This window comes from Mustelus asterias, chromosome 24 (assembly GCF_964213995.1).
Source record: "Mustelus asterias chromosome 24, sMusAst1.hap1.1, whole genome shotgun sequence".
Lineage (NCBI taxonomy): Eukaryota > Metazoa > Chordata > Chondrichthyes > Carcharhiniformes > Triakidae > Mustelus > Mustelus asterias.
The window spans coordinates 59,537,682-59,594,004 of NC_135824.1; the positions used below are offsets into that span (position 1 = coordinate 59,537,682).

At 49.6% G+C, this 56,323-nt stretch overlaps 1 protein-coding gene across 1 annotated transcript; it reads left to right on the forward strand.

Annotated features, from left to right (window-relative positions):
* Positions 1–2,069: 2,069 nt before the first annotated feature.
* Positions 2,070–28,458, forward strand: LOC144511474 (uncharacterized). The gene is made up of 5 exons (XM_078241862.1): positions 2,070–2,284; positions 2,398–2,482; positions 6,303–6,562; positions 14,903–15,075; positions 26,508–28,458. The coding sequence occupies exons 3-5, from the start codon at positions 6,316–6,318 to the stop codon at positions 26,607–26,609; spliced, it is 522 nt and encodes a 173-aa protein (XP_078097988.1). The 5' UTR covers positions 2,070–2,284; positions 2,398–2,482; positions 6,303–6,315; the 3' UTR covers positions 26,610–28,458.
* Positions 28,459–56,323: the final 27,865 nt, after the last annotated feature.

Consider the following 56,323-nt stretch of genomic DNA (forward strand, 5'->3'; position numbering starts at 1 on the left):
TCTTCTGCACTGTAGGGATCCTATGATTGCAATGAAGTCACTGTGAAAATCCCCTAGTCGCCACACTCCTGTCCGGGTACACCGAGGGAGAATTTAGCACGGCCAATGCACCCTAACCAGCACGTCTTTCAGACCGTGGGAGGAAACCGGAGCACCCGGAGGAAACCCACGCAGACACGCGGAGCACATGCAGACTCCGCGCAGACAGAGACCCAAGCGGGAATCGACATACCGGGTCCCCTGGCGCTGTGAGGCATCAGTGCTAACCACTGTGCCACCGTGCCGCTCTATGATGGCATGAGAATCTCGCCATTGTCTTCTGTTTTGCAAAGCGTAGCCGCTTTGGATCAGAGTAACAGAGGTAAGAGTTTGTGTCGATCCACATGGTCACAGGAGACTGTCTGGAATGTTAAAGGTGCAGGGCCTTTGGCCCATGCCCTGGGTTCCATAGGAACCTTGGAGGTAGGAGGGTGAGCATCCCCTCTCAGAGTTCCTGTCTCTCTGTTAATTGGGACAACCTCACTCCCCCATACAGTGAGGGGTTAAATCCATTACTGAGCCTTAGTTTCTGCGGGATCTTGGCCAGAGCTTTCGTGTTGTGGAGTCTGGGTGAGTAACGTAGGAATAAGCCAGGGTTCCTGCTGCTAAATGCAACTTGGTGACTCCTGTAGGAGACTGTGCAAACATACAAGTGTCTGTGTATGTGTGTATGCCAGGTGCATGTACCAGGAGTGTGTACCAGGAGTGTGTACCAGCTGTGTGTACCAGCTGTGTATACCAGCTGTGTGCACCAGGTGTATGTACCAGGAGTGTGTACCAGGAGTGTGTACCAGGAGTGTGTATCAGGAGTGTGTACCAGGTGCATGTACCAGGAATGTGTACCAGGAGTGCGTACCAGCTCTGTGTACCACAAGTGTGTACCACGAGTGTGTACCAGGAGTATGTACCAGCTATGTGCACCAGGAGTGTGTACCAGGTGTGTGTATCAGGTGTATGTACCAGGTGTGTGTGCCAGGTGTGTGTGCCAGGTGTGTGTGTTGCATGCCAAATGTGTGTGCCGGATATGTGTGTGTGTCCCAGGTGTGTGTGTGCACCAGGTGAGTGTGCCTATCACATATGTGTGCATGCGTGCCAGGTGAATGGGTGTTCCAGATGTGTGTGTGTGTGTGCATCAGGTGAGTGTCAGGTGAGTGTGTGTCCCAGATGTGTGTGTATGTGCATCAGGTGAGTGTCAGGTGAATGTGTGTTCCAGGTGTGTCTGTGTGTGCATCAGGTGAGTGTGTCAGGTGGATGTGTATTCCAGATGTGTGTGTGAGTGCATCAAGTGTAACAGCGATTGGGTTTAACAATAATGCCCTATGCAGTCAAATAGCTCGGTAACAATCAGTGTCTGGGCAAACACGTTAAAAAAAATGTATAGACCGAGATACCGGCCTGAAAAACGCATTCCTTCAATAACAGGTGTTGCTTCCGTGATCTGTTTAACTGAGAGAGAGCAGAAACTCCTGCCCCAGTTCATTCAAAACCCCAGCAAGGGGAAAGTCCAGGAGCAGCTGCGTAGGGTGTGGGGGGCAAGAGATATCAATCTCAGCACACTCCCCCCACAACCGGACCCAGTTGCAAGAGACAAGTTTACCCTCCGGACTGAGAGCTGCAGTTTGTGGAATGATGTGGATTTGCCACTTGTGTGGCTTTTGCTACCAAATAAACCTGTTGGACATTAACCTGGTGTTGTTAAACTTTTTACTGTGTTTGTTGGATGAGGCAGTGATTGAGGGGAGGCGGCGGGGGTGTCCATCCACATGCCCCCAGTGGGGGTAAGGCAGATTTCAGAGGGTGTGTGTCTGTGGGGGAGGAGGGGAGGGGGTTCTGTGTCACCCACCTCCCCCTGCTCTGGGATGCACCAGCACTGTGCTGAGGTTGCCCCAACATCAAGGGTAAAGCGTGGGTTGAGCAGCGTGGGTGGGTGCGTGGGTGGGCTGTGCTTGGAGGTGGTGGGGAGGGAGAGGAGGGACTCTGCCCCTTTAAGAGGGGAATCTCCACATCGCAACAAGTCCTGACTTGTTCGACGGGGAGTTTACGTCAGGCGAGAGGGGGTGTGATAATGGGAAGAGTAGCCGCGAATTCAGTTTGTACTGTTTGGCACTGAGTGACTCAGTCCATCACATCGACGCTCAGAGAGAGGATTAAAACAAACAAAAAATACATACAGACACACCATCCCCAGAAAATAAGGATCCCCCCGCCCCCTCCTTCCCCTTGTCCCATTGATGTTTCTTTGCTGGTAAGTTTCAAGCGGTAGCTCTTGGAAATAACAGTAATAGTGAATGTTGTTCTCTGTAATGAACGGATTAGAATCTAAATCTCTTGTTTATTCCCCCCTTCTCTCTGTGACAGGTGACGGATGAAAAACAAGCTGTCCTGGACAATGACATTTTGAGTTATTTTTAAAAGAAAAAAACAGCATCGAAACCCATCAGAGGTGAGTTTCGACAGCGCCTGAGAGGTTCAATATTTAAGATAGAATGAAAAAAATATAGATATATACTAACAGCACTGCAATCGACCAGCGATGTGTTCTCGCCTCCACAGACAGTGGGAATGCGGTGTTATCTCTGGATTAAGGGGTTCAAAGTACCGATTTATTCCAGATTAATAAATATATCTTATTGCTTAATTCCTCGGAAAACTACATTCAATGTCAGATGGGAAACAATGGATAGGGAAATTAAAACGATTGATTTCAGAAATGTGTTCCCCTGCTTATTGGAAAAGCAATCTGACTATTTAATTTTTTAATTGGGACGGGGAATGTGATTGATGCTAATCTTAAATTGTAATCGCCTTTGGTGCAATAAGAACTAGGAATTTGTAGACAGAGTCACAGCTTTTGAAGTTTCAGATTAAATGATATCTCTCTCCGAGTGTTATTATAACAGCCCAGACATGTCACATCATGTCCCTTGTCTGAGAATCTGGGGTTTAAAGCGACAATGTCCTATTTTGAGATGCACCTTTTAAATGTTTGTATATATATTTTTTTCCCCCGTGCATGTTTTAAATTGGTTACAAACGTCGAGATTCAATCATTGCGGAATGTCTTCAGTTTGGGACGTGCTTTCCACGGGCTTTGCTGTTTTTTAAAAAAAAGTTGGGTTTGAATGAGTTGTTCCGTCCTGTCACCCTGATGAATCCCTTCGAATTGATTTTCCATTGTCTAATGCAATTTATTTTCAAGGGGTAAGCCGGTCAGAAACGTAGTGGAAACATCACGGCTTGGCACCTCGAGTCGAAAGGTGTTGGCATTTTTAATGAAATGCGCGTGTTGCAGTTTGAAGGGCAGTGTCGCTTTAAATGTTCCCCAGCCTTTCGCTGCAAACATGTGGTGTTTGTTTGCAAACAATCCGCAACCGGGGGGAGGGAGACTCAGCAGCGGCTCCTTGTGGGCCCCCTCTGCATCTGCATGGGACATGTCAAGACAATCCTATGTGTTATTAGAATCTTTTCCACCACTACTGGCACAGTGGGTCAGCACTGCTGCCTCAGGCTGCCAGGGACCCGGGTTCGATTCCGGCCTGGGGGTGACTGTCTGCGGACTTTGCATGTTCCCCTCCCCGCCCCGTGTCTGTGTGGGTTTCCTCCGGGTGCCCCGGTTTCCTCCCAGGTTAGGTGGATTGGCCATGCTAAATTGTCCCTTAGTGTCCAAAGATGTGCAGGTTAGGTGGATTGTCCAGGCTAACTTGTCCTTTTGTGTCCAAAGCTGTGTAGGTTAGGTGGATTGGCCGTGCTAAATTGCCCCTTAGTGTCGGGGGATTAGCAGGGTAAATACGTGGGGTTACAGTAAAGGGCCGGGGTGGGACTGTGGTTAGTGTAGGCCCAATGTGCCGAATGACATACCATCTTCCGTCGGGAAAAAGATACAAAAGTCTGAGGTCACGTACCAACCGACTCAAGAACAGCTTCTTCCCTGCTGCTGTCAGACTTTTGACCATTAAGTTGATCTTCCTCTACACCCTAGCTATGACTGTAACACTACATTCTGCACACTCTCCTTTCCTTCTCTATGAATGGTATGCTTTGTCTGTATAGGGCGCAAGAAACAATACTTTTCACTTTATGCCAATACATGTGGCAATAATAAATCAAATCAAAATTCTGCATCGTCGGGATTCTATGACTACCTTCCCACTCTGCTTCTTGTTTCGCCTGAGCTCTACATGCGAATTAGGAGCGGGAGTAAGGCCACTCGGCCCCTCCAGTCTGCTGCACCATTCAATAAGATCATGGCTGATCTAACTGTAACCTCAATTACCCCACATTCCTGCTGATCCCCAACAACCTTTAACTCCCCCTCGTTAATCACGAATCTACATTGCCCTGCCTGGAAAAATATTCAAACAGGGGTGGCACAGTGGTTAGCACTGCTGCCTCGCAGTGCCAGGGACCCAGGTTCCTGTCTGTGCGGAGTCTGCACGCTCTCCCCGTGTCTGCGTGGGTTTCCTCCGGGTGCTCCGGCTTCCTCCCACAGTCTGAAAGACGTGCTGGTTAGAGTGCATTGGCCGTGCTAAATTCTCCCTCAGTGTAACCCGAACAGGCGTCGGTGTGTAGCGACTAGAGGATTTTCACAGTAACTTCATTGCAGTGTTAATGTCAGCCTACTTGTGGCACTAATAAATAAATAAACTTCATAATCTTGATTGTGGGGTTACGGGGATAGGGTCTGGGTGGGATTGTTGTCGGTGCAGGCTTGATGGGCTGAATGGCCTCCTTCTGCACTGTAGGGATCCTATGACTCTGTTTCCCCTGCCTGAGTTCCAGAGGCTCACTACGCTTGTAAAGAAAACAAACTCTCCTCCTCCCTGTGTTAAATGAGCGAGCCCTTATTTTTAAACAGTGACCCTAGTTCCTCGCCGCAGCAGCTGCTGCCCATATCTCCCCCACCCCACCCCCCAGCACCCATACCTGTCATTCCTGTCGTGACCCTAGGGAGCCACTCTTAAGAGAAAGATGAGGAGAATTGTTTTTCTCTCCAAGTATAGCGAGTCTCTGGAACCCTTTTCCCCAGTAGCCGGTGGAGGCAGAGTCTTTCACCATTTGTTAAGCAGAGTTGCGTAGATTCCTGATAGTCGGCGGGAGGCAGGGGGGGAGGAAGCAGGAGGGGGTGTAGAGGGTGGTGAAAGGCTATCGGGGCGGTGGGGGGGGGGGGGGGGGGGGCGGTGGCGAGGCGGGAATGTGCAGTTGCCGTGGTTGCAGTCAGATCAGCCATGATCTTATTAGAAAGGCACTGCAGGCTTGAGGGGCCGAGTGGCCTACTCCTGCTCCTAATTCAAACATTGTCTGCTGGCTGTTCGACTATAAGAACGAGGAGCAGGAGTAGGTGTGGTAAACCAGTGTTAGCCTATTTGCCTGTGTGTGTGTGTGACATGCTTGGACATGCCCCTGCCGGCCCTGCCCGGGACTCCTCTCCCCCTGGTCCAGGTATGAAGGTGACTGCTCCCCACCCCCTGCCTCAGTCTCTGGACCAGTTCATCGGCATGGGTGCGCTCCAAGTCTTTTGCTAATAAAAGCCTATTTGTTCTTGCATACAAACCAGTCTTTGCTTGATTGATAGTGCATCAGTCGGCCATCTGGCCCCTCGAGCCTGCTCCACCATTCAATAAGATCATGGCTGATCTTTTAAGGGACTCAGCTCCACTGACCCACCCGCTCACCATAACCCTGAATTCCTTTACTGTTCAATAAGCTATCTATCCTTGCCTTGAAAACATTCAGTGAGGTAGCTTCAACTGCTTCACTGGGCAGGGAATTCCACAGATTCACAACCCTTTGTGTGAGGAAGTTCCTCCTCAACTCAGTCCTAAATCTTTTCCCCTCTTAATTTGAGGCCATGCCCCCTAGTTCAATTTCACCTACCCAGTGGAAACAACCTCCCTGCTTCTATCTTATCTATTCCCTTCATAATCTTACATGTTTCTATAAGGCCCCCCCCTCATTCTTTGGGGGACATCGCAGCCCTGGTTAGCCCCATCCATTTACCCCTGTGCCACCGTGCCGCCCCCTCCTCCAAGGGGAACAGCTGCCCCCTGCTCATCCTGTCTCTACCCCCCAACCAACACCACCAGACAGACGGTCTGCTCATTCTCACGTTGCTGGCTACAAATTGGTCACTGTATCACCCACGTTTCAACAATTCAAAAGAAGTAAAGAGTTTTGGGGCCTCTGTTGGTTGTGTCGGGCGTTATACAAATGCAGAACTTTCTATCCGGCCTGGTGTTCACCCGTAACTCTTGTTTTCCCACCAGGTTGGTTTGCAACATGGCCAAGCCATTCGATGACGGAAGCCCATCTGAGCCGCACGTCCAGGAACACATCCCGAGGGAAGTCCAATCCAATCTCGCCAACTGCACTGCCATCTCCGCGGCTCAGTACCCGTCTTTATCCCTGCCTCGCGCCCATTCCTTCAGGAACCAGGGGGAATACTGCAATCGCTCGGCGCCAACCCCGGGCTGCAGGGGGCAGCTCACGTGTGGGAGGAACGCCGCGAACGACAGCCCGCTTCCCGGTAAGATTTCCGGTAATGTTACACCCCCTCACCGGTGCCCTGTAGTCTTGCCGCCCCTCAGGCTGCAGGGCCGGGGAGGGGCGGTTCTGCAGGCTCTGTTGTCCCCGGTTGATTGGTGCCACGTGGCTGCCCTTCCTCTTCTGTGACCCCGGCTGTTTAACCGCGGGAGGCTGTGATTCCTCCTGCAGTCGAATAGCCACCAAAGTCTTGTCTCGCTCCTTGAACAGCCAGCCAGGTGATGTGCTGGAGATGACTTATTTTGATTTGATTTGCTTTATTATTGTCAGATGTATTAACATACAGTGAAAAGTATTGTTTCTTGCGCGCTATACAGGCAAAACATACTGTTCATAGAGAAGGAAAGGACAGAGTACAGAATGTAGTGTCATAGCTAGGGTGTAGAGAAAGATCAACTTAATGCAAGGTAGGTCCATTCAAAAATCTGACAGCAGCAGGGAAGAAGCTGTCCTTGAGTCCATTGGTGCGTGACCTCAGACTTTTGTATCTTTTTCCCGACGGAAGAAGGTGGAAGAGAGAATGTCCGGGGTGCATGGGGTCCTTAATTATGCTGGCTGCTTTTCCACGGCAGCGGGAAGTGTAGACAGAGTCAATGGATGGGAGGCTGGTTTGCGTGATGGATTGGGCTACATTCACGATCCTTTTGTAGTTTCTTGTGGTCTTGGGCAGAGCAGGAGCCCATACCAAGCTGTGATACAACCAGAAAGAATGTTTTCTATGGTGCATCTGTAAAAGTTGGTGAGAGTCGCCGCTGACATGCCAAATTTCTTTAGTCTCCTGAGAAATTATGTTATAATCTTATGTTCTGTACACCAAATGTGAGATGGTCCCCCTCCCCCCCGACTGCCACCCATTCCCGGGGGAGGAGGAAACAGGAATATGAATTTTGCTGGAATTGCGAGGAATGTTGTCAGTGAGCCCAGCTACTCGGGTGTGAATGGGTCGCCGGGTCTGACTCTCTGCCAGTGCCCGCACCTTTACAGCAGGCTTCACTGGAGGGCACAAACCTTGGCCCATTCTTCCCCCTTCCAATTCCAGTTAGAAACTAGAAGCAGGAGGAGGCCATTCGGCCCTTCGAGCCTGCTCTGCCATTCAATTTAATCATGGCTGATCATCAAATTCAAAATTCTGATCCCACCTGCCCCCCCCCGCCCCCCCGCACATACCCCTTGATCCCTTTAGCCCCAAGAGTTATATCTAATTTCTTCTTAAAACAGCAGGTTAAAGTCCAACAGGTTTATTTGGAATCATGAGCTTTCGGAGTGCTGCTCCTTCACCAGGTGAGTGATGAAGGGGCAGCGCTCCAAAAGCTTGTGCTACCAAATAAACCTGTTGGACTTTAACCTGGTGTTGTGAGACCTCTTACTGTGCTTACCCCAGTCCAACGCCGGCAACTCTGCATCATAATTTCTTCTTGAAATCACACAATGTTTTGGCCTCAACTACTTTCTGTGGTAGTGAATTCCACACATTCACCACCCTCTGGCTGAAGAAATTTCTTAATAGAATCCCTACAGTGCAGAAGGAGGCCATTCGACCCATCGAGTCTGTACAGACCACATCCCAACCAGGCCCTATTCCCGTAATCCCACATATTTACCCTACTAATCTCCCTGACACTTGTGGACAATTTAGCACGGCCAATCCACCTAACTCGCTCATCTTTGGAGTGTGGGAGGAAACCGGAGCACCCGGAGGAAACCCATGCAGACACGGGGAGAAGGTGCAAACTCCACACAGACAGTCATTCGAGGCTGAAATTTCTCCACACCTCAGTCCTAAAAGGTTTGCCCCTTATCCTCAAACTATGACCCCTAGTTCTGGGCTCCCCCACCATCGGGAACATTCTTCCTGAATCTACCCTGTCTAATCCTGTTATAAGTTGTGATGATCTGATTGCCCAGAACAGATGGCGTGGGAGAGTCTGGGAATCGAACCAGTGACCGTGTAGTCCAGCTGTCCCAGTCCACACTGAAGGGGCGAAGTGGTGGGCTTGAGCACCGCCCAAGGGGATCCAGCCGTACCTTTTAGCTCTTCTGGTTGCAATGCCTCCCATAGCCGATCAGCCCACTGGCCCTCAAGTCCTTGGTTTGCGCCTGAACGGTGACTGTTCCTGAGGGTCTGCTGGCTGACGCGTGTGGGGTCCCTTCAGGAGAGAAAGTAGAAGTCAGAAATCAATAGGTGGCGCTTGGTTGGTCTGCGCTGTCATGTAGCTTGGTAGACAAGTTCAGACATGCCCCTCTCTCCTCCCCGAATATTATTAACAAAACAAGCAGTTTCAAAAATGCAGCCTTATTAACACTGGCGCTTAAGGTAAGCTGGCATGAGATTACACTGGGGTGGCACAGTGGCTCACTGCTGCCACACGGTGCCAGGGACCCAGGTTCAATTCCGGCCTCGGGTCACTGTCTGTGTGGCGTCTGCACGTTCTCTCCGTGTCTGCGTGGGTTTCCTCCGGGTGCTCCGGTTTCCTCCCCGCACTCCAAAGATGTGAGGTGTATTGGCTGTGCTAACTTGCCCCTTAGTGTCCCGGGATGTGTAGGTTAGAGGGATTACTGGGGTAAATACATGGGGTTGCGGGGTTAGGTCCTGGGTGGGATTGTTGTCGGTGCAGACTCGATGGGCCGGATGGCCTCCTTCTGCACTGTAGGGATTCTATGATTTTTCAAAGTGAGGTGAAACATAGAAACTAGAAGCAGGAGGAGGCCATTCGGCCCTTCGAGCCTGCTCTGCTACTCATTTTGATCATGGCTGATCATCAAATTCTATATCCTGATTCCCCCCCTTCCCCTCAGAACCCTTGATCCCTTTAGCCCCAAGAGCTTGGAAGAAAGATTTGGCATTTAACTGGAGGACAGGATCAACTGTGATGCCCCACCTAGTTCACCAAGCTAGCAGCGATCTTTGATTCGATTTTTCCAACTGTCTAAAGCTGGGACAAGTGCAGAGTGAGAGTATTTGGGGGGGGGGGGGAGAGAGGGTATTGGAAAGCGTACAGATGCTCTCTGGTGTGTTTTGTGTAATCTTTGCCTCCCATGCAGGGTTCGTGTAGTAAGAATAACCTCAGCTCATGTGTTTAGTTTGAGGTACAGGGTGGCGGGGTTGGTTTCACTTTAAATATTCAGCCGGCAAAGAGCATTCTTAAAGGGACCCTGCGACTGCAACGGGATGTCAGGATTTTACAACTTCAGCTGAGAATACCATGTAGAAAATTCCCCTCTCTGAAGGGGCGCATGCTGTGCATCTTTCAGGAAGTGGTGGGATACGAGATCCCTTGTGACAGTCTCCCACTGAAGCATTTCGATTCTTACAGAGCGACAGAAACACGCCATTCAGGCAGCCCACCTGTGTTGAGGTTAACGCTTCACATGAGGCCTTCTCCCGCCTCACCCTATCACCAGATCCCTCTATTCCTTTCTCCATCACATGTTTGTCCAGCTTCCCCGACTGATACCATTGCTCTCAACCACTCCAGTTAGTTCCATAATGTAAGCCAACTTGTGACACTAATGAATAACTCTCACTGCTCTCTGGCACAGTCGGTTAGTGCTGCTGCCTCACAGCGCTGGGGACCTGGGTTCAATTCCGGCCACGGGTCACTGTCTGTGCAGAGTTTGCACATCCTCCCCGTGTCTGCGTGGGTTTCCTCCGGGTGCTCCGGTTTCCTCCCACAGTCCAAAGATGTGCAGGTTAGGGGGATTGGCCATGCTAAATTGTCCCTTAGTGACCCAAGATGCGTAGGTTAAGCAGATTGGCCATGCTAAATTGTCCCTCAGTGACCCAAGATGTGTAGGTTAGGTGGGTTGGCCATGTTAAATTGCCCCTTAGGGTCCAAAGATATGCAGGTTAGGTGGATTGGCCATGCTAAATTGCCCCTTCGCGTCCAAAGATGTGCAGGTTAGGCAGATTGGCCATGCTAAATTGTCCCTTAGTGACCCAAGATGTGTAGGTTAGGTGGATTGGCCATGCCAAATTGCCGCTTAGTGTCCAAAGATGTGCAGGTTCGGTGGATTAGCCATGTTAAATTGCCCCTTAGTGTCCAAAAATGTGCAGGTTAGGCGGATTGGCCATGCTAAATTGTCCTTTAGTGTCCCAAGATATGAAGGTTTGTGGGGGGGAGGGATTAGTGGGGTAAGTGCATGGGGTTACGGAGATGGGGCAGGCTGTGGGGCCTGGCAGAGTTGCTCTGTTAGAGAGTTGGTGCAGAAGCGATGGGCCAAATGGCCTCCTTCTGCCACCATAGGGATTCAAAAGTTTTTTTTTTCTGAATTCCCTATTGGATTTATTAGTCGTTATCTGATATTTTTGACACCTAGTTCTGGTCTCGCCCACAAGGGGAAACATTTTCTCTCGGTCTCCCCTGTCGAACGCTTTCATACTCCTGAAAGTCCCTACCAAGTCACCCCCCTCCCTGGCATTTCCATTTTCCAGACAAAGGAGCACCGGCCCGCTAAGCCTTTCCTGATGGTTATAACATCTCAGGTCAGGCATCTCGGGGTAGAGGGGACGGGGCAGGAGTTCACAAGTCCCGAGGGAAAATCTGTCTCCTCAGTCACAGGAGCGGAGACATTTGCCGCTTTTCAAGTTGCTGTGCAGATTCTGTACAGACAGGCGAACCTCACGTTTGAAGTCAGCAGCTGCCCTAGGGTCGGGTTGCACTGGTCCTGTGCTGGTCTCCATAATCATCGCCTCGGGACTGGTTTGGAAATGCGTGCCCATGGAATGAGTTGCCGCATGGCCAGATCTGATCCATTGTCATCCAACCCCCAGCAAGCGCGTCAGGGACCCTCCACCTCCTCACCCAGCACCGGAAGTCAAAATATCCCTGGCCAGTGCTCCCCACCATCCCTTTTTTGTGGAATCTCGCTTTCATGCAATCCCTAAAGTGCAGAAGGAGGGTATTCAGCCCATCGAGTCTGCACTGATCTCTGTCAGAGCATCGTACCCAGGCCCAATCCCCTTAACCTCACATATTGGGCGGCACAGTAGCACAGTGGTTAGCACTGCTGCTTCACAGCTCCAGGGACCTGGGTTCGAATCCCGGCTCGGGTCGCTGTCTGTGTGGAGTTTGCACATTCTCCTCGTGTCTGCGTGGGTTTCCTCCGGGTGCTCCGGTTTCCTCCCACAGTCCAAAGATGTGCGGGCTAGGTTGATTGGCCATTCTAAATTGCCCCTTAGTGTCCTGGGATGCATAGGTTAGAGGAGTTAGTGGGTAAATATGTAGGGATATGTGGATAGGGCCTGGGTGGGATTGTGGTTGGTGCAGACTCGATGGGCCGAATGGCCTCTTTCTGCACTGTAGGATTCTATGATCTCTATATTTACTGCACTAACCCCGCCGAACCTACACATCTTGGACACTAAGGGGCAATTTAGCATGGCCAATCTCCCTAACCTGCACATCTTTGGACACTAAGGGGCAATTGAGCATGGCCAATCCCCCTAACCTGCACATCTTTGGCGTGTGGGAGGAAACCGGAGCACCCGGAGGAAACCTTTGCTGTGTGCCAATTGGCCACATTATAAAGGTTTATGTGGAGTTTGCACATTCTCCCCGTGTCTGCACGGGTTTCCTCCGGTAGCTCCAGCTTCCTCCCACACTGCAAAGATGTGAAGGTTAGGTGGATTGGCTGTGCTAAATTACCCTTAGTGTGCAAAGTTGTGCAGGTTAGACGGATTGGCCAGGTTAAATTGCCCCTTGGTGTTCCAAGATGTGTAGATTAGGGAGAATAGCGGGGTAAATGCACGGGGTTATGGGGATAGGGTGGGGGTGTGGGCCTGGACTTTGTTGGAGAGTCAGTGCATTCTCAATAGGCCGAATGGCCTCCTTCTGCACTCTCGGGATTCGATGAAGTGCTTTGTCCCAGGCGCTTCAGAAATGCAAGTCTCTCGTTCTTGGCTCTACTTTGAACATGTCCCACAATGCACAGAACATATCGTCACTCAAGAGCTTTTGGCCAACAACTTTTATCAAAATGTCAGGAAATTACCCTGTGCCTTGCCCACCACAACCTCCCCCACAATTCCCACCAACACCAGCCGCTTTTGGAGCCTTCAGAAACAGGTGGCAATCCTTGTGCCGGTCGATAACTTACCCGCGATCGAAAGATTCGGAAACATTGAACTGGACCTTTGAATGAAAGGTGTTGTCAGCAAAAGAAGTCAGGTTGGCCAGATTGAGAGCAAAGGGGAAAATAATAGATTGGTGCAGCCTCAGAAAGGACAGGTTGCTAATCAAAGGCTTGGCTGGTGAGAGGGTTCGTCCACTGGCTCCTTTCCAAGGCGTTCCTGGACAGGATGCACTCAGTGACACTCAGCCAGTTTGATCCGTGCAAGCTTCAGTCAACAGGAACTCCGAGAACAATGACCACAGATGGAGGGGAAGTCTATGGCCCAACCAAGCAACGGCTCACGAAATGAGTCGGTAAATAGGCCATTTGCATGTGATCAGTCTCGGGTCCTGGTATCAGGTCGGATAAAATGTGACAACCTGTCATGGCTAAACTAAAAGCAAATTACCGTGGGATGCTGGAATCTGAAACCAAAAGAGAAAACGCTGGAAAATCTCAGCAGGTCAGGCAGCATCTGTAAGGAGAGGAAAGAGCTGACGTTTCGAGCCCCAACCATCCTTTGTCAAAGCTTTGACATCTGGACTTGAAACGTCAGCTCTTCTCTCTCCTTGCAGATGCTGTCAGACCTGCTGAGATTTTCCAGCGTTTTTTCTTGGTTTCAGATTCCAGCATCGGCAGTAATTTGCTTTTATCCCAGAGTAGAGCCTTTCACAACCTGCCAAATGCCGCCAGAACTTTAAGATGACCAGATAATCTGTATAAAGTATTGTCTTGGGGGATAAATATTGGCCAGGACCTCACGGAGAAGTTCCGCCGTGTGAAATAGTTGCCCCAGGGCTGTTTACTTGCACCTGAGAGGGCCTCAGTTTAACATCTGAAAAACCGACACCTCTAACAGTGCAGTACCTCCTGACCACCGCGCTTAGGAGTGAATGTTATGTTGAAAGTCCCTCCAGTAGGACTTGAACCCATGTCCTTCTGACTCGGAGACGAGTGTGAGCTCAATAGAAGGGGATTTGTGCTTGAGTCACACCGCTTATTTTGCAATCTTTGCGACTGGCGGTATCAGGTTAAGGCCAGATAGCTCATTCCCAGTGTCCATTGACATGTTCAGAGACATGCTGCGGAATTTTCCCGTGCAGCCCGCCACGGGAATCGTAACGGGCGGGACACGGATCATGCAATGGTCTGTTGACCTCGCCGGGATTTCCCCACTTCAGGGCGAGTGTGGCTGGAAAATCCTGGCCACGATATCTGTTTGCGCCATCTCTTTAAAGTAAAATGCACAGAATTGAGGGATATCATTGGGCTCAAATTAAAATTCTCATCCTAGTGGCATTATCGCTAGACTATTAATCCAGAAACTCAGCTAATGTTCTCGGGACCTGGGTTCGGGGGAGAAGGAAAGGAGAGGGTGCAGAATGTCATAGTTAGAGGTGGGTAATAAATGCTGGCCAGTCAGTGATGCCCATGTCCCACGAATGAATAAAAAATAATCCTCCAGGTTCTCACACCTCCCGATCTCTGTAATCTCCTGCAGCCCCCTCTGAGATATCTGCGCACATCTAATTCTGATCTCGTGCGCGTCCAGATTTTAACCGTTCCACCATTGGTGGCCATGTCTCTAGCTGCCTGGGCCCTAAACTCTGGAACTCCCTCTTTAAACCTCTCTGTCTCTCTCTCTTTACAATGCTCCTTAAAGCCTGCCTCTTTGACCCAAGCCTCTGGTCACCTGTCCTGATATCTCGCTGAGCTTACAGTGTTGAATTCTATTTGGCACGGCGGCACAGTGGTCAGCACTGCTGCCTCACAGCGCCAGGGACCTGGGTTCAATTCCGGCCTGTCTGGAGTTTGCACATTCTCCCCGTGACTGCGTGGGTTTCCTCCGGGTGTTCCCGGTTTCCTCCCACAGTCCAAAGATGTGCGGGTTAGGAGGATTGGTCATGCTAAATTGACCCTGGTGTCAGGTGGATCAGCGGGCTAAATGTGCGGGAATAGGGCCTGGGTGGGATTGTGGTCGGTGCAGACACAAAGGGCCGAATGGCCTCCTTCTGTACTGTAGGGATTCTATGAAATGCCTCGAGATGTTACACAATGTTCAGTGTGCTATGTAAATGCAAGTTGTTGTTGAATTGTGCCATTTCTTACAGTGGACAGTGAAAAGGTGAGGGGGGGGGGGACAATGTGTGCTGGTTGGTCATTGGTGACACCGTTTGCCGCCGTTCTGACGCTCTTGTCGAAATATTTCCAGGTGGGTCTCGGCAGATTCAGCCCGCCATGTCGGATGAGGCCATTGGCTCACCGCTCACAACGCGAGACAGAATCGTCCATCAGGAGACGGGAGATGATGAGGCCATCATCAGACAGATTGGGATCCAACTCCGGCAGATGGCAGACCAGCTGCACACTCATCACATGGAGAGGGTGAGTTCACCTCTCGGTCTTTCCCCGCTATCATTCCCACTGGTGACAGGATCAGGAGGCAAGGATCAGACCGCAGGAGCTTTGCTATGGTTCAAGTGACTCGGTATCTTTGGGATAACTTGGCTGCAGGCTCCCCAAGGGCTAACTCTCCCGATTCTCTCCGCTCACACACGTCAGGCTCCCGTGTCCTGTACAACAGTCACTGTTACTCTTGAATTCAAGGGTGGGATTTTCTGGCCGTGCTCACCCCAAGACTGGAACATTCCACCTGGGGTCAACGGACCTAACATAGAAGATAGGAGGAGGCCATTCGGCCCTTCAATCCTGCTCCGCCATTCATCACAATCATAGAACATAGAACAGTACAGCACAGAACCGGCCCTTCGGCCCACGATGTTGTGCCGAGCTTTATCTGAAACCAAGATCAAGCTATCCCACTCCCTATCATCCTGGTGTGCTCCATGTGCCTATCCAATAACCGCTTAAATGTTCCTAAAGTGTCTGACTCCACTATCACTGCAGGCAGTCCATTCCACACCCCAACCACTCTCTGCGTAAAGAACCTACCTCTGATATCCTTCCTGTATCTCCCACCATGAACCCTGTAGTTATGCCCCCTTGTAATAGCTCCATCCACCCGAGGAAATAGTCTTTGAACATTCACTCTATCCATCCCCTTCATCATTTTATAAACCTCTATTAAGTCTCCCCTCAGCCACCTCAGCTCCAGAGAGAACAGCCCTAGCTCCCTCAACCTTTCCCCATAAGACCTACCCTCCAAACCAGGCAGCATCCTGGTAAATCTCCTCTGCACTCTTTCCAGCGCTTCCACATCCTCCTTATAGTGAGGTGACCAGAACTGCACACAATATTCCAAATGTGGTCTCACCAAGGTCCTGTACAGTTGCAGCATAACCCCACGGCTCTTAAACTCCAACCCCCTGTTAATAAAGGCTAACACACTATAGGCCTTCTTCACAGCTCTATCCACTTGAGTGGCAACCTTTAGAGATCTGTGGATATGGACCCCAAGATCTCTCTGTTCCTCCACAGTCTTCAGAACCCTACCTTTGACCCTGTAATCCACATTTAAACTAGTCCTACCAAAATGAATCACCTCACATTTATCAGGGTTAAACTCCATTTGCCATTTTTCATGGCTGATCGTCCAACTCAATAGCCTAATCCTGCTTTCTCCCCATAACCTTTGACCCCGTTCACCCCAAGTGCGATATCCAGCCGCCTCTTGAATACATTCAATATTTTGGCATCAACTACTTCCTGTGGTGATGAATTCCACAGGCTCACCACTCTTTGGGTGAAGAAATGTCTCCTCACCTCCGTCCTAAATGGTCTACCCCGAATCCTCAGACTGTGACCCCTGGTTCTGGACTCCCCCCACCATCGGGAACATCCTCCCTGCATCTACCCTGTCTAGTCCTGTTAGACCATGACGTTTGTATGGTCCGCACCCACCACCCCCCCATCCACTACGATTCCCGTGGTGAGCAAGGACGGGAAAATTCTGCCCCAAGTCTTTGAACCTGAAACTAAAGGAAGATTCTGCCTGATGTACTGGCCAGCATTCATTGTGTAATCACTGATTGTTCATCTCACTTCTGCTTTGGGATCTTGGGGGTGGCGATGGCCTAGTGGTATTATTGCTAGGCTATTAATCCAGGAACTCAGCTAATGTTCTGGGGACCCAGGTTCGGGCTGCACGGTGGCACAATGGTTAGCACTGCTGCCTCACAGCACCAGGGACCCGGGTTCAATTCTGGCCTCGGGTGACTGTGTGGAGTTTGCACGTTCTCCCCGTGTCTGCGTGGATTTCCTCCAGGTGCTCCGGTTTGCTCCCACAGTCCAAAGATGTGCGGGTTAGGTTGATTGGCCATGCTAAATTGCCCCTTAGTGTCCCAAGACGTGTAGTTTAGGGGGATTAGCAGGGTAAGTATGTGGGGATAGGGGTTGGGTGGGATTGTGGTCAGTGCAGGCTCGATGGGCCAAATGGCCTCCTTCTGCACTGTAGGGATTCTGTGATTCTAGATGGATTGGCCATGGGGAAATGTGTGGGGTTATGGGGCTAGGGCAGGAGAGAGGGCCTGGGTAAGAATCCGGCCACAGCAGATGGTGGAATTTATTTTCAATAAAAATATCTGGAATTAAGAATCTACTGATGACCATGAAACCATTGTCGATTGTCGGGAAAACCCATCTGGTTCACTAATGCCCTTTAGGGAAGGAAATCTGCCATCCTTACCCGGTCTGGCCTACATGTGACTCCAGAGCCACAGCAACGTGGTTGACTCTCCACTGCCCTCTGAAATGGCCGAGCGAGACACTCAGGGGGTGGCACGGTCTTATGGGATCAAGCTGTGCAAACATTGGCTGCCATGTTTCCCATGTTACAACAGTGACCGCGCTTTGGAGAGTACATCACTGGCAGTAAAGCGCTTTGGCATGTTCTGAGGTCTTACATAACGGGAGACAGGTTTGTGTGCTCAGTCCTCAGCTTGCTGAACTACCTGATTCCAGCTGGGACCAGCAGCTCAGACAGTGTCTGCTGTACTCAGGAAGGGACTATTACCCTGAGGATCGCTGTCCACTGGATCCCCACCCTGTTCTTAATGTCTGTCTGTCTGTGAGCCTGTGTGTGTGTGTGTGTGTGCCTAGGTGTGTGTACGTGTGTGTGTGTGTCTAGGTGTGCGCATGTGTGTGTGTCTAGGTGTGTGTACATGTGTGTATGTGTGTGTCTGTGTATGTGTGCCACAGTATGTATCTGTGCCTGTGCCTTTGTATGTGTGTGTGTGCCTAGGTGTGTGAGTGTGTGTGTCTAGGTGTGCGCATGTGTGTGTCTAGGTGTGTGTACATGTGTGTCTAGGTGTGCACACGCGTGTGTGCCTCGGTGTGTGTACATGTGTGTGTGTCTAGGTGTGTGTATATGTGTGTGTGTGTGTGTGTCTAGGTGTGTGTACATGTGTGTCTAGGTGTGCACACGCGTGTGCGCCTAGGTGTGTGTACATGTGTGTATGTGTGTGTGTCTGTGTGTATGTGTGTCTAGGTTTGTGTGTGTGTGTCTAGGTGTGCGCACGCGTGTGTGTCTAGGTGTGTGTACATGTGTGTCTGTGTGTGTGTATATGTGTGTCTAGGTTTGTGTGTGTGTCTAGGTGTGCGCATGCGTGTGTGCCTAGGTGTGTGTACATGTGTATGTGTGTGTGTCTGTGTGTCTAGGTGTGTGTATATGTGTGTGTCTAGGTTTGTGTGTGTCCAGATGTGTGCATACATGTGTGTACATGTGTGTGTGTGCACACGCGTGTGTCTAGGTGTGCACACACATTCTAGGTATGCGCACGCGTGTGTGTTTGTCTAGGTGTGTATCTGTGTGCGTGCATGTGTGTGTCTTTGTGTGTGTCTAGGTGTCAGCTGCTTTAGCTCACTTTGCCCATGACCCAATGGCCTTTTGAACCAGGAACAGTTCGCCTGCACGCGCAGCCTGATTGGAGGGGAGAGGGAGGGATACTGTGTGAGGGAGATCACAGTCTAGTCACCAGTTTTAGCCAAAAGCTAAAAGGTTTTTGGTTTCGTGAGTGGTGTCACGAGGTAACCTGGTGGAATAACCACCTGCAAACCACTTCAGTGACTGAGGGACATGAGGGAAATCCTCACTGTTTTGAAATCTGAGGTTTTACGGGGAAGTGGTGCCTGGAAACAGCTCCCTGGCTGCTCCCATGGTGTAGCTGGCAGCACCGAGAGAGAAAACAAGTACAACTAAACTCTAACTCTGACGCAACTTTCATTTTTTTAAAAAAGCCCATATGTACCAAAAAAAACAAGTTGGGTTATTTTGGGATGTGGTTCCGGATTAAAGAAAATCATTGGGTCACAATGTTTTCTTTGAAACACACAGATTCTTGGTACTGTGTTCCTTTCTCTCTGCTTTCCCAGCACCTCACCCAATGACCCCCACGCTCCTCCGACAGAAGGGGGCAGTCCTCAAGAACACCCACCCACATGGCCATTCTTAGTGCTGGTGTGAACTCCCATAGTATGTGTTGGCCAGCTATTGGACTGTGGGGGGTTCAATGCCCCTCTGCTTTCTGCCAGATCGACAAGGGGGTGCATACACCCCTCCCCCCCACCTATCCACCCCCTTCCCCCTGACCCTGGGGTGGTACGGGTGGTCACGATGTGGAGATGCCGGCGTTGGACTGGGGTAAACACAGTAAGAAGTTTAACAACACCAGGTTAAAGTCCAACAGGTTTATTTGGTAGCAAAAGCCACACAAGCTTTCGGAGCCTTAAGCCCCTTCAACCTGGTGTTGTTAAACTTCTTACTGTGGTATGGTGGCACAATGGTTAGCACAGTGGGCACAACCTCAGGCTAAAGGGACGATCCTTGAAAACAGAGATGAGGAGGAATCTCTTCAGCCAGAGAGTGGTGAATCTGTGGAACTCTTTGCCGCAGAAGGCTGTGGAGGCCGGGTCATTGAGTGTCTTTAAGACAGAGATAGACAGGTTCTTGATTAATAAGGGGATCAGGGGTTATGGGGAGAAGGCAGGAGAATGGGGATGAGAATAATATCAGCCATGATTGAATGGCGGAGCAGACTCGATGGGCCGAGTGGCCTAATTCTGCTCCTATGTCTTATGGTCACTGCTGCCTCACAGCGCCAAGGACCTGGATTTGATTCCCGACTTGGGTCACTGTCTGTGTGGAGTCTGCACGTTCTCCCTCGTGTCTGCGTGGGTTTCCTCCGGGTGCTCCGGTTTCCTCCCGCACTCCAAAGATGTGCGGGTTAGGTTGATTGGCCATGCTAAATTAACCCTTAGTGTCCTGGGATGCTTAGGTTAGAGGGATTAGCGGGGTAAATATGTGGAGTTACGGGGATGGGGCCTGGGTGGGGTTGTGGTCGGTGCAGGCTCGATGGGCCGAATGGCCTCCTTCTGCACTGTGGGGAATCTATAATGGTACCGATTGCATGGCGGGTTTGATGGACTACAGAGTGGGTTCCAGCTCCTTTGCCTTCTGTTCTGGTGTTCAACCCAAACAGGAGCACGGGAGTCTCTGTTTACCCCAGGGGCTGGCAACACTGAGATTCCAGCCCAGATTGTGCTCTCAAGTTCTCCATTCCCGAGTCCTCATCGGGAATGTAAGATACAAACTGCGCGTGAGCTTTAGACAGTCTCATAGACATTGAAACATCGACGATAGGAGCAGGAGGAGGCCATTCGGCCCTTCGAGCCTGCTCCGCCATTCATCACCGTCATGGCTGATCGTCCAACTCAATAGCCTAATCCTGCTTTCTCCCCATAACCTTTGATCCCGTTCGCCCCAAGTGCTATATCCAGCCGCCTCTTGAATACATTCAATGTTTTGGCATCAACTACTTCCTGTGGTAATGAATTCCACAGGCTCACCGGGTGAAGAAATGTCTCCTCACCTCCGTCCTTAATGGTCTCCCCCGAATCCTCAAACTGTGACCCCTGGTTCTGGACTCCTCCGCCATCGGGAACATCCCTGCATCTACCCTGTCTCGTCATAGAATCATAGAAACCCTACAGTGCAGAAGGAGGCCATTCGGCCCATCGAGTCTGCACCGACCACAATCCCACCCAGACCCTACCTCCACATATTTTACCCGCTAATCCCTCTAACCTACGCATCTCAGGACTCTAAGGGGCAATTTTTTTTTAACCTGGCCAATCAACCTAACCCGCACATCTTTGGACTGTGGGAGGAAACCGGAGCACCCGGAGGAAACCCACACAGACACGAGGAGAATGTGCAAACTCCACACAGACAGTGACCCGAGCCGGGAATCGAACCCGGGACCCTGGAGCTGTGAAGCAGCAGTGCTAACCACTGTGCTACCGTGCCGCCCTGTCCAGTCCTGTTAGAAAGTTTTCAGTCTCTATGAGATCCCCCCTCATTCGTCTGAACTCCAGTGAAAAAACCCTAACCTAGTCAATGTCTCCTCATACATCAGTCCCGCCACCCCCAGAGTCAGCCTGGTAAACCTTCGCTACACTCGTGAAATCCGAGAATGAAACGGAAGATGATTTAACAGGCTTGCTTTTGTGTATTGTTCTGTGTGCTTCATGGAGCACAGGTCCCGTCACACAATTCCAGCCACAACAGAGAATTTCCCAGCGACCGAATCATTACCACTGACTCCGACAGTGGAATTGAAAATCTTAAACTGGTTGGGTGAACACAGGCACTGTGTCTCTGTGTCCTTTCCTGGTAAGACCAGGGGATCTCGACAGACCAGTTAGAAAATCGCCATCAGCTCGTCCAGTGACTAATAACCCCGCGGCTAAACAGTAGGAAACTAGAAAATAAGAAAGGATTGCGTTATGCCAGCACCTTCTACGACCCAAACCGCTTCAGGGGCAATGATGTATTGTTCTGAAGTTGTGTTTTCGGAATTGTCATCGCTTCCGCAATCCGTAATAAGATAAGGACCAGGTCGGTGGCTTTCGCGGGGCGGGATTTGAGCGAGCCCGGAAATTCCCGCCCGAGGTTAAAGGACATTTCCGCCATCCGCCCCTTGCCTGCTCGGATTCCACGGCAGGCGGGACGGTAGGATTCCGACAGGATGTTGATTGAGGGATAAATATTGGACAGGGCACCGGGGACGACTTCACTCTTCGCTGAGATAGTTGTCGTGGGATCTTGTAAACATCCACTCGAGTGGTCAGATGGGTGATAGGGCGACAGTCGGAGTGACAGCCTACGTCTCTCTGGCTCTCTATCTCGCCTCTTAAACACCTAACCTCTCTGACCAAGCTTTTGTTTATCTGTTCTGATATGGGCGGCACAGCGGTTAGCACTGCTGCCTCACAGCGCCAGGGAGCCGGGTTCGATTCATGGCTTGGGTCACTGTTTGTGTGGAGTCTGCACATTCTCCCCGTGTCTGCGTGGGTTTCCTCCGGGTGCTCCAGTTTCCTCCCACAGTCCGAAAGACGTGCTGGTTATGGTGCATTGGCCGTGCTAAATTCTCCCTCGGTGTACCCGAACAGGCGCCGGAGTGTGGCGACTAGGGGATTTTCACAGTAACTTCATTACAGTGTTAATGTCAGCCTACTTGTGACAGTAATAAACAAACTTAACTTTAAACTCTCCTTAACACTATATTCTGCATCCTCTCCTTTCCTTCTCCCCTATGTACTCTATGAACGGTATGCGCGCAAGAAACAATACTTTACACTGTATCCCAATACATGATCCAGGCAGCACGGTGGCACAGTGGTTAGCACTGCAGCCTCACAGGGACCCAGCTTCAATTCCTGGCTTGGGTAACTGTCTGACTGTGTGGATCGGCACATTCTCCCCGTGTCTGCGTGGGTTTCCTCCGGGTGTTCCGGTTTCCTCCCGCAATCCAAAGATGTGTTGGTTAGGTGGATTGGCCGTGATCAATTGCACTTAGTGTCAGGGGGACCAGCTAGGATAAATGCACGGGGTTGTGGGAATAGGGCCTGGGTGGGATTATGGTTGGGGGCAGATTCGATGGGCGAAATGGTCTCCTTCTGGATTCTATGAAATCAAATGAGGCTCAGTGTCACGTTCTGTTTGACACTCCTGTAAAATGCCTCGGGATCTTTTACGGAGCTAAATAAGTGCATGTTATTGACAATGTGCGCGTTCTGCCTCTCATCCCCCCCTCCTCCCCTGCTCTGAGAGGCGATTTGACTAGCTTTGCTGCTCTCGCTGCTCTAGTCCTGGTTCTCCGTATAAACTCTCGATATACACTGCTTTATTTTTAGCCTCTGAGTCACTGGGCAGCTGCCTCAATGTCTCGTGACTCCCTCTCCACTTGCCTGCCTCCGGGCACCGGCCCAATTCAGCCCAGCCTTTTTGCTCATAAACAAATTGATTGTCATTGCAAAAAAACCAGACTTCAGGCTTCTGCGGTTTAGGACTCGAGTGCCCTCCCCCTCCCCCTCTCCTCCACCTCCTCCCCTCCCCACCATCCGACCGCTCGCTGTGTAAATCAAGGATTCTTAAAGGCACAGTCACTGACTGTGCCGAACTCTAATACATATTGCTTCCTCCTGCGACTTCTCTCTTACAATCACAAACTTACTGGGGAATGGCCAGTGGAGGGGAGGTGGAGAAGAGATTGGGGGGGGTCATGTTTTTGATTTGATTTATTATTGTCACAAGTTTATTTATTAGTGTCACAAGTTAGGCTTGCATTCACGCTGCAATGAAGTTACTGTGAAAATCCCCCCCCCCCCCAGTCGTCACACTCCGGCGCCTGTTCAGGTACACTGAGGGAGAATTTAGCAACTAACCAGCGAGTCTTTCGGGCTGTGGGAGGAAACAGGAGCACTCGGAGGCAACCCATGCAGACACGGGGAGAACATGCAGATTCTGCGCACACGGTGATCCCCAAGCTGGGCATCGAATCTGGGTCCCTGGCGCTGTGAGGCAGCAGTGCTAACCACTGTGCCACCGCGCCACAGTGAAAAGTATTGTTTCTTGAGCACTATACAGACAAAGCATACCGTTCATAGAGTACATGGGGTGAAGGAAAGGAGAGAGTGCAGAATGTAGTGTTACAGTCATAGCTAGGATGTAGAGAAAGATCAGCTTAATATAAAGTCGGTCCATTCAAAAGTCGAGTTGGCTGGTATGTGATCTCAGACTTTTGTATCTATTTCCCGACGGAAGAAGGTGGAAGAAAGTATGTCCGGGATGTGTGTGTGCTGGGTTGGGGAGGGGAAATCCTTCAACCCCCACTTAAATCAGGTTATGATCCATTGTCCCTTTAGTCATAGAATCCCTACAGTGCAGAAGGAGGCCATTCGGCCCATCGAGTCTGCACCAACCCTTACACAGGCCTACCACATAACCCATGTATTTACCCTGCTAATCCCCTTAACCTATGTATTTTTGGACAATAAGGAGCAATTTAGCGTGGCCAATCCACCTAACCCACACATCTTTGGACTGTGGGAGGAAACCGGAGCGCCCGGAGGAAACCCACGCAGACACGGGGAGAATGTGTGGAGTTTGCACAGTCAGTGACCTGAGGCTGGAATCGAACCCGGGTCCCTGGCGCTATGAAGCAGCAGTGCTAGCCACTGTGCCACCATACAGTGAGGCTGGCTGTTCGGTGCCTACACTTTCCACAGTTGCTGTCTGAACCTGCTGAGGCTGTTTGCAGCCTTGACTCGGAGGGAAGCATTCTTTCCTCTTGAGTCAGGAAGTTGTAGATTCGAGCTCCGCTCCCAGTACCTGAGCGCAGAATCCAGTCTGACCCTCCCAGAGGGGGCTGCCTCCATGTCGCCCCTCAGGTGGCTGTGGAAGATCCCATAGCCCTATCTGATGAAGGCATGGCCATCAATGGTGAAGTGATGAGAACTGGCAGTGCCCAAGCGGCCTGAATTGGAAGAACGCCGAGATCTTGGCAGGTTGTAGGGCTGGAAGTTCAGAAGGATGAGAGGGGACTTGATCGAGGGATATAAAAGGGATTGATAAAGTAAGCGTGGACCAAATGTTTCCCCCGTGTGGGGCAATCTCGAACAAGAGGTCACAGGTACAGGTCGAGAGGCGGTAGATTTAAAACTGAGATGAGGAGGAACTACTTCTCGCAGAGGGTGGTGAATTTGTGGAACTCGCTGCCCCATCGCGCGGTGGAGTCTGAATCATTGAATGGTTTCAAGAAGGAGCTGGATATATTTCTGATACAAAACGGGTTAAGGGGATATGGGGAACAGGTAGGGAGGTGGATTTGAGGGCAGCCATGATCTGATTGAATGGCGGAGCAGCTCGAAGGGCTAAGTTTGCCCACTTCTGCTCCTAATTCCGATGTTCCTATAGAAGAATTTGCAAAGACAGGGAGGGGGTGAAGCCACGGAGGGACTGGAAGATGAGAATAAGAATTTTAAAATGGAGCTGTTGCTGGGACAGGGGCTAATCTAGGCCATGAGCAGAAGTCACAGCCTTTGCAAATCTCTGACCGAGACACAAAGAGGAGGAACGTGGGGTTATGGAGATAGGGCCTGGGTGGGATTGAGGTCGGTGCAGACTCGATGAAGATGTACAGACAATCTGCTAGCTCAACTGTGAATGGACTTGGTCTGGCAACAGGTTTAGCTCGGGGTCACCTGGCAACAAGAAACCCAGTAACTACCTGATATTTACAGTGTTCACTCCGCTGGCAATGTAACATTTATCTGTGCATGTTGGCAGTGTGAGTCCGCTGGAATATTTTAACAACATCTCCATGTTTTGGTAATAACTTGTAACCTTTTCCCTTGACGTTGCCCAGAAATAGTTGATGCACAAACAAAACAAAGTGATATTGAAGATGAAATTGGAAGAGTAGAGTCGGAAATGGGGCCTGCAGAGACACCTAGTGGCTAGACAGAATCCGCAAATACTGCCGTGACTGTTGACATAGCAAAACTGAATAGGAAATCACTGACGATAACAAGGAATGATGGTGGAAAAGGTGTAACCAGGAATCTTGGCCACAGGATGTAAAGTTTGGGAATAGCAAGGTTTTTCATAATGTACATAGATTCCTAACTGGAAATTGGCAATGAATGTGTCAATCTTTTATTCTCTTTGGCTGGAATTTTACCGTCCTGCCTGCCACAGGAATCGGAGCGGGCGAGGGGCGGACCATGGAAGGGTCCATTGAACTTGGTGGGATTTTAGGATTTAGAATCATAGAATCCCTACTGTGCAGAATGAGGCCGTTCACCCATCGAGTCTGCACCGACCATGATCACACCCAGGCCCTATCCCCGTAACCCCACATATTTACCCTGCTAATCTCCCTGAGGGCAATTCATCATGGCTAATCCACCTAATCTGCACATTTTTGGAGTGTGGGAGGAAACCCACGCAGACATGGGGAGGACGTGCAGATTCCACACAGACAGTGACCCAAGCGGGAACTGAACCCGGGTCCCTGGCGCTGTGAGGCAGCAGTGCTAATCATTGTGCCATTCAGGATGAGCGAGGCCATAAAATCCTTCCCTTTGTGTCTCGTTGAGAGATTTGTAAAGAGTGTTTTATTAATTCATGGGCCATGGGCGTCGCTGGCTGGGCCAGCATTTATTGCCCATCCCTAGTTGCCCTTGGAGGGCAGTTGAGAGTCAACCACATTGCTGTGGCTCTGGAGTCACATGTAGGCCAGACCGGGTAAGGGCGGCAGATTTCCTTCCCTAAAGGGACATTAGTGAACCTGATGGGTTTTTCCGACAATGGTTTCATGGTCATCAGTAGATTCTTAATTCCAGATTTTTTTATTGAATTCAAATTCCACCATCTGCCGTGGCGGGATTCGAACCCGGGTCCCCAGAACAGTAGCTGAGTTTCTGGATTAATAGTCTAGCGATAATACCACGAGGCCATCGCCTCCCTGTTTTAAGCATTCTCTTTGGTGACCTTGGTGTTCTCCTTGACCTTGCAGGTGGTGGACTGGGATCGGAGGCGCTGGCCAGTCTGGTACTGGACATTTCTCAACTTCTTCATGCATACCATGGCCATCTTCCCCGTGCCTCGGTGGAGGTGAACTCTCGGCAGCTGGTCAGTCCCTGAGGGGAGCGTTGGGATTTTTGGAACGCCCCTCTTCGAGAACTTTTTCATCCGCTGGACGGATACGACGGGAGAGAGAGAAATCAAAGAAAAAAACAAATGACTAGTCTATTCAGGACCGAGATGTAGCTGATTTTCTTGGCATGACCAGCATGTGGTAGAGGCTGTTGAAATTGTAAGCCTTTACTACGGGAGGCTGGCTGCTCTGTAGCAAAGGCATGCTTCCATTAATCTGAAATAACCTTGAGCACCCTGGAATCTTTGCCAAGCATCCCGAGACCAGGACCAATCGCATCGCCGCCCTTCGGTTCAGGAGGATCGGGGCGTTAATCAGAGCCGAGGTGCTCGCTGTGGGATGGGGTGGTGGTGGGGGAGGATGGAGGGAGGGAGGGATTGGTAGACCACCGGATAGTCTTGGCACTGCCCATCACATCTGCGTCTAAAGGCAGATGAGAACCTCCCCCCAATGGGGCAGATATCCACGGTTACATAATCGGTCTTGCGGTTAGATCACTAAGTACTGTTCTGTCGATTTACAATGTGGGGTGTAACCACTTTTCTAGTACTGTACACATGCAGACAGGGACTCGCCGCGGCGGCAGACCTCCTGGGGCAGGGACATCAACTTGGACTCCCCATCAGAAGTCGCTGTAGGACCCACATTGTCTCCCAATATGGGGGGGGAGGGGGGAGGAATCCAGCTCCCTCAGGAACCCGTTCGCCCTGAGAGAGATGACCAATCCCTCTATCCCAATTTCCGTTGTGTTTGTGTGTGTTCCTCACCCACGCTTAGTACCTCGAGGGGGTGGGGGGGGGGAGAAAAAAAAAACGGTTTCTGAAAACGGAAACCAAAACTGGAATTCAAATGACAAAAATAATGTCAGGCTCCGTGTCGAAAGCGAGTTGAGTTTCACCCTTCTTTGCTGGGGCTTTGTGTGTGGCGGGGTGGTTAAACTTACCCTGCCTCGCTCAGACAAGCACTGAGGACGGTTTTACAGACGCCTGCGACTGACGGGGTGTCCTGTACCCGGCAGGAGAGTGTGGCTCTGTGTCGCCCTCCTTGCCCACCCCAGTGTGGCTCTGTGTCCCCCTCCTTGCCCACCCCAGCCTGGGGCGTGCGTCTGTTAAACCCGTCCCTTGAAAAGAAGCTCAAGTCAAAACAGAGCATCTTTTTTTCTGTGTGTGGAAAGAGGATTTGAGAAATCAGTCGCGGCGGCTGTACAACTGCTGCGTCGATGAGCTATCAGTCTACCCCCCCTGCCCCCCCGCCCCAATCCACCTCAGGGAGGAAGTATGGTGGATCTGGCTGTCCTGTCTCCTTGCCTTCTGAATACCATCTGAGGGAAAGCTGAATGTTTCAGGATTATTCCATTCCAGACCGGCTTGGAGACTGCTATTTATTTCTGTGTGATGTTTGGGTTCGAGTCCTTGTTAGTTCGATCCTCGAAAGACCTGGCTGAAGTTTTCAGCGAATGAAGAGGGAGGGAAGAGGTTTCTTGTCTTTAAACTGGGCCAGTGGGAGTGACAGTGAAATCTGTGTTTCCAATGCGTCCTTGCTCCCCTTTTTTTAAGAGGTGCTGCCTTCAGGAAAAAAATGGAGGGAGGGTGGGTGGGTGGGGTTGCGGTTACCTTGTCTCGTCCCGTGAGAGGGAGGAATGACCCTCCTATCCCGGTATGCCGGTGCATGTCTCTGCATTGCGGGGATGTTCACGCGGGCAGCGCGTGTTCAGCATGTGCCAATGGGTGTCGCTTGGCCATTGGTCTGGGATGTTACGGCCCCTCTCTGGCATGAGTCGACCCCCCCACCCGCCCCACTCCCCCCTCCCGGCAGACACACTGAGCCATGTAAACCTCCATTCTCTTTGGCGGATTCTGTGTGAAGGCCACAAAATTCTTGGCCCCGAGGTGACCAGGAGGAGTGGGGGGGGGGAATCCGGATCAAGTTTCCTCTGCTGCTCCCACCTCCACCCCCCCCCCCACTAGTCTCGAGGGTCACTGAAGCCGATAGCAGATTAAACAGCCCCCCCCACCCCCCCGACCCTCTGCTCCAACTGAGCCCGTGGGCAGGTCTGGGATTTAGAACCTGGGATCTTTCCCATCCTCCCAACACCGCGAGATGCATTTACCGGTTGAGCCACTAGGGGAGGCAAATGCTGTCATTTTCCACGCCCCCACCCCCGCCGCCCACTTCCCTTCCTCCCCCACCCCGGGCGAAGGCAGGAAAAGCCCTTCTGTGTCTCAAGAAAGGGCACAAGACTTTTAATACAGAGACGCAAGGAACAAAATTCCCCCCGGGGTGAGGTGGGGAAGTCGGGGGGGGGTGCAGAGAGGGGGCGAATTGTCTGTTTCAGCCCCCTCCCCAAACAAATTTCTTCTCTGCTGTTTCCCCCAATGCAAATTTCAGTCCCAAGCTCCCAACTCATCCAGGTGATTGGTGGTGGATTTGGGGGGGTGGGTCGTGACGTTTTGAAAAGCTATTGCCCCCCCCCCCACTCAGCCGAGTGAGGGTGCTCTGGTGGGTGAGAGAGGGGTAGGGGAGAGGAGGGACAGCGGAGAGTGAGGGGTACCTGGGAGAACGGTTTCAGGGGCTTGTACAGTGATGTTTTGTACATAGTTTCGTTTTGTAGAACTTTAGGTTTCAAGTTTTTTTTTAAATTGTCGTTTTTTTTTGGAAGATTAATTTTTGTAAAATAATTTTCCAATAAAAGTCCAAGCAAAGATATTCTGCATCTTGTCGTGTGTGTGTGTCCCCACCTGCGGGAGTTAGAAAGTGCGGCCAGGCCTCTGAAGCAGCAGAGAGGAGTGGTCGAAAGATTTGCATCTCCGTAGCGCCTTTCACAATCTCGGGATCTCCCAGCGTGCTTTGCAGGCAATGAAGGACCTGAAGTGTTTTCGGTGTGACAAGGTGGGAAACCTGGCGGTCATTTGTACACAGCAAGCTCCCACTGACCGCAATGGGGTTATGGTCAGATAACCATATTTCCGTGACGTTGGTTTTAGGGATGAATGTTGGCCAAGACACAAACCCCTGCTTTTCTACGAAATCATTCACAAGGCGCTTGAGAGGTGTTAACAGTTTAATGGATCTATCCATAAGACCATACGATATAGGAACCGAATTAGGCCATTCGGCCCATTGAGTCTGTCCCATCACTCAATCATGGTTGATAAGTTTCTCAACCCCATTCTCCTGCCTTCTCCCCGTAATCTTTGATCCCCTTACCAATCAAGAACCTATCTATTTCCGTCTTAAATTTGATTTGATTTATTATTGTCACATGTATTAGCATACAATGAAAAGTATTGTTTCTTGCGTGCTATACAGATAAGGCATACTGTTCATAGAGAAGGAAATGAGAGAGTGCAGAATGTAGTGTCATAGCTAGGGTGTTGAGTAAGATCAACTTAATATAATGTAGGACCATTCAAAAGTCTGACGGCAGCAGGGAAGAAGCTGTTCTTGAGTCGGTTGGTATGTGACCTCAGACTTTTGTATCTTTTTCCCGACGGAAGAAGGTGGAAGAGAGAATGTCCGGGGTGTGTGGGGTCCTTGATTATGCTGGCTGCTTTTCCCAAGGCAGCGGGAAGTGTAGACAGAGTCAACGAATGGGAGGCTGGTTTGCGTGGTGGATTGGGCTACATCCACGACCTTTTGTAGCTCCTTGCGGTCTTGGGCAGAGCAGGAGCCCCATACCAAACTGTGATACAACCAGAAAAGATGCTTTCTATGGTGCATCTGTAAAGGTTGGTGAGAGTCATAGCTGACATGCCAAAATGCACTCAATGACTTGGCCTCCACAGCCTTCTGTGGTCTTCTGTGGCAATGCATTCCACAGATTCACCATCCTCTGGCTGAAGAGATTCCTCCTCATCTCGCCAATGCCCCAATTTTAAAATGCTCTTTATTATTTGCAAATCCTTCCAACGACTCCTCCACGTCTCTAACTTCCTCCAGTGCTGCGACCCTCCGAGATCTCTACGCTCTCCAATTCTGCCCTCGTAAGCATTTCCTGATTTCTGTCATTCCATCGCTGGCGGCCGTGCCTTCAGTTTCCCGGGCCCCAAGCTCTGGAATTCCCACCCTAAACATCTCCGTCTCTCCGTTCTTTAAGATGCTCCTTAACACTCACCTCTTTGACCGAGCTTCTGGTCACCTCCCCTGTGATGTCTTATCTGGTCTGATAATCACCCCTCTGTGATTCTCGTTGGCTCATTTACTCAGCTAATGATGCCACATAAATGCAAGTTGCCTTTATGTCCAATGTGGGAGTGAAAAAAAGAGAATTGGGGCTTGATGGCTTATCCTGTAGTCACAAGGAACACTGCAAGATCCCAGGAGATGTGGGACCAGTTACACTGGTTTTGATAGTATCAGTTGGCAGGGCTAATTTATTTAAAATCTCAGGATGTGGGCGTCGCTGGCTAGGTCAGCATTACCCATTCCTAATTACCCCTTGAGAAGGGAGGTGATGGCCTAGTGGTATTATCGCTAGACTATTAATCCAGAAACTCAGCTAATGTTCTGGGAATCCGGGTTCGAATCCCGCCACGGCAGATGGTGGAATTTGAATTCAATAAAAAAACATCTGGAATTAAGAATCTACTGATGACCATGAAACCATTGTCGGAAAAACCCATCTGGTTCACTAATGTCCTTTAGGGAAGGAAATCTGCCGTCCTTACCCGGTCTGGCCTACATGTGACCCCAGAGCCAAAGCAATGTGGTTGACTCTCAACTGCCCTCCAAGGGCAACTAGGGATGGGCAATAAATGCTGGCCCAGCCAGCGATGCCCGTGTCCCATGAATGAATAAAAACAAAGGTTAGTGGATGAGCCGCCTTCTTGAACCGCTGCAGTCCATGTGGTGTAGGTACACCCACAGTGCTGTTGGGGTGGGAGTTCCAGTATGGCACGGTGGCACAGTGGTTAGCACTACTGCCTCACAGCGCCAGGGACCCGGGTTCAATTCCAGCCTCAGGTGACTGTGTGTGGAGTTTGCATGTTCTCCCCGTGTCTGTGTGTGTTTCCTCCGGGGGTGCTCTGGTTTCCTCCCACACTCCAAAGACGTGCGGGTTAGGTTGATTGGCCATGCTAGATTGCCCCTTGGTGTGAGGGAGGGTAACTGTATGTGTGTGTGTGGGGGGGGGTTATGGGGATAGGGCCTGGCTGGGATTGTTGTCGGTGCAGGCTCGATGGGCCGAATAGCCTCTTTCTGCACTGTAGGGATTCTATGAACTGTTCTATGAACTTCTATCTCGACCCAGCGACAGTGACGGAATGGCAATATGTCTCCAGCTCAGGATGGTGGGTGGCTTGAAGGGGAACACAGCTGCCCTTATCCTAAATGATAGAGTCGCAGACTTGGAAAGTGTTGTCAATGGAACTTTGGTGTGTAGCTGCAGTGCATCTTGTAGGTAGCACAACATTGGCTGAGGTACTGATCAAGCTTGGGATCTGTAACTCCCACGAGAAAGGGGAGGTTGACTGTCACTCTGGATTAAGTGTCTCAGCGGAAACAAGGTTTAGACCGCACTGCTGTAGACCAATTGTTGCAATCGACACACCCAATGGGAGTGCTGGTTGGCCAAGCTCACTGAAAAATGGTCCCATCCTCAATGCGGAAAACCGCGCCTCACCCCAAACCCCTCCATTATCTGCCAATTTCCTTTCTTCCTGGAGATGTTGACTCTAAGCACCTTATCTACACCTGGTCATCGAGACTTTTAGAGATAAAGAGCCACAAGATGGAATGTCAGAAGGAAAGAACAGAAACTTGGCTTTCTGTCCTGACGGGCAGAGACTAAGAGACGAGCCTCCAGAATTATAGAATCTTACAGAGAAGAAGGAGGCCATTTGGCCTGCAATGTCTGTTCTGGCCCGTTAAAAGAACTGTCCAATTTAGTCCCAAAACCCTGTTCTTTGCCCAGAATCTTGCAAGTTAGTTTGATTTGATTTGATTTATTATTGTCACATATATTAGTATACAGTGAAAAGTATTTTTCTTGCGTGCTATACAAAGTATACCATTCATAGAGAAGGAAAGGAGAGAGTGCAGAATGTAGTGTTACAGTCATAGCTAGGGTGTAGAGAAAGATCAGCTTAATGCAAGGTAGGTTCATTCAAAAGTCTGATGGCAGACTGAGGGGAGAAGCTGTTCTTGAGCTGGTTGGTACGTGACCTCAGACTTTTGTGTCTTTTTCGCGACGGAAGAAGGTGGAAGAGAGAATGTCCGGGGTGCGTGGGGTCCTTGATTATGCCGGCTGCTTTTCCGAGGCAGCGGGAAGTGCACACAGAGTCAATGGATGGGAGGCTGGTTTGCGTGATGGATTGGGCTACATTCACGACCTTTTGTAGCTTCTTGCGGTCCTGGACAGAGCAGGAGCCAAACCAAGCTGTACCAACCGGAAAGAATGCTTTCTATGGTGCATCTGTAAAAGTTGGCGAGAGTCATAGCGGACATGCCAAATTTCCTTAGTCTCTTGAGAAAGTAGAGGCGTTGGTGGGGCTTTCTTAACTATAGTGTCGGCGTGGAGGGACCAGGTTGTTGGTGATCTGGACACCTAAAAACTTGAAGCTCTCGACCATTTCTACTTCATCCCTGTTGATGTAGACAGAGTAAGAAGTCTCACAACACCAGGTTAAAGTCCTTTAACCTGGTGTTGTGAGACTTCTTACTGTGTTCACCCCAGTCCAACGCCGGCATCTCCACATCATGACTACCAGCGATGTAGACAGAGGCATGTTCTCCCCTATGCTTCCTAAAGTCGATGACAATCTCCTTCATTTTATTGACATTGAGGGAGAGATTATTATCCAAGAACATATCCAATTGCTTTTTAAAAGTTCCAATGGAATCAAATGTCACCAACGTATTCCAGACGTTCGAAGCGTCTGTGTGTGAAATAATTTCATTTCGCACCCCCTCCGTTTCCTTTGCCAATTATTCTAAACCTAAGATCTCTTGTTACTGACCCATTTAGAATCATAGAACCTTAGAATCCCAACAGTGCAGCCATTTGGCCCATCGAGTCTGCACTAACTCTCCGAAAGACCATCTTACCCAGTCCCACCTCCAGCGCTCCAACCCCATAACCCCCTGCATTTGCCGTGGCTAAGCCACGCAACCCACCCAATTGAATCGTGCTGGCCACTGAAATTTGGGTCGGCACGGTGGCACAGTGGTTAGCACTGCTGCCTCACAGCGCCAGGGACCTAGATTCGATTCCCGGCTTGGGTGGGAAACTCTATGTGGAGTTTGCACGTTCTCCCCCTGTCTGCGTGGGTCTCCTCCGGGTGCTCCAGTTTCCTCCCACATTCCAAAGATGTGCGGGTTAGGTGCATTGGCTGTGCTAAATTGCCCCTTAGTGTCCCGGGATGTGGAGGTTAGGGGGATTAGCGGGGTAAATATGTGGGGGTTACAGGAATAGGTCCTGGGTGGGATTGTTGTCGGTGCAGACTCGATGGGCTGAATGGCCTCCTTCTGCACTTTAGGGTTTCTATGGACCCGGGTCTCTGAAACTGTGAGGCAGTAATGCTAACCACTTGTCATCCGAAGCAGTTTCTCTCTCTAATCACTGATAACTCTGACCAACTTGATTTTGATTCCAGCTTCTCCAAACCCTCCAGGGACAACCGCACCTCTCCCCCGCCCCGACCCCCACGTCAAGCATGCTGTATGCCTTCTTGACTACCTATACAATATTAAAAGATGCAGAAAATATCAATCCGGAAAAATTACATCAAAACTTAAGGATTGGATAAGAGGACACAGAATCAAATGAGAAAAAAGCTTAGAACCGTGCACATGATTGTCAACATTTGTTTGCAAGTCCCTCCATGACCTTACCCCCTCCCTATCTCTGTAGCCTCCTCCATCCCCACAACCCTCCAGGATCTCTGCACTCCTCCAATTCTGGCCTCTTGTGCATCTCAGAATTTAGTCCCTCCTCCATAGGCAGATGTACCACAGCTTGGTATGATTCCTGCTCTGCCCAAGACCGCAAGAAACTACAAAAGGTCCTGAACTAAACCCAGCCCATCACACAAACCAGCCTCCCATCCATTGACTCTGTCTACACTTCCCGCTGCCTCGGCAAAGCAGCCAGCATAATCAAGGACCCCACGCACCCCGGACATTCTCTCTTCCACCTACTTCCGACGGGAAAAAGATACAAAAGTCTGAGGTCACGTACCAACTGACTCAAGAACAGCTTCTTCCCTGCTGCTGTCAGACTTTTGAATGGACCTATGATATATTAAGCTGATCTTTGTAAAACCATCATAGAATCCCTGCAGTGCAGAAGGAGGCCATTCAGCCCATCGAGCCTGCACCGACAACACTCCCAACCAGGCTCTATCCCCGTAAACCCAGATATTTACCCTACTTACTCCCCTGACACTAAGGGGCAATTTAGAATGGCCAAGCAGCCTAACCCACACACCTTTGGAGTGTGGGAGGAAACCGGAGCACCCGGAGGAAACCCACGCAGACACGGGGAGAACGTACAGACTCCACACAGACAGTGACCCAAGCCAGGAATTGAACCCGGGTTCCTGGCGCTGTGAAGCAACAGTGCTGACCACTGTGCCACCCAGGTACCCTATCTCTAACTGCAACACTATATTCTGCACCCTCTCCTTTCCTTCTCCCCGATGTACTCTATGAACAGTATGTTTTTGTCTGTAGAGTACGCAAGAAAAATTACTTTTTACTGTATCACAATACGTGTGACAATAATAAATCAAATCATGCGGGTTAGATGGATTAGCCATGCTAAATTAACCCCAGTGTCAGGGGGATTAGCAGGGTAAAAAGAGGTTATTATGGGAATAGGTTCTGGGTGGGATTGTGTTCACTGCAGATTCGATGGGCCGAATGGCCTCCGTCTATACTGTAGGGATTCTATGATTCCCTTCAGTAGGGGGAGGGGGTGGGAGAGGGGGAAGGGGTAGGGGAGGGGGTGGGGTGGGGGAGGAGGTGGAGGGGTGGGGAGGGGGAGGGGGTGGGGGAGGGGTGGTGGAGTGATGGGGAGGGGCTGAGGGGAGGGGGTGGAGATGGGGGAGGGGGCTCGGGAGGTGGGGGGGATTAGAGGGGGTGGGGGAGGGGGTGAGGGGAGAGGGTGGGGGGAGGTGGTGTGGGTGGGGGGAGGGAGTGGGGAGGGGGTAGGGATAGGGGGTGCAGGGTAGGGCGTGGGGGGTAGGGGTGGGGGGAGTGTGGGTGGGGGGAGGCGGTGTGGGTTGGGGGTGTGGGTGGGGGGAGTGTGGGTGGGGGGAGTGGGTGGGGGGAGGGAGTGGGGTGGGGGGAGGGAGTGGGGTGGGGGGAGGGGGTAGGGATAGGGGCGTGCGGGATAGGGGGTGCGGGGTAGGGCGTGGGGGGTAGTGGTGGGGGGAGGGGGTGTGGGTGGGGGGAGGCGGTGTGGGTTGGGGGTGTGGGTGGGGGCAGGGGTTGGGGGAGTGGGTGGGGGCAGGGGTTGGGGGAGTGGGTGTTGTGGGGGGAGGTGGAGGGGCGGTGGGCTTTGCTGACAGTGGGAGAGAGAGTATAAGTGAACACAACACCTGCGGCAGTCACTGCTGTGAGGAACACGATTCAGAAAATGCTGCTGGACCAGTTGGCCCTGGGTTATTTTTAGCGAGGCCGATGGTTTTGATGGAAGAACGTGTCCCATTGTATAAACACGGCTCCCCATGTGTCAATGCCTTTCCAATCTGTCGCCTTGTTTCTCTCATAAAATGTGTTCTCTGACCTTAGACGGTGCATGCTCGAGAGATTCCAGACACATCCGACCAGCTGATCCGAGTCTCCAGCCACTGCACTTTCATCAACAACAAATACACTTTCTTTCAAATTCTTTTATATGAATTAAAGATTTCAATCTCTTTAACAGCAGTCTCTCAGGCCTTCTGAATGTACGTGAATGCCACCTCTCCGGCCTAAACTTGTCATGCATCTACCAATCTGCAAACTGTGGTACAGTGGTTAGCACTGCTGCCTCACAGCGCCAGGGTCCCAGGTTCAATTCCCGGCTTTGGGTCACTGTCTGTGCGGAGTCTGCATGTTCTCCCCGTGTCTGCGTGGGTTTCCTCCGGGGGCTCCGGTTTCCTCCCACAATCCAAAGATGTGCGGGTTAGGTGGATTGGCCGTGCTAAATTGCCCCTTAATGTCCTAAAATGTGTTGGTTAGGGGGATTAGTGGGGTAAATACGTGGGGTTACAGGCATGGGTAAAAGTTAGTGTGGACGCGATAGCCTCCTTCTGCACTGTAGGGATTCAATGATCTCATCTGAAGAAAACACAGTAAGTAGTCTCACAACACCAGGTTAAAGTCTAACAGGTTTATTTGGTAGCACGAGTTTTCGGAGCAACGCTCCTTCATCTGGAGAGTGCCCACTCACCTGATCCCCAACACCAGCATCTCCACATCATAGAATCCTACAATGCAGAAGAAGGCCCATCGCGTCTGCACCAACCACAATCCCACCCAGCCCCTATCCCCATCACCCCATGCATTTAGCCTAGCTAGGCCCCCTAACACTAAGGGGCAATTTAGCATGGCCAATCCACCTAACCCGCACATCTTTGGACTGTGGGAGGAAAACGGAGCAGCCGGAGGAAACCCACCCAGACACGGGGAGAACGTGCAGACTCCGCACAGACAGTGACCCAAAGCCGGGAATCGAACCCGGGGTCCCTGGCGCTGTGAGGCAGCAGTGCTAACCACTGTGCCGCCGTGCCGCCCTAAGAATGACTGGGTTCAATTGTAATGCTTCTACAGTTGAATAGCACTTGCTGCCTAAATTGGGTGAGTTGCCAGCCAGCCATGTGACTGCCGGCCTGTGAAAAGCAGGATTATACAAAGAGGAAGCACTGAGTACTGCAGCAAGTCAGCTGCTGCAGCCAGTCTTGTCTGGAGTCCCATTGTTCTCCACATGGCCCTGAATCATGGAGGAATGTTCAGGTTTGATTCCTGGTCTGTGAGGAGTTAACCGTCTGCAGCCCGGACAGTAACTGGGGCATCACTGGACTGAGTTGGGAGGAAGGAATCAGCTCCAATCCCGTTCCAGATCAGCCTCAGGCGACCTATTTCATTTTTAAGTTTATTTATTAGTGTCACAATAGAGTCAGAGAGGTTTACAGCACGGAAACAGGCCCTTCGGCCCGACTTGTCCATGCTGCCCTTTTTTTAAACCACTAAGCTAGTCCCAATTGCCCGCGTTTGGCCCATATCCCTCTATACCCATCTTACCCATGTAACTGTCTAAACACTTTTTAAAATCGTACCCGCCTCTACTACTACCTCTGAAACTCGTTCCCGACACTCACCACCCTCTGTGTGAAAAAATTGCCCCTCTGGACCCTTCTGTATCTCTCCCCTCTTAAACCTACGCCCTCTAGTTTTAGACTCCCCTACCTTTGGGAAAAGATGTTAACTATCTAACTCATTTATGCACCTTATTGTTTTATAGACCTCGATAAGATCACCCTTAAGCCTCTTACGCTCCAGGGAAAAAAGTCCCAGTCTATCCAGCCTCTCCTTATAACTCAAACCATCAAGTCCCGGTAGCATCCTAGTAAATCTTTTCTGCACTCTTTCTAGTTTAATAATATCCTTTCTATAATAGGGTGACCAGAACTGTACACAGTAGTCCACAAGTAGGCTTACATTAACACCGCAATGAAGTTACTGTGAAAATCCCCTAGTTGCCATACTCCGGCGCGGTGGCATAGTGGTTAGCACAGCTACCACACAGCACCAGGGACCCAGGTTCGATTCCTGGCTTGGGTCACTGTCTGTGTGGAGCTTGTATGTTCTCCCTGTGTCAGTGTGGGTTTCCTCCGGGTGCTCCGGTTTCTTCCCACAGTTCAAAGTTGTGCTGGTTAGGTGGATTGGCCACGCTAAATTCTCCCTCAGTGTACCCGAACAGGCGCCGGACTGTGGCGACTGGGGGATTTTCACAGTAACTTCACTGCAGTGTTAATGTAAGCCTACTTGAGGTTGATAAATAAACTTTACTTCTCTTTTCCGACGCCTGTTCGGGTACACTGAGGGAGAATTTAGCACGGCCAAGGCACCCTAACCAGCACGTCTTTCGGACTGTGGGAGGAAACTGGAGGAAACCCCCGCAGACATGGGGAGAGCGTACAGACAGTGACCCAAGCCGGGAATCGAACCCGGGTCCCTGGCGCTGTGAGGCAGCTGTGCTAACCTCTGTGCCACCGTGCGAAGGGCATGTGCTGGGGTTTGGCACTAGTGTTTGCCTGCCATGTCCCTCTCTAGCTGGCACACGCAGTCAGGGCACAGGTTCAATCAAGGCACTGAAAAGGGAATTAGACTGTTATCTGGAAAGGAAGAATGTGCAGCCAAGTCTGGTTGTGGTCCGCCAGGCAGAGACAAGTCATACCGACAGAGCAGTAGAGCACAGTGACCTCCTTCCTGACACCGAGAGCCAACCTGCTGCTGGTTCTAGATCTTTCCGCACTGCTGTTCTCATCGTAACAGGCAGGGTGGGAAAGGGAATGAAATCACTTTTGGTTTTCGTGCATCTTCTGTCAACTGAGACACCCAGAGTAACGTCGGAGGTGCAGTGGGCGCCTTCCTGACTGCATCTGATTAAATCTCTCTCTCTCTCCCTCCCTCTTATTCCAAACCCACACAGCACCTGAAATGAACTCCCGGTTCCCCCACTGTGACAAATCGAGTATATCATTAATGGAACTGCTGGAGCCTTCCGACAGCTCCTGGTTTCATTTACTGAACCTGAAACCACACCACTCGTCTGTCCTATCTCATCATTGAGATTTACAAAACGCAAGTGTTTGAGGCAGGTACAATAGCAACATTTAAAAAGCATTTGGATAAGTACACGGATGGGAAAGGGTTAGAGGGATATGGGCCACACGCAGGCAATTGGGACTAACTGGGAGGGCACCATGGTCAGCATGGACCGGTTGGGCCGAAAGGCCTGTTTCCGTGCTGTATTGCTCTATCACTCTATGATAAGGAGGCTATTCAGCTCCTGGTGTTTGTGCTGGCCTCTACTTTCACACAAGACTAAGGAAATTTGGCATGTCCGCTACGACTCTCACCAATTTTTACTGATGCACCATTGAAGGCATTCTTTCTGGTTGTATCACAGCTTGGTATGGCTCCTGCTCTGCCCAAGACCGCAAGGAATTACATAGAGTCGTGAATGTAGCCCAATCCATCACGTAAACCAGCCTCCCATCATTGACTCTGTCTACACTTCCCGCTGCCTCGGGGAAAAGCAGCCAGCATAATTAAGGACCTCACGCATCCCGGACATTCTCTCTTCCACCTTCTTCTGTCAGGAAAAAGATACAAAAATCTGAGGTCACGTACCAACCGACTCAAGAACAGCTTCTTCCCTGCTGCCATCAGACTTGTGAATGGACCTACCTCATATTAAGTTGGTCTTTCTCTACATCCTAACTATGACTGTAACACTACATTCTGCACCCTCCCCTCTCCTTCTCTATGAACGGTATACTTTGTCTAGTGCACAAGAATCAATACTTTTCACTATCCCGATACATGTGACAATAATCAATCGAAATCAAATCAAATGAGATCATGGTTTCCATAATCCTTGACTCCCTTTCTTAACAATAGGACCTGGGTGGGATTGTGGTCGGTGCAGACTCGATGGGCCGAATGGCCTCCTTCTGCACTGTAGGGATTCTTTGATTTCTATGATTTCTTATAACAAAAATATCTCTAACTCTGCCTTAAATAAATTCCAAGCCTCCAATACTTTCTGGGGAAGAGAATTTCACACACTAATGACCCTTTGGGAGAAAAGGTTTCTCCTCACCTCTGTCTTAATAGGAAGGCGTCTTATTTTTAAACCATGTTTCCTCATTTTAGTCTCCCTGCAATGATCAAAATGAATGGCGGAGCAGGCTCGAAGGGCTGAATGGCCTCCTCCTGCTCCTATTTCCTATGTTTCTATGAAAGATCTTCTGGGTGTCCACCCTGTCTGAAAGAGTGTGATGGAATACTCTCCGCTTGTCTGGATGGGTGCAGCTCCAACAACACTCAAGAAGCTCAACACCATCCAGGACAAAGCAGCCCCGCTTGATTGGCACCACATCCACCACCTTCCAATCTAACTCCCTCCACTGCCAATGCACATTGCCAGCAGTGTGTACCAATAATTAACTGGGGCAGAGATTACTTCAATGGGACAAGAACGGAGTTGGGCCGGTTATACCAGGATGAAAGGTTGGGGGGAAAATAACTGTATCTGAACAATGGGCTACCTTCAAAACAAAAGTGGTCCATACACAGTCGGGAAAGGTCGGGAAAACAAATCCAGAGTTCCCTGGGTGTCCTTGTGTGCACCAGTCACTGAAGGTAAGCATGCAGGTGCAGCAGGCGGTAAAGAAGGCAAATGGTATGTTGACCTTCATTGCAAGAGGTTTTGAGTTACAGGAATAAGGATGCGTTGTTGCAATTATACACGGCCTTGGTGAGGCCACACCGAGAATTTTGTGTGCAGTTTTGGTCTCCTTTTCTGAGGAAGGATGTTCTTGCTCTCGAGGGAGTGCAGCGAAGGTTTACCAGGCTGATTCCAGGGATGGCGGGACTGATGTATAAGGAGAGATTGATGAGGTTAGGATTGTTTTCGCTGGAGTTCAGACGAATTAGGGGATCTCATAGAGACTTATAAAATTCTAACAGGACTAGACCGGGTAGATGCAAAGAGGATATTCCTGGTGGTGGGGGAGTCCAGAACCAGGGCTCAAAGTCTGAGGATTCGGGGTAGACCATTTAGGATGGAGCTGAGGAGACATTTCTTCACCCAAAGAGTGGTGAGCCTGTGGAATTCATTACCACAGGAAGTAGTTGATGCCAAAACATTGAATGTATTCAAGAGGCGGCTGGATATAGCACTTGGAGCGAACGGGATCAAAGGTTATGGGGAAAAAGCAGGATTAGGCTATTGAGTTGGATGATCAGCCATGATGGTGATGAATGATGGAGCAGGCTCGAGGGGCTGAATGGCCTCCTCCTGCTCCTATCCTCTATGTTTCTAGAAAGGAGATGGGAATTAAGATTAGAAAGAAAAGTGTGCTTATGACAGATGTCAGGTAGAAAATACAGTTGAGAACCAAGAGGAATGCAGAAGGTTCAGAGAGGACGTGAAGTGGCACAGTGGTTAGCACTGCTGCCTCACAGCGCCAGGGACCCGGGTTCGATTCCCAGCTTGGGTCACTATCTGTGTGGAGTTTGCACATTCTCCCCGTGTCTGCATGGGTTTCCTCCGGGCGCCCTGGTTTCAAAGAACATGTCTTCCTGCAGTCCAAAAGACGTGCTGGTTAGGGTGCATTGGCCGTGCTAAATTCTCCCTCAGTGTACCCGAACAGACGCCGGAGTGTGGCGACTGGGGGATTTTCACAGTAATTTCACTGCAGTGTTAATGTAAGCCTTACTTGAGGTTGATAAATAAACTTTAACATTTGAGAAGCAAAGAGGGAGTATGAGATGAGACTGACAGCTAACATGACGGGGAATGCCAAAGTCTTCAAAAGGCAGATAAACAGTAGAAGGGTAAAAGGAGTAGGGGCATATAGGGATCTAAAAGTGAATTTACACATGGAGGTTGATGGCATGGCTGAGGTATTAAATCAATACTTTGCATCCGTCTTTATCAAGGAGATAGATGCTACCCAGGACATGGTGACAGATGAGGAAACTCTGTCCCTAGAGGGGTTAAAAATTGATAAGGAGGAAGTGTTGAAAATACGGTTGATACTGAAAGTTGATGAGGCACAGGGATAAGGTGAGGTGCATCCAAGGATATTGAAGGAAGTGAGTATGGATATTGGAGGGCGCTGACCATAATCTTCCAGTCTTTAGACTCAGGGGAGATACCAGAGGGCCGGAAAATTGCAAATATTAGAAAGCCCACCAACGCTTCTACTTTTTCAGAAGACTAAGGAAATTTGGCATGTCAGCTACGACTCTCACCAACTTTTACAGATGCGCCATAGAAAGCATTCTTTCTGGTTGTATCACAGCTTGGTATGGGCTCCTGCTCTGCCCAAGACTGCAAGGAACTACAAAAGGTCGTGAATGTAGCCCAATCCATCACGCAAACCAGCCTCCCATCCATTGACTCTGTCTACACTTCCCGCTGCCTCGGCAAAGCAGCCAGCATAATTAAGGACTCCACGCACCCCGGACATTCTCTCTTCCACCTTCTTCCTTCGGGAAAAAGATACAAAAGTCTGAGGTCACATACCGACCGACTCAAGAATAGCTTCTTCCCTGCTGCCGTCAGACTTTTGAATGCGTTGCATTAAGTTAATCTTTCTCTACACCCAAGCTGTGACTGTAACACTACATTCTGCATCCTCTCCTTTCCTTCTCTATGAATGGTATGTTTTGTCTGTATAGCGCGCAAGAAACAATACTTTTCACTGTATGTTAATACATGTGACAATAATAAATCAAATCAAATCAAATATTACGCCCTTGTTCAAAAAGGGTTGTCAGGATGGCCCCAGCAATTAAAGCCAGCCAGTTTAACATCAGTAGTGGCAATCTTCTGGAAACAATTATTCGGGATAGAATTAGTAGTCATATGGAAATGTGGGTTGATTAGGAACAGAAGCATGGATTTCTACAGGGGAAATGGTGTTTTACCAACTTGCTGGTGCTTTTTAATAGAGAGGGTCGATGATGGTAATGCTGTTGATGTGATGTACCTGGACTTTCAGAAGACATTCGATACAGTGCCACACAACAGACTTGTGAGAAGAGTTATAGATCATGGAATGAAAGGGACAGTAGCATCATGGATACAAAATTGGCTGAATAATAGGAAGCAGAGAATAATGGGCAATGGATAATTTTCAGGCTGGGGGAGGGTTCGTAGTCGAGTTCCCCAGGGGTCAGTATTGGGACCCTTGCTTTTCCTGATATATATTAATGATCTCAATCTTGGTGCACAGGGAACAATGTCAAAGTTTGCTGTTGGCATGGAACTAGTATTTGTGAAGAGGACAGCGTAGAACCTCAAAAGGACATAGACAAGTTGGAGGAATGGGCGGATGGGTGGCAGGTGAAGTTCAATGTGGAGAAGTGTGAGATGATGCATTTTTGTCGGAAGAACATGGAGAGAAAATATAAAAGAGGTAAAATTCTTAAAGGGGGCAGGAGCAGAGGGAGCTGGGTGTAAATGTGCACAGATCATTGAAGGTGGCAGGTGGAGAGAACAGTTAATAAAGCATGTAAAGAATTTAGCATGGCCAATGTACCTAACCAGCACGTCTTTCAGACTGTGGGAAGAAACTGAAGCACATGGAGGAAACCCACGCAGACATGGGGAGAAGGTGCAGACTCCACACAGTCAGTCACCCAAGCCGGGAATCGAACCTGAGTCCCTGGCGCTGTGAAGCAGCAGTGAGAGCCACTGTGCCACCGTGCCGCCCACAATGTCCAGCTTTGTTGATGACCCTGTGAAGCATCTTGGAATGTTTTCCAATGTCGTTGTATAAATTTGCGCTGTTGTTGTTGAGGAGGGAATGTCTTTCGGGATTGGGGAGCTAACTCACCTCTTGTCACACGCACACACGCGGGGTTTCACATTAATTAATAGGACAGGAAATGAAGTCGGGCTGGGATCAGGAAACTCCCTGATGTAATCCCTGAATCTGCGAATTTCTACTCTGAGAACATTACCTCATGTTGTTTACTCCGTGTGTCGCGTATGTCCTTGTGCGATGATGATGGAAGAGTGTTCGTTCATCTAGCTCCCCGTCACCTCCGGAGGACCACGCAGAAAGGAGGCCATTCGGCCTTTCCATGGTCCGCCCCCCCATCCCCCTGCTACGATTCCCATGGCGAGCGGGATGGGAAAAATGGCCCCAATGTGTCTGCCCAGCTCTGCACAAATCAACATCATGACTTCGTGCCATTCCCCTGCCTTTCCCCTTCACATTGTTTCTATTCTAATAATCATCTAACACCTTCTCAAATGCCTCGATTGAACCTGCCTCCACCACACTTCAAGGCAGAGCATTCCAAACCCCAGAAGGTTATCTAGGATTGCAACGGGATCTTGATCAATTGGGCCAGTGGGCTGACGAACGGCGGATGGAGTTTAATTTAGATAAATGTGAGGTGATGCATTTCGGTAGATCGAACCAGGGCAGGACTTACTCAGTTAATGGTAGGGCATTGGGGAGAGTTAAAGAACAAAGAGATCGAGGGGTACAGGTTCATAGCTCCTTGAAAGTGGAGTCACAATGGACAGAGTGGTGAAGAAGGCATTCGGAATGCTTGGTTTCATTGGTCAGAACATTGAGTACAGGAGTTGGGACATCTTGTTGAAGTTGTACAAGACATTGGTAAGGCCACACTTGGAATACTGTGTATAGTTCTGGTCACCCTATTATAGAAAGGATATTATTAAATTAGAAAGAGTGCAGAAAAGGTTTACTAGGATGCTACCCGGACTTGATGGTTTGAGTTATAAGAAGATGTTGGATCGACTGAGGTTTTTTCCCCTGGAGCGTAGGAGGCTTAGGGGTGATCTTATAGAGGTCTATAAAATAATGAGGGGCATAGATCAGCTAGATAGTCAACATCTTTTCCCAAAGGTAGGGGAGTCTACAACTAGAGGGCGTAGGTTTAAGCTGAGAGGGGAGAGATACAAAAGAGTCCAGAGGGGCACTTTTTCACATAGAGGGTGATGAGTGTCTGGAACAAACTGTCAGAGGTAGTAGTAGATGCGGGTACAATTTTGTCTTTTAAAAAGCGTTTAGACAGTTACATGGTTTTAGAGGGATATGGGCCAAATGCGGGCAATTCGGACTAACTTAGTGGTTAAAAAAAAGGGCGGCATGGACAAGTTGGGCTGAAGGGCCTGTTTCCATGCTGTAAACCTCTATGACTCCATGACCACTTGCCAGGTGAAGAAGTTTTTTTCTCACATCATATTTGCTTCTTCTGCAAATCACTAAATCTGTGCCCTCTCGTTCTCGATGAATAACAGTTTTTTTCCCCACCTACTCTGTCCAGCCCCCATCATTCTCTTCACAATGGGACTAATTATTTTTTGGGAGCTGGGTCTGCTGTTTATGGAGGCAAACACAGCAGCTAGTTTGCACGCAGGAAGATCCCACAAATGACCCATATCCCGTTCCTGATGGTACAGGCTGAAGGATGAATGTTGGCTGAGGCACTGGGGGAACACGGTAGCATAGTGGTTAGCACTGCTGACTCATAGCGCCAGGGACCCAGATTCAATTCCCGGCTTGGGTCAGTGCGGAGTTTGCACGTTCTCCCCGTGTCTGCGTGGGTTTCCTCCGGGTGCTCCAGTTTTGATTTGATTCGATTTATTATTGTCACCTGTATTAACATACAGTGAAAAGTATTGTTTCTTGCGCGCTATACAGACAAGGCATACCGTTCATAGAGAAGGAAAGGAGAGAGATGCAGGATGTAGTGTTACAGTCATAGCTAGGGTGTAGAGAAAGTCTGATGGCAGCAGGGAAGAAGCTGTTCTTGAGTCGGTTGGTACGTGACCTCAGACTTTTGTATCTTTTTCCCCGAAGGAAGAAGGTGGAAGAGAGAATGTCCGGGGTCCGTGGGGGTCCTTAATTATGCTTCAACATCTGATCTGAAAGGTGATACTAAACGTTGACTCCGACTGGAGGCTGTAACCTTGTGACCTGGAGCGGCACGGACTGAGCGAAGCTAACGCATTTTCCCACGCTCGGTAACCATGCCACCACAGTGCAGTGAGGGGAGAAAACCTTCCCCACTGATTACAAGCCTGGTGCCCCATCAAATTATAGCTTCCCAAAAAAAAACCCAACGCGTTCTAGAAACTGCCACAAAACTTTCTCAAGAGCTGTCAGTAATTTCTGAACCAGACCAGTTCAAAGTACAAAGTCTCGTAATAAACCCTTGTTTGCTCCCAGACAAAGGAACACTGTGATCTGGGATCGGACGCTTGTTGGACCCGGATAGAGTGCAGCTCCAATCTGCCATTTATTGTTTTTACATTGAGTAGTCTCACAACACCAGGTTAAAGTCCAACAGGTTTATTTGGTAGCACGAGCTTTCGGAGCGCTGCTCACCTGATGAAGGAGCGCCGCTCCGAAAGCTTGTGCTACCAAATAAACCTGTTGGACTTTAACCTGGTGTTGTGAGACTTCTTACTGTGCCCACCCCAGTCCAACGCCGGCAACTCCACATTATTGCTTTTAGAAGAAGAATAATGTATTGTTGTCTATCGGGAAACCGTTTTTAATGATGTTGTTGATATCTTTAAAATAATGAGTTCTTAATAAGTTTAAGTTTATTTATTAGTGTCACAAGTAAGGCTTACATTAAGACTGCCATGAAGTTACTGTGAAAATCCCCCAGTCGCCACACTCTGGCGCCTGTTCGGGGACACTGAGGGAGAATTTAACACGGCCAATGCGCCTAACCAGCATGTGTTTCGGAGGAAACCGGAGCACCCGGAGGAAACCCACGCCGACACAGGGAGAATGTGCAGACTCCGCACAGACAGTCACCCAAGTCGGGAATCGAACCCGGGTCCCTGGCGCTGTGAGGCAGCAGTGCTAACCACCATGCCACTCCAGAGGGCAGTTGAGAGTCAACCACATTGCTGTGGCTCTGGAGTCACATGTAGGCCAGACCGGGTAAGGAAGGCAGATTTCCTTCCCTAAAGGACGGGCAGCAGTGACCAACCATTCTGCCACCACCCCTAATGATTGACCTTTCCCTATTTAAAGGTCTCAGCAATTAGAACTGAACAAAGAACAAAGAAAATTACAGCACAGGAACAGGCCCTTCGGCCCTCCAAGCCTGCACCGACCATGCTGCCCCGACTGAACTAAAGCTCCCTACCCTTCCGGGGACCATATCCCTCTATTCCCATCCTAGCCCTCCAAGCCTGCACCGACCATGCTGCCTGACTGAACTAAAACCCCCTACCCTTCCGGGGACCATATCCCTCTATTCCCATCCTACTCATGTACTTGTCCAGACGCCCCGTAAAACTCACTATCGTATCTGCTTCCACTGCCTCCCCAGCAGCGAGTTCCAGACACCCACCCCTCTCTGTGTAAAAAACTTGCCTTGTACATCTCCTTTAAACCTTGCCCCTCGCACTTGAAACTTATGCCTTCTAGTAATTAACTCTTCCACCCTGCGAAAAAGCTTTTGACTATCCACGCCACCGCCCCCCCCCCCCCCCCCCCCCGCCCCCCCCGCCAATATTCTTGTAGACTTCTATCAGGTCTCCCCTCAACCTCCGTCACTCCAGTGAGAACAAACCAAGTTTCTCCAACCTCTCCTCATAGCTAACGCCCTCCATACCAGGCAACATCCTGATAAATCTTTTCTGTACCCTCTCCAAAGCCTTCACATCCTTCTGGTAGTGTGGCGACCAGAATTAAACACTATATTCCAAGTGCGGCCTAACTAAGGTTCTATAAACCTTATCGTTGTGACCTTATAGTGTGACACGACAGTGCAGCAGCAATATTTAGAGGGGTCCTTGCTTCCAAACTGGTTTAATTCAGGTAGCAGGGCACTGCAAAAAAACAGCAACTAAATTTTATGACCTCCTCCAAGACCCAGTGACCTCTCCTGTGAGTGTCAGACATGGTGCCGTTGTTTACAGGCCGGTTCCTAAGGAAGCCTGCCAGGCTCTTCAAGCTAATCACTGTGGCATGTCTCCATGAGCTGGGTCAAAGTCATTCCCAGAAGGACAGCGCCTTGCCCGGTGACATCAACAGCGTTTGGGAAGTCTGTCTGCAGGTCACGCCTGCCTTGCCCCATGAGGTCACCGCCATTGCGTCTGCCTAATGGGTTAAATCGAATTGGGAGGAGGCTTTTAGCCTTGATGTCCTTTCCGCTTCACTGTGCCTCAACCCTTTCCAACTCAGAGGTTTTCTCCAGCGAGGATGTCGGCAGCGTGGAGATGCTTACATTTCGCCACGTGGCGCTGGGCCAAGTCTCACTCCAGGGCTTGAGCACAAAGGTCCAAGTGTAGTACTGAGGGAGTGCTGCACTGTCGGAGGGGCAGTCTCTCAGATGAGGCATTAAACCGAGGCCCCGCCTACCCTTGCAGGTGGATGTAAAAGATTCCAAGATGTTATTTCGAAGGAGGGGAAGAGGGGAATCCCCCCGCCCCGCCCCCCTGCTCCCCGGGCCAATCTTTACCCCTCAATCAACATCAGTAAAAGAGTTTAACTGGTCACTTATCACATTACTGAACTTTCCGTGCACGAATTGGCTGTCACATTACAACAGTGGCTACATTTCAAAAGTACCTCATTGACTGTAAAGCCACTAAGTGAGGGAAAGACTGCATTCTGCACTCTCTTGTTTCCTTCTCTATGAACGGTATGCTTTGTCTGTATAGCATGCAAGAGACAATACTTTTCACTGTATCCCAATACACATGACAATAATAAATCAAATCAAATCAAATTGTGGTTCTCAAACCTGCCGGAAACCATGAATGTGGCAACGTGCGCATCTGGCTAGGGGGGGGCAGAGGTCTGGAATTCACCCCAAGACCCCTCCCTGCAATCCCAACATCATAGAACAAATTCAGGATCCATCTTCTTATTCACTTGTGGGACATGGGCGTCACTCTCCAGCATTTACTGCCCATCCCTAGTTGCCCGAGGGCAGTTGAGAGTCAACCACATTGCTGTGGCTCTGGAGTCACATGTAGGCCAGACAGGGTAAGGACGGCAGATTTCCTTCTCTAAAGGTTAGTGAACCAGATGGGTTTTTCTGACAATCGACAATGGGTCATCAGTAGATTCTTAATCCCAGATATTTTTTATTGAATTCGAATTCCGCCATCTGCCGTGGCGGGATTCGAACCCGGGTCCCCAGAACATTAGTTGAGTTTCTGGATTAATAGTTAAACGATAATACCACGAGGCCATCAAATCTTTGCAAGAAAGTGTCGGGGATTGGAATCTTATTCAACAGCCAGTCAATCTTTTCTGGGTAGCACAGTGGTTAGCACTGCTGTCTCACAGCACCAGGGACCCGGGTTCGATTCCCGGTTTGGGTCACTGTCTGTGTGGAGTTTGTACGTTCTCCCCGTGTCTGCGTGGGTTTCCTCCGAGTGCTCCGGTTTCCACCCACAGTCTGAAAGACGTGCTGGTTAGGGTGCATTGACCCGAACAGGTGCCAGAGTGTGGCGACTAGGGGAATTTCACAGTTACTTCATTGCGGTGTAAATGTAAGCCTTACTTGTGAATAATAAATAAACTTTAGTTAATCACTGCTAGGGGAGAGAGAGGAATGAAGGAATGAGAGAGTTGGGTGAGAAAGGTGGGGAAAAGAGGGAAACAGAAAGAGAGAGAGAGTGTAGGGAGAGAAGGTTTGGAGGAAACATAAGAACTAGGAGCAGGAGTAGGCCATCTGGCCCCTCGAGCCTGCTCTGCCATTCAATAAGATCATGGCTGATCTTTTCGTGGACTCAGCTCCACTTACCCATCCGCTCACCATAACCCTTACACTCACACTACCTTACTACCTCGCACTAAGTTGATCTTTCTCTACACCCTAGCTATGACTGTAACACTAAATTCTCCACTCTCTCCTTTCCTTCTCTATGAACGGTATGCTTTGTCTGTATAGCGCGCAAGAAACAATACTTTTCACTGCATACCAATACATGTGACAATAATAAATCAAATCAAATCAAAGGATCGTGAACCTAGCCCAATCCATCACGCAAACCGGCCTCCCATCCATTGACTCTGTCTACACTTCCCGCTGCTCTGGAAAAGCAGCCAGCATAATCAAGGACCCCACGCACCCCGGACATTCTCTCTTCCACCTTCTTCCATCGGGAAAAAGATACAAAAGTCCGAGGTCACGTACCAACCGACTCAAGAACGGCTTCTTCCCTGCTGCTGGTGGACTTTTGAATGGACTTCCCTCGCATTACACGATCGGCGCAGGCTTGGAGGGCCGAAGGGCCTGTCCCTGTGCTGTTCTTTGTATTAAGTTGATCTTTCTCTACACCCTAGCTATGACTGTAACTTTACATTCTGCACCCTCTCCTTTCCTTCTCTATGAACGGTATGCTTTGTCTGTATAGCGCGCAAGAAACAATACTTTTCACCGTATCCCAATACATGTGACAATAATAAATCAAATCAAATTCCTCAATTGTTCAAAAATCTATCTATCTTTGCCTTAAAAACGTTGAACGAGAGAGAGGGAAGGGAGAAAACAGGGAGAGGAGGAGTGGCGAATGGGGGAAGTGGGGATAGAGAGGGAGAGACGCAGAGAGAATGCATGTACAGATGTTACGTTTTCTGAGCTATAAGGAGTGTTAAATGGACCTGGATTTAGTCTGCTTGTGGCCCCAGCCACCCAGCAGTACAGGAAGACACGTTTCACCTTTGTCTCCGTGCCCACTTCATTGGGCAAGAGTCCTCCCCCTGTTCTGCTGATCCTTTCACATGCCTCCAATTGGACACCCCCACCGGGACAATAACCTGCCCTCGATCTTTTCATTGGGAAATGTTGACGGGACATTGGCTGTTTCAACATCAAATTCAACAACTTTGCTCTGCCCCATCTCGAACCTTTTGTTTTCATTCAATTTTATTTAATTTTTTACTGTTCTCGACCTTTTATTTCTTTATTGTCTTTCCTCGGGAGGTCGACAAACTTCATGTTGAGCGGGGACTGCTGTTTAATTACTGGAAGAGTCCTGGCTGAACCTGGCCGGTGAGGAAGCCTTTAAACTCAAAAGTGGCCTGCAACCCTCTGTCCTGGTGCAGGGCTAGCCTTGGCATGGCCCTTTGTTGTTGCGTTTCACAGTTTCCATTCATTCGGGGTCCTATTCACTCACCAGGGGCGGACTGTACCTCTACAAATAAAAGTCTTGGTTTGCACTTACGCGCACTTTGCACTTTTAAACCACGTGTTTTCTGTTAAATGTGTTTATTGGAGACACAGAATGGAGCCTCCTAGCAACCGTAACGGCCGAGAGCTCATTTATTGACACATAAACCAGATTACATATTCACTCAACTCTGAGAGCTGCAGCCAATGCTTATCAAATGCTGTCATCTGGAAAAGTATCTCTGTTTAAATACCTTGAAATTGGCAAGAGGCGCCAGACATCCATTGTCATCAAGGTGCTGTGGTCTAACATTAGCAGATGTCACATCATTAACCAGATAATGGAGTCAATTTCAGCTTGATTACTGGTCCAATGTGAGAAGATCTGGTGTAAAAACAGTTTTGGCTGCTCTCCCTCACCCGAGGTCATTGCCTCGTTTTTTTTTTGGGACTCTTCTATGTTGAGTCCTGATCCCGGAGGCTCAACGCAAGTGTCTGTATGATTCTCTGTTATGGATAAGCTGTGCTTCACTGGGTAATTCATAGAAATGTAGAAACTAGAAGCAGTCATTTTGATCATGGCTGATCAGCAAATTCAATATCATGATTCCCCCTTTCCCATTTCCCTTGATCCCTTTAGCCCCAAGAGCTATATCTAATTTCTTCTTGAAATCAGACGTTTTGGCCTCAACTACTTTCTGTGGGAATGAATTCTACACATTCACCACTCTCTGGGTGAAGAAATTTCTCCTCACCTCAGTTCCAAAAGGTTTACTCCTCATCCTCAAACTATCACCCCCTAGTTCTGGACTCCCCCACCATCCGGAACATTCTTTCTGAATCTAGCCTGTCTAACCCTGTTAGAATTTTATAAGTTTCTATGAGATCCCCTCTCACTCTTCTAAACTCCAATGAAAATAATCATAACTGACTTAGTCTCTCCCCATATGACAGACCTGCCATCCCAGGAATCAGCCTGGTAAACCTTCGTTGTACTCCCTCTATACCAAGGACATCTTTCCTCAGATCATCCTTCCCCCCACGCCGACACTATAGTTAAGAAAGCCCACCAATGCCTCCACTTTCTCAGAAGACTAAGGAAATTCAGCATGTCCGCTACGACTCTCACCACCTTTTATAGATGCACCATAGAAAGCATTCTTTCTGGGTGTATCACAGCTTGGTATGGGCTCCTGCTCTGCCCAAGACCACAAGGAACTACAAAAGATCGTGAATGTAGCCCAATCCATCACGCAAACCAGCCACCCATCCATTGACTCTGTCTACACTTTCTGCGGTCTCGGCAAAGCAGGACCCCACGCACCCCAGACGTTCTCTCTTCCACCTTCTTCCTTCGGGAAAAAGATTCAGAAGTCTGAGGTTACGTACCGACCGACTCAAGAACAGCTTCTTCCCTGCTGCTGTCAGACTTTTGAATGGACTTACCTCGCATTAAGTTGATCTTTCTCTACACCCTAGCTATGACTGTAACACTACATTCTGCACTCTCTCCTTTCCTTCTGTATGAATGGTATGTTTTGTCTGTATAGCGCGCAAGAAACAAGACTTTTCACTGTATGTTAATATATGTGACAATAATAAAATCAAATTTAATCAAATAAGGAGACCAAAACTGCGCACAATACTCCAGGTGTGGCCTCGCTAACACCCTACACAATTGCAGCAAAACATCCCTATCTCTATAGTCAAATCCTCTCGCTATGAAGGCCAATTCTCATGTTCCTGAGGAAGAAGGGGCATAAGTCAGGGTAGATTTAGAGGGGATTTGAGGAGAAAGGTTTTCACCCAGAGGGTGTTAGGAATCTGGAACTCAACGTCTGAAAGGGTGGCAATATCCTAATATCTTCTTATGTGCTTGTTGTCAAATTTTGTCTCCTAATTCCCATTTAAAAAAAAATTCCATCATGGGATGTGGGATTCAGTGGCTGGGCCAGTTTTATTGCCCATGCTGTATTGCCCTTGAACTGAATGTCTCTCTCAGCCATTTCAGAGGGCAGTTAGAAGCCAACCACATTGCTGTAGGTCTGGAGTCACATGTAGGCCAGAGCAGGGAAGAACAAAGAACACTACAGCACAGGAACAGGCCCTTCGGCCCTACAAGCCGATCACATTGTCCTAACTAGACCAACCGCTTATATCCCTCTGTCCCCCGTCTGTTCATGTGGCTTATCCAGATACATCTTAAATGTGGCTAATGTAACTGCCTCAACCACCTCACTTGGCAGTGCATTCCAGGCCCCCACCACCCTCTGTGTAAAAAACTTCCCCCCCCCTCACCTTGAACTTGTGCCCCCTTGTAATTGTCATTTCTGCCCTGGGGAAAAGCTTCCAACTGTTCACCCTATCCATGTCCCTCATAATTTTATAAACTTCTATCAGGTCGCCCCCCCCTCAGCCTCCGTCTTTCCAGAGAGAACAATCCCAGTTTATTCAATCTCTCCTCATAGCTAATACCCTCCATACCAGGAAACATCCTGGTAAACCTTTTCTGCACTCTCTCCAAAGCCTCCACATCCTTCTGGTAGTGTGGTGACCAGAATTGGACGCAGTATTCCAAATGTGGCCTAACCAACGTTTTATTTGATTTGATTTATTATTGTCACATGTATTAACATACAGTGAAAAGTATTGTTTCTTGCGCGCTATACAGACAGAGCATACCGTTCATAGAGAAGGAGAGGGTGCAGAATGTAGTGTTACAGTCATAGCTAGGGTGTAGAGAAAGATCAACTTAATGCAAGGTAGGTCCATTCAAAAGTCTGACGGCAGCAGGGAAGAAGCTGTTCTTGAGTCGGTTGGTACGTGATCTCAGATTTTAGTATCTTTTTCCCGACGGAAGAAGGTGGAAGAGAGAATGTCCGGGGTAAGTGGGGTCCTTAATTATGCTGGCTGCTTTTCCGAGGCAGCGGGAAGTGTAGACAGAGCCAATGGATGGGAGGCTGGTTTGTGTGATGGATTGGGCTTCATTCACAACCTTTTGTAGTTTCTTGCGGTCTTGGACAGAGCAGGAGCCATACCAAACTGTGATACAACCAGAAAGAATGCTTTCTGTGGTGCATCCGTAAAAGCTGATGAGAGTCGTAGCTGACATGCCAAATTTCCTTAGTCTTCTGAGAAAGTAGAGGCTCCTCCTGGTGGGCTTGGCGGCCTTTTATATAGGCAAGGACGGCAGATTTCCTTCCCTAAAGGGACATTAGTGAACTAGATGGGTTTTTCCGACAATCGACAATGGTTTCATGGTCACCATTACTGAGACTAGCTTTAGATTCCAGATTTAATTAATTGAAATCCCACCAGCTGCTGTGGTGGGATTTGAACCCGTGTCCCCCAGGCTATTGTTTGTCCAGCGGTATTACAACCGCGCAACCGTCTCCCAATATCTATACTAATTTCTACTAATAAAAATGTAAGTTGTTGTTGTTGGTGACCTCAGCTTGATGTGTGAGACACTGAAGTGAATTGGTCTGTTGCGTGTGGGTTGAACTGTTGTGGGTTGTAATAGAGGACAGAGATCTGAGCAGATTAAAGAAATCATCTGCCAACTTGTATTTTGATGAGCTACAGGTCCCCTATGGCTGCAGATTCAGTCACGCTAACTATTAGTAGGCTGCTATTTGCTGTATATGTGTTTAACATCTAGGGGCAGCACGGTGGCACAGTGGTTAGCACTGCTGCCTCACAACGCCAGGAACCCGGGTTCGATTCCCAGCTCCACACTGTCTGTGTGGAGTTTGCATGTTCTCCCCGTGTCTGCGTGGGTTTCCTCTGGGTGCTTCTGTTATCTCCCACATTGCAAAGATGTGCAGGTGAGGTGGATTGGCCATGGTAAGTTGCCCCATAGTGTCCAAAGATGTGCAGGTTAGGTGGATTGGCCATGCTAAATTGCCCCTTAGTGTCCAAAGATGTGCAGGTTAGGTGGATTGGCCATGCTAAATTGCCCCATAGTGTCCAAAGATGTGTAGGTTAGGTGGATTGGCCATGCTAAATTGCCCCTTAGTGTCCAAAGATGTGCAGGTTAGGTGGATTGGCCATGCTTAATGTGTGGGGTTACGGGGATAGGGCGGGGAGAAGGGCCTGGATAAAGTGCTCTTTCAGAGAGTTGGTAAAGGCTTGATGGGCCAAATGGCCTCTTTCTGCACTGTAGGGATTCTATGTTACACAGTACTTCTCACAGCTTCAATATTGCCAGTGAAGTACTGTTGTGATGTAGGAAGCATACAGATATTAGGATTTAAGGAGAGCGAGGTAGCGAGGCAGAGAAGTTTAGGGTGGGAATTCCAGAGACTAGCAGCCTAGAAGCTGAGGGTACAGCCACCAGAGGCGAGTGATTAAAATCGGGAGTGTACAAGAGGCCAGAGGAGGTCCTGTGGCGCAGTGGGGTTAGCATTCCCTGCCTCTGAGCCAGAAGCTCCGGGTTCGAGTTCCGCTTGATGTCCAAGGATGGTGTGCTCATAATGTGGCCAAACATGCTGAGTGTCAACCTGCAAATCCTTCCAATGGCTGGCAGTAAGAGCGGGAGAGACTCCTGGTCAGCCAAGCTTGATGTGGAGTGGCGCCCCCTCAAGCTAGAAGCCTCTGGCAGCAAACTAGCTATCTGTTCTGGGAAAAAACTAGCATTGGGAACAGATGAAAGTTTGCCTTGCACACCACTGGGTGCAGGAAGAGAAACAACAAGAGGTCGGGATTGGGGGACTGCAGCGATCTCAGGAGGAAGTTTCAAAGCTAGGGTGCGCAAGGCCATGGAAGGATTTAAACACGGGAACAAGAATTTTAAAATGTAGGGGTTGCTGGACTGGGAG

What these genes read in the sequence shown, in the direction of transcription:
- LOC144511474 (XM_078241862.1), top strand. Translation starts at nt 6,316, where the DNA reads ATGGCCAAGCCATTCGATGACGGAAGCCCATCTGAGCCGCACGTCCAG. An exon ending in GAACGACAGCCCGCTTCCCG is followed by an intron (nt 6,563 to 14,902) that starts GTAAGATTTCCG and finishes AAATATTTCCAG; the next exon opens with GTGGGTCTCGGCAGATTCAG. An exon ending in ACACTCATCACATGGAGAGG is followed by an intron (nt 15,076 to 26,507) that starts GTGAGTTCACCT and finishes TTGACCTTGCAG; the next exon opens with GTGGTGGACTGGGATCGGAG.